We start from the raw sequence: 72,089 nt of genomic DNA, 5'->3' as shown, positions 1-72,089 counted from the left end.
CCGCGATCGAGGCCCCTTCCCCCGAGAGGGCCCCACCGGGAGCCGTAGCTGAGGTGATCCGCGAGAAGGGCCCGACGCATGTCCAGGGTCACCACCGCGCCCACCGCACCGACACCCCGCCTCGTCCGCCTTCGCCGCGGCCGGCGTCACGCGCAGCAGGTAAGCAGCTTACCTGCCGCCACCCCTGTGGCCGGGGGCTCGTAACAGGGGTCACTCCGCGCGCTCCGCCCGCGCAGCTTACCTGCCCGCCACCCCCGTTGCCGGGGGCGCGTAACAGAAGTCACTCCGCGCGCAGTGCGCTCACGAAAGGGGTGGGGCTCACCCTGGTTGATATAGACAGCAGCTAGGACGGTGGCCATGGAAGTCGGAACCCGCTAAGGAGTGTGTAACAACCCACCTGCCGAATCAACTAGCCCTGAAAATGGATGGCGCTGGAGCGTCGGGCCCATATACCCGGCCGTCGCCGGCAGCGAGACGCGCTTGGAGGTGCGCTCAGCGCGGCTCCCATATGATTGCGCACTGGTGTGCGTCTGGGTCGTGACAGCGTGGCAGGCGAATGTCTGTGCTGCATTGGATCAGTCTCCTTTCTTTAACAGGCAAAAGCTTTATAACCTCACTAATGCCTTGCATCGTCTATATTAGATATATAACAACGGGCGGGTGCGGGCGGATGCGGTTCTGATCAAACGTTGCATCGGGTGGATGGCGGATGGTTGACGACTTTCTGATGCGGTTGCGGATGAAATAATTGCCTATCCGCGCATCTCTACTGGAGATGTACGTTGTAATATATATATGTGCTTTGCTATGGAGGGTTTTCCCCACTCCAGACTGGGCCCCCTTAGGAGCCCAGTCTAGATTGTATTTTTTTACTCATCCTTCCCCAGCGTTTTACCTTTTTCCTATCTTTTACGGGGCGCCTTAAAATGGCGACCCATCAGCGTTCCTGTTCTGTAACCCTGTACACTGTTTGTTTGTCTCATCTTGTGCAGAAAACAAAGTTTCATTGTACTTGTGCAATGACAATAAAGACCTATCTATGTAGAACATGTGTGTGAATATTTGTCCATTCACACTACTTAATACCACTCTTACGCTCCTGAAATAACATATTGTATATTTGTTTTCAGATTCCCGGTGTGAGTGTTCCAGTCCCAGATGCTGGACCACAAGCCAAGAAACCCAAGCTGGACCGCTAATGCTCTCCTTCAAGAACTCTCACATTCATCTTTGGACATTTCAATAAAGAGACTTCATGTATTTGTGGTTATATTTCTCTATGTACACACTTTTAACATCATGTATTTGTGCTTTTATTTCTGGATGGACACAACTTTTAACAGTCTACAAGAGGGCTGTCCAAAGCGGCTCACAGCTCCTTTTTCATTGGCCCACAGCAACATTCATTATTAGGGCCCGCATGGCCCATTGCATAAGGACTCCCACAGGGAGTCCTTATGCAATGGGACATAAGGACCTATTGAATTTCTAAGGTTTTATTCTTTATTCTTTATTCTTCCGCCGCCACATTAAACTGTAATTTGACCCACTTAACATGCTTCAAAACTCACCATATTTGACCCACACATCAGGACCTGCGAAAATTGCCTTTTTAAAAAAACACAAACCTCAAAACTCAAAATTGCGCTCTAGCGCCCCCTGGGGGAAAAAAAACTAGACTGCCTGTAACTCCCACTAGGAAGGTCGGAGAGACATGAAACAAAAACCTTTATGTAGGTCTGACTTACACCTAGATCATAATAGTATATTCTCGGGCAAAAATCAACAGGAAGTTGGCTATTCCCCCTTCAAGACAAAAAAGTACTAAAAACAGTCACTTTTGCCTCTTTGAGCTGTAATTTGACCCCCTTAACATGCTTCAAAACTCACCAAACTGAACACACACATCAGGACTGGCAAACATTGCGATCTAAAAAAAAAACCTAACCCCAAATCTCAAAATTGCGCTCTACTGCAATTTTTTAATAAAACGCAAAAAAAACTGCTCCTCGGAAGAAATGACAAAACTGCCTGTAACTCCCACTGGGAAGGTCGGAGAGACATGACACAAAAACCTCTATGTAGGTCTCACTTAGACCTACATTTCATAAATTGACAACCCCCAGCAAAAATCAACAGGAAGTTTGCTATTCCCCCTTCAAAACTAATTTTTTGTAAAAACCGGTCACCTTCCTTCAAAAACGAACTCCTCTGAGCGCGTTTGTCGTTTCGCCTTCAAACTAACACAGGAGAGAGATTGAACCCTTGTGTATAAAATAACAGAACAGGGTTTTAATACCTGCTCCGGTTTTGATTTTATGACCCTTCAAAGACCCGCTGCGCTGCTGTTTTTTTTAAGATGGCTGCTTAAAAGCAGGAAGCACCAACGTGCCCACACAATGCAGACAAGGTAGGTACACTAGACAAAAGTATTGGGACACTTATGACTACCACCGGACAAAAGTATTTCGGACACTTAGGCCGAAAACTGGACAAAAGTATTGGGACACTTAGGCCGAAAACTGGACAAAAGTATTGGGACACTTGGGACTACAACTTGACAAAAGTATTGGGACACTTAGGACTACAACTTGCCAAAAGTATTGGGACACTTGGGACTAAAACTGGACAAAAGTATTGGGACACTTAGGACTAGCACCTGCCAAATACGCGAGCTTTAATTGATAACTGTTCTTCTATATTACACATGAATGTGCTTTGTCTTAGCACAAGGCTAGTTTAGCATATATTGACCTACATTGGATTGGTTTGAGCATCTTTTAACGCACAAAATGTATCAAAGTGTCCCCCGCATACTTCAATAGTTTGGAAAAGGTTTGGACATCCCTGGTTTGTAGCTATCCTAAACTGATATCTATAAATCAATATTTTATTGTATTGAACTGGCAAAACAATTTACCCTATTTTTCCGTACAATACGCCGCTCCATTTTCTTCAAACTTTGAACCCTGCGGCTCATCTGTGGATGTTTCTTTGCTAACGGTAGTGATGGGTTGATGAGGCGTCATGAAGCGTTTCGACACATTGCAAAACTGTATTGATACTGTGTCGCTAAATACTGACATCTGCTGGACATTAAAAATCCCTACAGGCAACCTATGGACCGACTCAACTGACACTGATTTGATGCCCTAGTACAGGGGTCACCAACCTTTTTGAAACCAAAAACTACTTCTTGGGTACTGATTAATGCGAAGGGCTACCAGTTTGATACACACTTAAATAAATAAATATATTGTCATTTGTAAGTTACACGTAAGTGTGATTTAAACAAGAATAGCTAAATAAATAAATGTATATATATTAAAAAAATGGGTATTTCTGTCTGTCATTCCGTCGTACATTTTTTTTTCCTTTTACGTAAGGTTTTTTGTAGAGAATAAATGATGAAAAAAACCACTTAATTGAACGGTTTAAAAGAGGAGAAAACACGAAAAAAATTAAAATAAAATTTTGAAACATAGTTTATCTTCAATTTCGACTCTTTAAAAATTCAAAATTCAACCGACAAAAAGAAGAGAAAAACTAGCTCATTTGAATCTTTTTGAAAAAATTAAAAAAAATAATTTATGGAACATCATTAGTAATTTTTCCTGATTAAGATAAATTTTAGAATTTTGATGACATGTTTTAAATTGGTTAAAATCCAATCTGCACTTTGTTAGAATATTTAACAAATTGGACCAAGCTATATTTCTAACAAAGACAAATCAGTATTTCTTCTAGATTTTCCAGAACAAAAAATTTAAAAGAAATTCAAAATACTTTGAAATAAGATTTAAATTTGATTCTACAGATTTTCTAGATTTGCCAGAATAATTTTTTTGAATTTTAATCATAGTAAGTTTGAAGAAATATTTCACAAATATTCTTCGTCGAAAAAACAGAAGCTAAAATATTTATTATTCTTTACAATAAAAAATAAATACATTTACTTGAAAATTGATTTAAATTGTCAGGAAAGAAGAGGAAGAAATTTAAAAGGTAAAAAGGTATATTTGTTTAAAAATCCTAAAATCATTTTTAAGGTTGTATTTTTTCTCTAAAATTGTATTTCTAAAAGTAATAAGAAGCAAAGTAAAAAAATAAATGAATTTATTTAAACAAGTGAAGACCCATCCATCCATCCATTTTCTACCGCTTATTCCAAGTGAAGACCAAGTCTTTAAAATATTTTCTTGGATTTTCAAATTCTATTTGAGTTTTGTCTCTTTTAGAATTTAAAAATGTGGAGCAAAGCGAGACCAGCTTGCTAGTAAATAAATGAAATTTAAAAAATAGAGGCAGCTCACTGGTAAGTGCTGCTCTTTGAGCTATGACATCAAATAATTTGTATATATAAATAATGTATACATACATTTAAAACAAATGTTATTAATTCGTATTAACATTTTTTTTAATCAATTTGCCATTTTTTCCATTGTAGTTGCTTTTTGTACAATTTACTTTATTGAGATTCTTTCAAGTGTTTTTGTTTTTTTAATTAAAACAACTAGCAACAAATCTAGCATCTCCTTCTGGTGTTATTATAGAATGTAGTCGTGTTTAGAGAGAGACTCTACTTCTGTCCCTCCATGTCGCTGACTCCAGTTGGACTTTCTTTTCTGTCCACTCAATATTTGCACAATTTGTAGATGGCTGTCCTCGTGTATATCTGCAATATATTTAAAAAATCACGTCCACATCACAGACATGCTGACAACGCTCCAGACAATGGCGTGCGTTTTGTTTACATCCGATTTCGGCAGAACTGTTTTCAGTGATCGAGTTTCCCGTACATCACTTGTCAATAGTGCACAAATAAATGGACATATATATCAATTCATACCGTAACGACCAACTAATGTTAATGTTTTATGATCATGTCCACATCACAGACATGCTGACAACGCTCCAGACAATGGCGTGCGTTTTGTTTACATCCGATTTCGGCAGAACTGTTTTCAGTGATCGAGTTTCCCGTACATCACTTGTCAATAGTGCACAAATAAATGGACATATATATCAATTCATACTATAACGACCAACTAATTAGGGCCCGCATGGCCCATTGCATAAGGACTCCCTATTGAATTTCTAAGGTTTTATTATTAGTATTCTTCCGCAACTTTGCGCTGTAATTTGACCCCCTTAACATACTTCAAAACTCACCAAATTTTACAAACACACCAATAATATACGGCAAAACTTTTTATCAAAAAACCAAACCTCAAAACTCAAAATTGCGCTCTAGCGCCCCCTAGAAAAAAAAAAAAAACTAGACTGCCTAACTCCCACTAGGAAGGTCGGAGAGACATGAAACAAAAACCTCTATGTAGGTCTGACTCAGATCTAGATTTCATAATAGTACATTCTCGGGCTAAAATCAACAGGAAGTTGGCAATTCCCCCTTCAAGACAAAAAAGTACTAAAAACAGTCACTTTTGCCTCTTTGAGCTGTAATTTGACCCCCTTAACACGCTTCAAAACTCACCAAACTGAACGCACACATCAGGACTGGCAAAAATTGTGATCTAATAAAAAAACCTAACCCCAAATCTCAAAATTGTGCTCTAGCGCAATTTTTTAATAAAACGCACAAAAAACTGCTCCTCGGATGAAAAAACTGACAAAACTGCCTGTAACTCCCACTGGGAAGGTCGGAGAGACATGAAACAAAAACCTCTATGTAGGTCTCACTTAGACCTACATTTCATAAATTGACAACCCCCAGCAAAAATCAACAGGGAAGTTTGCTATTCCCCCTTCAAAACAAATTTTTTGTAAAAACCGGTCACCTTCCTTCAAAAACGAACTCCTCTGAGCGCGTTTGTCGTTTCGCCTTCAAACTAACACAGGAGAGACATTGAACCCTTGTGATTACAACAACAGAAGCGCTTTTTTTATAACTGCTCCGGTTTTGATTTTATGAGCCTTCAAAGAACCGCTGCGCTGATGCTGCTGCGCTGCTGTTTTTTTTAAGATGGCTGCTTAAAAGCAGGAAGCACCAACGTGCCCACACAATGCAGACAAGGTAGGTACACTAGACAAAAGTCTTGGGACACTTCAGACTACAAGTAGACAAAAGTATTGGGACACTTAGGACTAGCACCTGCCAAATACGCGGGCCCGACCAACGCTGCTTGCAGCTTTAATTATTATTCTTCCGCAACTTTGCGCTGTAATTTGACCCCCTTAACATACTTCAAAACTCACCAAATTTTACACACACATCAGTAATATACGGCAAAACTTTTTATCAAAAAACCAAACCTCAAAACTGCGCTCTAGCGCCCCCTTGGAAAAAAAAAACTAGACTGCCTGTAACTCCCACTAGGAAGGTCGGAGAGACATGAAACAAAACCCTCTATGTAGGTCTGACTCAGATCTAGATTTCATAATAGTACATTCTCGGGCTAAAATCAACAGGAAGTTGGCAATTCCCCCTTCAAGACAAAAAAGTACTAAAAACAGTCACTTCAAAACATGCTTCAAAACTCACCAAACTGAACGCACACATCAGGACTGGCAAACATTGCGATCTAAAAAAAACAACCTAACCCCAAATCTCAAAATTGCGCTCTACTGCAATTTTTTAATAAAACGCAAAAAAAAATGCTCCTCGGAAGAAAAAAAATGACAAAACTGCCTGTAACTCCCACTGGGAAGGTCGGAGAGACATGAAACAAAAACTTCTATGTAGGTCTCACTTAGACCTACATTTCATAAATTGACAACCCCCAGCAAAAATCAACAGGAAGTTTGCTATTCCCCCTTCAAAACATTTTTTTTGTAAAAACCAGTCACCTTCCTTCAAAAAGCGTTTGTCGTTTCGCCTTCAAACTAACACAGGAGAGATATTGAACCCATGTGATTACAACAACAGAAGCGCTTTTTTTATAACTGCTCCGGTTTTGATTTTATGACCCTTCAAAGAACCGCTGCGCTGATGCTGCTGCGCTCCTGTTTTTGTAAGATGGCTGCTTAAAAGCAGGAAGCACCAGCGTGCCCACACAATGCAGACAAGGTAGGTACACTGGACAAAAGTCTTGGGACACTTCAGACTACAAGTAGACAAAAGTATTGGGACACTTAGGACTAGCACCTGCCAAATACGCGGGCCCGACCAACGCTGCTTGCAGCTTTAATTATTATTCTTCCACAACTTTGCGCTGTAATTTGACCCCCTTAACATACTTCAAAACTCACCAAATTTTACACACACATCAGTAATATACGGCAAAACTTTTTATCAAAAAACCAAACCTCAAAACTCAAAATTGCGCTCTAGCGCCCCCTAGGAAAAAAAAAAACTAGACTGCCTGTAACTCCCACCAGGAAGGTCGGAGAGACATGAAACAAAAACCTCTATGTAGGTCTGACTCAGATCTAGATTTCATAATAGTACATTCTCGGGCTAAAATCAACAGGAAGTTGGCAATTCCCCCTTCAAAACAAAAAAGTACTAAAAACAGTCACTTCAAAACATGCTTCAAAACTCACCAAACTGAACGCACACATCAGGACTGGCAAAAATTGCGATCTAAAAAAAAAACCTAACCCCAAATCTCAAAATTGCGCTCTACTGCAATTTTTTAATAAAACGCAAAAAAAACTGCTCCTCGGAAGAAAAAAATGACAAAACTGCCTGTAACTCCCACTGGGAAGGTCGGAGAGACATGAAACAAAAACCTCTATGTAGGTCTCACTTAGACCTACATTACATAAATTGACAACACCCAGCAAAAATCAACAGGAAGTTTGCTATTCCCCCTTCAAAACACATTTTTTGTAAAAACCGGTCACCTTCCTTCAAAAACGAACTCCTCTGAGCACGTTTGTTGTTTCGCCTTCAAACTAACACAGGAGAGAGATTGAACCCTTGTGATTACAATGACAGAAGCGCTTTTTTTTCTAACTGCTCCGGTTTTGATTTTATGACCCTTCAAAGACCCGCTGCGCTGCTGTTTTTTTAAGATGGCTGCTTAAAAGCAGGAAGCACCAACGTGCCCACACAATGCAGACAAGGTAGGTACACTAGACAAAAGTCTTGGGACACTTCAGACTAAAAGTAGACAAAAGTCTTGGGACACTTATGACTATCACTGGACAAAAGTATTGGGACACTTAGGACTAGCACCTGCCAAATACGCGGGCCCGACCAATGCTGCTTGCAGCTTTAATGTTCATGTTTTATGATCATGTGGTTTGGATTCGATGTCAGTTTTTCCCATGGTCACAAACACATCGTCCGTGCCTGAAAGGTGATTGGCGGAGAATGAGGAAGTGTTGTTGTGTGACCGGGGAAGCGAAGACTCACGAGACGAAAGTGTAAAAACCTGTTGGAATTGTGCCCGTTTGTTTTCATAAGATTGGTAATAAAAGTTAAGAATAGCGTCGGACTTTGTGTGATTTCTTCTGGGGTCTACAATATATTACAGTAAAAAAAAAAAAATAGTACAAGAGGAATCCTGATAAACATGTTGAACAAAGAGAACATCTTAGTCATCTCATAAAGGATGAATAAAGACGTCAATGACCTCTGTTTTGTCTGATGAGCCGTTTTACTGCCGTGTTACAAGCGCCGTTTGTAAACAATTAAGGTATGTGAATTAACATTGACAAAATATTTCTATGTAAATATTTAATTTCCCAACATGCGGTACATATCTGCAGTTTATAGTCCGGTGCAGCTAATGTGTGGGGAAAAAAAATCTTGTTTTTCTTCTAAAATGTAGCGGTTGTAGTCCAGAAAATAAAGAAGGCTTCAAGCAGTCTGGTTCACCACCTTAATGGTGGTCATGAATACTCATTGTAATTTACAGGCTGCCTGTAGAGAAAAGCTTCGATGCCATTTATTTATTTATTCATCACTTTTAATGACAAAGATGGCAAAATGAGAACTTTTCGCCTTTTGTGTCCTTTGAATCACGGACGGCTCTGGCTCTCCATACACAGTGTGGAGCCGCTCCCTTAAACCAATAACTACAGTGCCTCCAACACGGCAAATAAACAGCATTTCTTGGTATCTTAAGTATCATTAATACTAGAGGATGAGAGAAAGCCAGGAGGTGTGACCCCTCCCTTTAGAAGCAGCCTCAGCGATGTTACTAGGGTACTCCTGAATAAATAGAGGAGCGCGTGGGCTGTTCCTCAGAGACTGTAACTGAGTGTGCAGCTCCATGCGTTCTCCTCATGAGCAAAATTGAACTCTGTCTCTGCCTGATTCCTTGCTTCTTGTTCTGTTTAATAAAATAGTTCGGAGCTTAAACCTGACAATGTGCTACAAGAATAAGAAACTAATTGAAAGATTGTGTGAATGTAGAGTTAACACAAGTGATCGGCAGCATCAAACCTGGGTTGAAACATCCCTAGAATGTTGACACTGTCCATACTTGCCAACCTTGAGACCTCCGATTTCGGGAGGTGGGGGGTGGGGGGCGTGGTCGGGGGTGGGGCGGGGGGCGTGGTTAAGATATATATATATATATATATAAGAAATACTTGACTTTCAGTGAATTCTAGCTATATATATATATATATTTTTTATTACATATATATATAAATATATATATATATATATATATATATATATATATATATATATATATATATATATATATTTTATTATATATATATATATATATATATATATATACATATATATATATATATATATATATATATATATATATATATATATATATATATATATATATATATATATACCGTATTTTCCGCACTATTAGCCGCACCTAAAAACCACAAATTTTCTCAAAAGCTGACAGTGCGCCTTTTAACCCGGTGCGCTTTATATATGGATAAATATTAAGATTCATTTTCATAAAGTTTCGATCTCGCAACTTCGGTAAACAGCCGCCATCTTTTTTCCCGGTAGAACAGGAAGCGCTTCTTCTTCTACGCAAGCAACCGCCAAGGTAAGCACCCGCCCCCATAGAACAGGAAGCGCTTCTTCTTCTACTGTAAGCAACCACCCGCCCGCGTAGAAGAAGAAAAAGCGCGCGGATATCACCGTACGTTTCATTTCCTTTGTGTGTTTACATCTGTAAAGACCACAAAATGGCTCCTACTAAGCGTCAGGGATCTGGTTCATGAAAAGACGCAATCTCTCCTTCCGCACACGGATTACTATTTCACAGCAACTGATATTCCTGTGAACCGCACTGTGGATACAACGGGAGCACGTACGGTGAATATTCGCACCACAGGGAATGAGAAGTCATCCTTCACTGTGGTTCTAGCTTGCCATGCTAATGGCCAGAAACTTCCACCCATGGTGATATTCAAAAGGAAGACCTTGCCAAAAGAGACCTTTCCAGCCGGCGTCATCATAAAAGCTAACTCGAAGGGATGGATGAAGAAAAGATGAGCGAGTGGTTAAGGTAAGTTTAAGTTTACGCGAAGAGGCCGGGTGGCTTTTTTCACGCAGCTCCGTCCATGTTGATATACGTATGTTTGTGATTGCACATTTGCGTACATTTTGGGAGTGAACAGAGTTGTTAGAACGCTGGTTTTTAATATATTATTAAAGTTTGACTGACCTATCTGACTGTTTTTTTGACATTCCTTTAGCGCAGTTAGATGCGGCTTACAACACGGGGCGGCTTATAGGTGGACAAAGTTTTGAAATATGCCGTTCATTGAAGGCGCGGCTTTTAACCCAGGGCGCCTTATGGTGCGGAAAATACGGTATATATATATATATATATATATATATATATATATATATATATATATATATATATATATATATATATATATGTATATATAAATAAATAAAAGAAATACTTGAATTTCAGTGTTCATTTATTTACACATTTACACACACATAACACTCATCTCTACTCATTGTTGAGTTAAGGGTTGAATTGGCCATCCTTGTTCTATTCTCTGTCACTATTTCAGAACACACACATTATACAAATATACATTATAAAATCAATAAGAAAACGGGAGCGCTAATTTGGGAGTCTGAATTAGTATCAGAAGTTCCTATATAAACATTGCGCACTCACGTCGCCTTTTTGTATTGATTACTGCAGCTGTGCACTGGATTCTTTCACAAATACAAACTACAACTCACAAACACTTTAGAGTTAGGCTCCACCATCAGAATGTGTACTTAAACTTATAAAGATCACATGGATATTATTCAGTGAGTTGATTCACCAAAACTAACCTGTTATACAGGAGGAAAAAGCACACAGGACGTTTCGATTGTTCACAGACTGGTCGCGCTCATCAGAATGACAAGACACTTCCGGTCTGCAGGTGATAGCATTCAATTGGGAAGAAACGCCCTACTGCCCCCTACTGACCAATGTGAATACTGATAAATGTGTAATGACAGCTCCAAAAACGAATTCAAACCACAAAATAAAATGAATAAATCTACACAAAAATGTGACACATTATGGGTGGGTCACATATGCATGTACAGTAGATGGCAGTATTGTCCTGTTTAAAAGTGTCACAACATTGCTGTTTACGGCAGACCAACTGCTTTACGGTAGACGAAAACTTGACTGCTGTTGTTGTGTGTTGTTACCGCGCTGGGAGGACGTTAATGAAACTGCCTAACAATAAACCCACCCAGTGTCAACACGTCACTCAGGTCCGCCTGAATTTCGGGAGAAAATTTGTCCCGGGAGGTTTTCGGGAGAGGCGCTGAATTTCGGGAGTCTCCCGGACAATCCGGGAGGGTTGGCAAGTATGACACTGTCCCTAATGAATTGGTCATATTAATGATCCTCAATAAGGAGGATTGTGGAATAAGTGACAGTAAGTACGGTAGAAAGGCATAAAACAAAGACCAAAGTAAGACATAAACACGTTCTTAGGCAGCTAAAAACAATCATGTTCATTTAATGATCCAAATTGGCAAGTGGTATTCTTCAAATATTCTTACTACGCTGAGGGAAAAATATATCACATTTAAAATGTACAATCCACCCCAATCTTTAAGGTTTATATTCACGTAGTTTAAGAAAAAAAAGTTAAATATATATGAAAATGTGTAAAAACATACAAACATGATTGTGTCAGCACCCAATTCAATTGCAGCAAAAAACAAAAAATAGTGAGCGAGCATCCACGTGCTCTCACACACTTACAGCAAAGATGACCTTGAACTTTAACCCCCGGAAGAAATCCTAACCACTGGAGGAAGCTTCTTTAATGGGTCAATTAAACACTCCTACCAGAGAAGAGCTGCACGTGGTGGCGTTCAGTGATGAGGAAGCCGCGCCTGGAAGATGAGAAACACTCCTTTAGTATTATTTAAACTACTGGGAACACTTATTTGTATTTAGTAGTGATGGGTTGATGAGGCGTCATGAAGCGTTTCGACACATTGCAAAACTGTATTGATACTGTGTCGATACTGTGTCACTAAATACTGACATCTGCTGGACATTAAAAATCCCTACAGGCAACCTATGGACCGACTCAACTGACACTGATTTGATGCCCTAGTACAGGGGTCACCAACCTTTTTGAAACCAAAAACTACTTCTTGGGTACTGATTAATGCGAAGGGCTACCAGTTTGATACACACTTAAATAAATAAATATATTGTCATTTGTAAGTTACACGTAAGTGTGATTTAAACAAGAATACCTAAATAAATACATTTATATATATAAAAAAATGGGTATTTCTGTCTGTCATTCCGTCGTACATTTTTTTCTTCCTTTTACGTAAGGTTATTTGTAGATTATAAATGATGAAAAAAACACTTAAATGAACGGTTTAAAAGAGGAGAAAACAAGAAAAAATTTAAAATAAAATTTTGAAACATAGTTTATCTTCAATTTCGACTCTTTATAATTCAAAATTCAACCGACTAAAAGAAGAGAAAAACAAGCTTATTTGAATCTTTTTGAAAAAATTAAAAAAAGAATTTATGGAACATCATTAGTCATTTTTCCTGATTAAATTTTAGAATTTTGATGACATGTTTTAAATTGGTTAAAATCCAATCTGCACTTTGTTAGACTATTTAACAAATTGGACCAAGTTATATTTCTAACAAAGACAAATCAGTATTTCTTCTAGATTTCCCAGAACAAACATTTTAAAAGAAATTCAAAATACTTTGAAATAAGATTTAAATTTGATTCTACAGATTTTCTAGATTTGCCAGAATACTTTTTTTGAATTTTAATCATAGTAAGTTTGAAGAAATATTTCACAAATATTCTTCGTCGAAAAAACAGAAGCTAAAATATTTATTATTCTTTACAATAAAAAATAAATAAATTTACTTGAACATTGATTTAAATTGTCAGGAAAGAAGAGGAAGACATTTAAAAGGTAAAAAGGTATATTTGTTTAAAAATCCTAAAATCATTTTTAAGGTTGTATTTTTTCTCTAAAATTGTATTTCTAAAAGTAATAAGAAGCAAAGTAAAAAATAAATTAATTTGCTTAAACAAGTGAAGACCCATCCATCCATCCATTTTCTACCGCTTATTCCAAGTGAAGACCAAGTCTTTAAAATATTTTCTTGGATTTTCAAATTCTTTTTGAGTTTTGTCTCTTTTAGAATTAAAAATGTCGAGCAAAGCGAGACCAGCTTGCTAGTAAATAAATACAATTTAAAAAAATAGAGGCAGCTCACTGGTAAGTGCTGCTCTTTGAGCTATTTTTAGAGCAGGCCAGCGGGCGACTGATCTGGTCCTTACGGGCTACCTGGTGACCGCGGGCACCGCGTTGGTGACCCCTGCCCTAGTATATACAATAATATAAACCAAGTCATTTAGGATTATTTCACATCTTCATTTAAATAAAAATATATTTGTATCTTTTTTAGATACAGTCAATAAATAATGTGAACATGTATCATAACATGGAAATCTAAGAGAACGTGTTGTGGATGATTGTGGACTGGGAATTTTTTTTATTTTATTTTTTTACACATTTTTATAAAAAAAAAAAAAAAAAAGTTTTTCCGACGTATTACATTTGAGACGATTTCTCTTCTTAGTTATTATTTCTCCGGCTGTAGAAAAGAGCCGCTCACAGGGCACAGAGGAGGCGACACAGTTGGCGTATCGGTCACGTGACCAAAACAGCTCATGATCGGTCACGTGACTTTCTAAAAGCGGTACGCGCACCGGCACAGGGTTTTGCTCTATGAGCTCGACGCATGCGCCGATGCATCGGTGTTGCCGGACCCATCACTAGTATTTAGTGTTCAAACTACTGGGAACACTTATTTGTATTTAATGTTCAAACTACTGGGAACACTTATATGTATTCAGTATTCAAACTACTGGGAACACTTATTTGCCAACACTGAAGAGTTGCAACATTAGTTAAAAAAAGTGTCTTTTCCCGTGGTCCTCGCCAGGTCTGGATCCTAAATGAATGTCAAAGTGTACCAACTTGTGGGATGACCTACCCAGACCTCTCATGTCCAGGTGTGATGTATGACAGGGCTCTTCAACTACATCATGAGGGGGGGCCACAGTTTCAAGGGCTCAGGGGCCGGTCATCGAAATTTGGATGTTTCGTCAGAAAGTGCAATGACTTCATTAGAAAGTAAACACTGTCAATACATTCATTATTCTGCCCTCGCGACTTGTTTCCAGCGTGTGCGGCAAGACAGATAGTTAACAGCACGAAGAACCAGAAGCATACCTGCCAACTTTTGAAATCAGAAAAACCTAGTAGCCAGGGTCCAAGGGCCGCAGGCCCCGGTAGGTCCAGGACAAAGTCCTGGTGGGGGGTTCAGGCTTCGCCCCCCGACGCAAAATGATTGATTGCATTCAGACAGGTTAAAATGTTGCTAAAACCATCACTTTTCTATCAGTCACAGTGACTTTTCAAAACAAAAATATTACAGCAAAAATCATATGGGTTGATTGACATGTTTATTCTGTAAGCTAACTTCAATAGTTTGAAATTATTTTGACAGTTAATGCCAGTTATCCTGTCAACCTTTCACAAGACTTCAATTTGTTCATTGAAAGTATAAACACTTTTTACAGTAAACAAATGGTAAAACAGTACTAAACAATTCCATTAAAAAAAAAAATTGGTGTCATTATTAACTTTCTGTCCAAGCTTGTATAATCTACTGCCTTGTTCAATTGTAAAAAAATATTCTGTGCCTAAAATTCACATTTCTATCACAATTATCATACTGTAAACATGGTAAGCTAACTTCATTAAAATTAATAGTCCTGTCAATAGCATGGAATTACAATTCAAATGTAGTTTTGTTTGTAAGCCTTTCAAAAGAATTAAAAATATGAAAAATTAACGAAAATTAATTGAAGCCATCAGACACTTGAAAAGTGGCACATCACATCTCTAATGTAATCATTTGAACTTTTCAACAGAAATAGCACTGCAAAAATATTAAGGACATACTTCTGTATTTTGGTAGTTATGCTGTCAACATTTAACAAGATTTCTTCAACTTGGACTTGAAAGCATAAATAGTATAAACACTTTTAACAGTATAACAGTACTAAACAATTCCAATAGATAACATTGGTGTCATTACCTTTTTGTGGCTAAAATCCGAAAAACGTTGAAAGTTTTCCACTTGTATCGCTAGCAACGGCATTAGACTTGTGTTTTTTTGTCCCAACGTGGTCTTTTACATCGCTAATTCTTCCGTGTCCGATCGAAAAATCTTGTCTGCACAAGGTGCAATTCGCGTAGTTTTCACCCTTTTTGGAACGGATAATTATTCCCGTATAGGCTTTTGAATATTCTTCACGGAATGACTGCAGTTTTCTTTTCGGTTTAAGACTAGTTTGCCATTTTTCTCCGGCTGATTCCATGATCGTTCGCTCGTTTGGAAACAATGGCAACTGGTGCCTCGTGCTTGGCAGCGGTGCTATAAATAGCCTCCCGCATGGCATTCGGAATGGCTCGATAGGAAGTTACGGGAAGCAGTGTCGATTGTCATTGTTGTTACGCGATTTTGTGAATAAAACTTAAATTTTTTTTTTTTTTTTTTAATTAATGAAAAACCGTATTTTTTATCACTGCAACCGTAACCCGGAATAGGTTGATGAAAACCGTACTAATTACGGGAAAACCGGAGTAGTTGGCAGGTATGTTGCTATGACATGGAGAAAATAATCTGATGAATAGTTGAGAATTATGACTAGTAGAGTGCAAGAAATAACTGTGATGGACATTGGACCTTTAGCCACTTCAGCTATTTTAAGACGCTTAGTTTAAAAAAACAATCAAAGGCATTTTGCTTTGATATAGCGACATAAATCCAGAAAAAGTTGAAAGATGAGTTAAAAAGTTTGACCGCTAGAGTGAAAGAAGTAACTGTGCTCTAATAATCAGCTACTTTGCCCATTTGCATTCAAAATCTGTGGGCTGGTTCTAACATGAAGTGAACCCATTGGAAGGCTTGTAGAGCAATGGAAACCTGTGACTGCTAGAGTGCAAGAAATAACTTTGCACTAGATTTGACCTCAGAAATAGGATATTTCTGGGGCTGAGGTTGCCGAGGTAGTTAAAAAGCTCCTCGGTGGCAAGGCCCCGGGGGTGGATGAGATCCGCCCGGAGTTCCTTAAGGCTCTGGATGTTGTGGGGCTGTCTTGGTTGACAAGACTCTGCAACATCGCGTGGACATCGGGGGCGGTACCTCTGGATTGGCACACCGGGGTGGTGGTTCCTCTCTTTAAGAAGGGGAACCGGAGGGTGTGTTCCAACTATCGTGGGATCACACTCCTCAGCCTCCCCGGTAAGGTCTATTCAGGAGTACTGGAGAGGAGGCTACGCCGGATAGTCCAACCTCGGATTCAGGAGGAACAGTGTGGTTTTCGTCCTGGTCGTGGAACTGTGGACCAGCTCTATACTCTCGGCAGGGTCCTTGAGGGTGCATGGGAGTATGCCCAACCACTCTACATGTGCTTTGTGGACTTGGAGAAGGCATTCGACCGTGTCCCTCGGGAAGTCCTTTGGGGAGTGCTCAGAGAGTATGGGGTATCGGACTGTCTTATTGTGGCAGTCCGCTCCCTGTATGATCAGCGTCAGAGCTTGGTCCGCATTGCCGGCAGTAAGTCGGACACGTTTCCAGTGAGGGTTGGACTCCGCCAAGGCTGCCCTTTGTCACCGATTCTGTTCATAACCTTTATGGACAGAATTTCTAGGCGCAGCCAGGGCGTTGAGGGGATCTGGTTTGGTGGCTGCAGGATTAGGTCTCTGCTATTTGCAGATGATGTGGTCCTGATGGCTTCATCTGGCCAAGATCTTCAGCTCTCACTGGATCGGTTCGCAGCCGAGTGTGAAGCGACTGGGATGGGAATCAGCACCTCCAAGTCCGAGTCCATGGTTCTCTCCCGGAAAAGGGTGGAGTGCCATCTCCGGGTTGGGGAGGAGATCTTGCCCCAAGTGGAGGAGTTCAAGTACCTCGGAGTCTTGTTTACGAGCGGGGGAAGAGTGGATCGTGAGATCGACAGGCGGATCGGTGCGGCGTCTTCAGTAATGCGGACGCTGTATCGATCCGTTGTGGTGAAGAAGGAGCTGAGCCGGAAGGCAAAGCTCTCGATTTACCTGTCGATCTACGTTCCCATCCTCACCTATGGTCATGAGCTTTGGGTCATGACCGAAAGGACAAGATCACGGGTACAAGCGGCTGAAATGAGTTTCCTCCGCCGAGTGGCGGGGCTCTCCCTTAGAGATAGGGTGAGAAGCTCTGTCATCCGGGAGGAGCTCAAAGTAAAGCCGCTGCTCCTCCACATCGAGAGGAGCCAGATGAGGTGGTTCGGGCATCTGGTCAGGATGCCACCCGAACGCCTCCCTTGGAAGGTGTTTCGGGCACGTCCGACCGGTAGGAGGCCACGGGGAAGACCCAGGACACGCTGGGAAGATTATGTCTCCCGGCTGGCCTGGGAACGCCTCGGGATCCCCCGGGAGGAGCTGGACGAAGTGGCTGGGGAGAGGGAAGTCTGGGCTTCCCTGCTTAGGCTGCTGCCCCCGCGACCCGACCTCGGATAAGCGGAAGAAGATGGATGGATGGATGGATAGATTTGACCTCAGTTACTAGTTAAAGCAGGGGGTTGATAACTACTTCCAGGTTTATAGATCAGTTGAAAATTGTGACTGCTAGAGTGCAAGAAATAACCCTGCACTAAAATTTGATTTATCAGCGTTCAAAAAATGGCTTTCTGGCTCGGACATGGAAGGATCAATAAAAATGGGACTACTAAATTCAGCTAATTTGGCCATTTTGGGTCAGTTGTCATACCTTCACTTTGGAGGTTCTGGTGAGGTGGAACGCGTCGTCTGGGAAGTTGGAAGTGAAGGACTCCTTTCCGGGGCAGTCGGAGCCGAGGCCGTCAATGAGACTGCCGGCGCCTGCTGAGGTAGTGTTGTATCCGCTGTCCACCTGCACACACGACACTCAAGCATTACTAGAACAAAATAAGAGTCTCAGAAAGCTATCGCGCACAAGCTAGCAAGCTACAGAGTTTGACGCCAATGTATTTCTTGTAAAAGGTATAAAAAGGAGTATGGAAGCTGGACAAACTTTCATGTGGTATTGGACAGAAAGAAGGACTATTTAATTGATATATATGAATGATCCCCTCCACTTGGTCCAATGAAAGGTAGCTCGCCTGCAGAAAAAGTGTGCTTTAAATGAACAAGGAAGTCACTACTACTACTACTGGTAGTACTAGTACACGGGTCGGCAACCCGCGGCTCTAGAGCCACATGCGGCTCTTTAGCGCCGCCCTAGTGGCTCTCTGGAGCTTTTTTAAAAATGTATAAAAAATGGAAAAAGATGAGGGGGAAAAAAATATTTTTTGTTTTAATATGACACAAACCTCCCTAATTGTTATAAAGCACACTGTTTGTATTAAACATGCTTCACTGATTCGAGTATTTGGTGAGCGCTGTTTTGTCGTACTAATTTTGGCGGTCCTTGAACTCACCGTAGTTTGTTTACGTTTATAACTTTCTCCGACTTTCTAACACATGTTTTATGCCACTTCTTTTTCTGTCTCATTTTGTCCACCAAACCTTTAACGTTGTGCGTAAATGCACAATGGTGAGCTTTGTTGATGTTATTGACTTGTGTGGAGTGATAATCGGGCATATTTGGTCACTGCATGACTGCGAGCTAATCGATGCTAACATGCTATTTAGGCTAGCTACAGGTAAAAGCCAGTAAATTAGAATATTTTGAAAAACTTGATTTATTTCAGTAATTGCATTCAAAAGGTGTAACTTGTACATTATATTTATTCATTGCACACAGACTGATGCATTCAAATGTTTATTTAATTTAATTTTGATGATTTGAAGTGGCAACAAATGAAAATCCAAAATTCCGTGTGTCACAAAATTAGAATATTACTTAAGGCTAATACAAAAAAGGGATTTTTAGAAATGTTGGCCAACTGAAAAGTATGAAAATGAAAAATATGAGCATGTACAATACTCAATACTTGGTTGGAGCTCCTTTTGCCTCAATTACTGCGTTAATGCGGCGTGGCATGGAGTCGATGAGTTTCTGGCACTGCTCAGGTGTTATGAGAGCCCAGGTTGCTCTGATAGTGGCCTTCAACTCTTCTGCGTTTTTGGGTCTGGCATTCTGCATCTTCCTTTTCACAATACCCCACAGATTTTCTATGGGGCTAAGGTCAGGGGAGTTGGCGGGCCAATTTAGAACAGAAATACCATGGTCCGTAAACCAGGCACGGGTAGATTTTGCGCTGTGTGCAGGCGCCAAGTCCTGTTGGAACTTGAAATCTCCATCTCCATAGAGCAGGTCAGCAGCAGGAAGCATGAAGTGCTCTAAAACTTGCTGGTAGACGGCTGCGTTGACCCTGGATCTCAGGAAACAGAGTGGACCGACACCAGCTGGACTGCTGCTGAGTGGTCCAAAGTCATGTTTTCTGACGAAAGCAAATTTTGTATTTCCTTTGGAAATCGAGGTCCCAGAGTCTGGAGGAAGACAGGAGAGGCACAGGATCCACGTTGCCTGAAATCTAGTGTAAAGTTTCCACCATCAGTGATGGTTTGGGGTGCCATGTCATCTGCTGGTGTCGGTCCACTCTGTTTCCTGAGATCCAGGGTCAACGCAGCCGTCTACCAGCAAGTTTTAGAGCACTTCATGCTTCCTGCTGCTGACCTGCTCTATGGAGATGGAGATTTCAAGTTCCAACAGGACTTGGCGCCTGCACACAGCGCAAAATCCACCCGTGCCTGGTTTACGGACCATGGTATTTCTGTTCTAAATTGGCCCGCCAACTCCCCTGACCTTAGCCCCATAGAAAATCTGTGGGGTATTGTGAAAAGGAAGATGCAGAATGCCAGACCCAAAAACGCAGAAGAGTTGAAGGCCACTATCAGAGCAACCTGGGCTCTCATAACACCTGAGCAGTGCCAGAAACTCATCGACTCCATGCCACGCCGCATTAACGCAGTAATTGAGGCAAAAGGAGCTCCGACCAAGTATTGAGTATTGTACATGCTCATATTTTTCATTTTCATACTTTTCAGTTGGCCAACATTTCTAAAAATCCCTTTTTTGTATTAGCCTTAAGTAATATTCTAATTTTGTGACACACGGAATTTTGGATTTTCATTTGTTGCCACTTCAAATCATCAAAATTAAATGAAATAAACATTTGAATGCATCAGTCTGTGTGCAATGAATAAATATAATGTACAAGTTACACCTTTTGAATGCAATTACTGAAATAAATCAAGTTTTTCAAAATATTCTAATTTACTGGCTTTTACCTGTATATATATATATATATATACATCCTGAAAATATGCAAAAAAAACTGTTTAGATAATTGATACTTCAAACTTGCATAAATAAATATTAAGGAATATAACATAACTTGGCTTCTGAGAGCTTCAAAATGTAATGAATAAAATGCTAAAGTTGTTGATAAACAATTATTTTAATAATTAAATATGGTCATTTTAAATGAATTATTATGATAATTTAAAATTAATTATTTCAAATATGTTTATTTTAATGTATAATTCTATGGCTGGATGTAATAAGGAGTCATAAAAAATACAAATAAAAATACAATTAATTTTGATGTTTTTAGCAAAATACAGTAAAAATGTTTTTTTTTTAAATTAATAAATATATTTATTTTTAGGTAAGATAAACATAATAATACAATTTATCTCTAGTCTGGATGATTTAGTTCTTATCACCCTGTTGTCCTCCCATCTGAAAAAAGGCTGTCCTCACTCAGGTCCGCATGGAGCTGGAGGGGGCGTGGCCTCCAGCTCCGGCTGAAAATCGGGAGATTTTCGGGAGAGTATTTGTCCCGGGAGGTTTTCGGGAGAGGCGCTGAATTTCGGGAGTCTCCCGGAAAATTCGGGAGGGTTGGCAAGTATGCCTTAAGGCGCACATGAGTGACGTAGCTCGTCCGAAGATGACAACAAAAGTCGTATTCAGGTCGCATTGTGTTTAGACTGAAGTCACATTGGAAAAGATCAGATTCCAATGGGATTCAGGACTACCTCCTGATGTGGCCTGAATTTGATGCCAAAATATCCGATTTCATGCACTTTGGAGCGTTTAGACTGGCGAGAAAAACATGACCTGTGTCACTTGAGGGCAAAGAAATTAGATTTGGTGTGCAGTATAAATGATGATGAAAAATACAAACCTGCATGCTGGAATCGTAGCGTATGCTGCTTCCGTCTCCCAGGAGAGACACAAACATCTGAGAGCTTTCTGTGGCTGACGCGTTGACCATTCGAGAACTTGTCAGCTGTCCTGAAAGGATGCCATTGTCCACGTCTTCTTCCTCATCTTCGATTTGCCCCTCCATCCTTATTTCCTGACCAGGCTCGGTTTTCACAGGCTCTATAAGTCTCCCGGGAGAGCCAGTGTTCTGATCCAAAGACGAGGATGGATCGACGTCGATTGTGGGAGCGGGCGAGGAGGAAGAGTGTGCCAGGTCCTCTGAATCCTGGCTGTCGGGAAGCTTGGGGTTGAGGATGGGCGAGATGAGAGGCGGGGAGCCCCAGCTACGGAACCTGGACCTGGGCTTGGATCGGGCGCATTGCTGGAGGTCCGGGTGGATGCGGAGCTGGTGTGGAGAACAGCTACGGATGGGAGAGCAGCCCTCCACAAACGGACTCTTGGCGCAGGGGAGCGTGTCCATGTCCACGGTCACGCCGTGTGGCGTTAAATGGCGCGGTTGTTTCCACTCGGCTGAGGAAGATTTCCAAAATAAATAAAAAAATCAGATTGATAGTGTCAACACTCATATCACAACACATTTGGTTTATTTACTTCACTGCAGACCACCAGACGTCTATTTCAGGTGAAGAGTTCATGGGACAGGCCCATATTTCTTGTATTTCTTCATTTTAAATAAGTTTGTCCAATATCCATCCATCCATCCATTTTCTACCGCTTATTCCCTTCGGGGTCACGGGGGGTGCTGGAGTCTATCTCAGCTACAATCGGGCGGAAGGCGGGGTACACCCTGGACAAGTCGCCACCTCATCGCAGGGCCAACACAGATAGACAGACAACATTCACACTCACATTCACACACTAGGGCCAATTTAGTGTTGCCAATCAACCTATCCCCAGGTGCATGTCTTTGGAGGTGGGAGGAAGCCGGAGTACCCGGAGGGAACCCACGCAATCACGGGGAGAACATGCAAACTCCACACAGAAAGATCCCGAACCCGGGATTGAACCCAAGACTACTCAGGACCTTCGTATTGTGAGGCAGATGCACTAACCCCTCTTCCACCGTGAAGCCCAATAATGAGACTTAAAAAATGAAATGGTCAAAAGATACATTATTATTTAACTAATACATTTGAATTAGTAGTAGGGGTGCATGATACATTTCAGATGGATAACTATTAGGGGTGTAACGGTACGTGTATTTGTATCAAACCGTTTCGGTACGGGGGTTTCGGTTCGGTTCGGAGGTGTACCGAACGAGTTTCCACACGGACATATTAAGTACATACCTGCCAACATTTGAAATCAGAAAAACCTAGTAGCCAGGGTCCAGGGGCCGCAGGCCCCGGTAGGTCCAGGACAAAGTCCTGGTGGGGGGTTCAGGTTCGCCCCCCGACGCAAAATGATTATTAGCATTCAGACAGGTTAAAATGTTGCTAAAACCATCACTTTTCTATCAGTCACAGTGACTTTTCAAAACAAAAATATTACAGCAAAAATCATATGGGTTGATTGACATGTTTATTCTGTAAGCTAACTTCAATAGTTTGAAATTATTTTGACAGTTAATGCCAGTTATCCTGTCAACCTTTCACAAGACTTCAATTTGTTAATTGAAAGTATAAACACTTTTTACAGTAAACAAATGGTAAAACAGTACTAAACAATTCCATTAAAAAAAAAAATTGGTGTCATTATTAACTTTCTGTCCAAGCTTGTATAATCTACTGCCTTGTTCAATTGTAAAAAATATTCTGTGCCTAAAATTCACATTTCTATCACAATTATCATACTGTAAACATGGTAAGCTAACTTCATTAAAATTAATAGTCCTGTCAATAGCATGGAATTACAATTCAAATGTAGTTTTTTTGTAAGCCTTTCAAAAGAATTCAAAATATTAAAAATTAATGAAAATTAATTGAAGCCATCAGACACTTGAAAAGTGGCACATCACATCTCTAATGTAATCATTTGAACTTTTCAACAGAAATAGCACTGCAAAAATATTAAGGACATACTTCTGTATTTTGGTAGTTATGCTGTCAACATTTAACAAGATTTCTTCAACTTGGACTTGAAAGCATAAATAGTATAAACACTTTTAACAGTATAACAGTACTAAACAATTCCAATAGATAACATTGGTGTCATTACCTTTTTGTGGCTAAAATCCAAATTTATTCTATCAGATTGATCATACTGCAAAAATGATATGGTAACTTTATGATAAGTTTACCGGTACTTGAAGTGGCATAATACACTGAAAGTGATTGTTCCTATAACCCCTTTGTTTCAAATGTTTGTTCCACTTGTGGCAGTCGGGCACCAGCATACCGTCTTTGACAACTTGAAGTGGCATAAAACACTGAAAGTGATTGTTCCTATAACCCCTTTGTTTTAAATGTTTTATGCCACTTCAAGTTGTCAAAGACGTGCTGTGAAATACAGCCGACAGGATTGCGCACCAAACACGAAGCAAGGCCAAAGTGCATGCATGGTGCAGGAGAACAAAGGACTTCTTTCATTTAAGGTTTGTGATAAACCATCAAACTCATTCGTTAAAAGGACTCTATAGTAATATAAAGTGAGTTTTACTGGACATTATCATGCAAGAAAAGTTTATTTTTGGGACCGCGATCACCGCGTAATGATTTTTAAAGGTTGCATTACAAACATTTAACTGTCCCATGTGATCAGCCAGTGCGATTGGAAGTCCATGCTCAATTATTGCCTCCGTAAATAAAACTTCGGCATTTATCACATCCAAAGAATATGTTTGGGCGACGAAAAACGTTGAAAGTTTTCCACTTGTATCGCTAGCAACGGCATTAGACTTGTGTTTTTTTGTCCCAACGTGGTCTTTTACATCGCTAATTCCTCCGTGTCCGATCGAAAAATCTTGTCTGCACAAGGTGCAATTCGCGTAGTTTTCACCCTTTTTTTTTTTAATTAATGAAAATCCGTATTTTTTATCACTGCAACCGTAACCCGGAATAGGTTGATGAAAACCGTACTAATTACGGGAAAACCGGAGTAGTTGGCAGGTATGATAGCTGAGGGATTATAATCAGAGGAAGGTTACATTGAAATAAAATTTTCTACATTACATTTTTTTTCTTTCTGGTCCATATTTTGAATGGGTCATTAAAAATATCAATAATTATCGATATTGACCAATACAAAAATTATATATAGTGATACATTTTTCAGCCATATCGCCCAGCCATAAATATCGCGACTAAAACTTTCCACTGAGGAGTAAAATAGACAATATTCTATTTGAGGTCTGTCCAAGATTTAAAAACTAATTGGGGCATTCTATCACCAACAGCACAGGCCAATATTGGAAGAAATACAATATTCATTGTCTTGCTTTTATGGTTAATAGCAGCGCCATTGCTCAGTGGATTCCGACGAGCCGGCAATTACTTCTCACAGCTCGATTGGTTCCAAAATACTCCACCATACCTGCCAACTTTTGAAATCAGAAAAACCTAGTAGCCAGGGTCCAGGGGCCGCAAGCCCCGGTAGGTCCAGGACAAAGTCCTGGTGGGGGGTTCATTCGCCACCCGACGCAAAATGATTGATTGTATTCAGACAGGTTAAAATGTTGCTAAAACCATCACTTTTCTATCAGTCACAGTGACTTTTCAAAACAAAAATATTACAGCAAAAATCATATGGGTTGATTGACATGTTTATTCTGTAAGCTAACTTCAATAGTTTGAAATTATTTTGACAGTTAATGCCAGTTATCCTGTCAACCTTTCACAAGACTTCAATTTGTTAATTGAAAGTATAAACACTTTTTACAGTAAACAAATGGTAAAACAGTACTAAACAATTCCATTAAAAAAAAAATTGGTGTCATTATTAACGTTCTGTCCAAGCTTGTATAATCTACTGCCTTGTTCAATTGTAAAAATATTCTGTGCCTAAAATTCACATTTCTATCACAATTATCATACTGTAAACATGGTAAGCTAACTTCATTAAAATTAATAGTCCTGTCAATAGCATGGAATTACAATTCAAATGTAGTTTTTTTGTAAGCCTTTCAAAAGAATTCAAAATATGAAAAATTAATGAAAATTAATTGAAGCCATCAGACACTTGAAAAGTGGCACATCATATCTCTAATGTAATCATTTGAACTTTTCAACAGAAATAGCACTGCAAAAATATTAAGGACATACTTCTGTATTTTGGTAGTTATGCTGTCAACATTTAACAAGATTTCTTCAACTTGGACTTGAAAGCATAAATAGTATAAACACTTTTAACAGTATAACAGTACTAAACAATTCCAATAGATAACATTGGTGTCATTACCTTTCTGTTTGCTCAATTATTGCCTCCGTAAATAAAACTTCGGCATTTATCACATCCAAAGAATCTGTTTGGGCGACGAAAAACGTTGAAAGTTTTCCACTTGTATCGCTAGCAACGGCATTAGACTTGTGTTTTTTTGTCCCAACGTGGTCTTTTACATCGCTAATTCCTCCGTGTCCGATCGAAAAATCTTGTCTGCACAAGGTGCAATTCGCGTAGTTTTCACCCTTTTTGGAACGGATGATTATTCCCGGATAGGCTTTTGAATATTCTTCACGGAATGACTGCAGTTTTCTTTTCGGTTTAAGACTCGTTTGCCATTTTTCTCCGGCTGATTCCATGATCGTTCGCTCGTTTGGAAACAATGGGCAACAGGTGCCTCGTGCTTGGCAGCGGTGCTATAAATAGCCTCCCGCATGGTATTCGGAATGGCTCGATAGGAAGTTACGGGAAGCAGTGTCGATTGTCATTGTTGTTACGCGATTTCGTGAATAAAACTTAAAAAAAAAAAAAAAAATTTAATTAATGAAAAACCGTATTTTTTATCACTGCAACCGTAACCTGGAATAGGTTGATGAAAACCGTACTAATTACGGGAAAACCGGAGTACCGTATTTTCCGCACTATTAGCCGCACCTAAAAACCACAAATTTACTCAAAAGCTGACAGTGCGGCTTATAACCCGGTGCGCTTTATATATGGATTAATATTAAGATTCATTTTCATAAAGTTTCGGTCTCGCAACTACGGTAAACAGCCGCCATCTTTTTTCCCCGTAGAAGAGGAAGTGCTTCTTCTTCTACGCAAGCAACCGCCAAGGTAAGCACCCGCCCCCATAGAACAGGAAGCGCTTCTTCTTCTACTGTAAGCAACCACCCGCCCCGGTAGAAGAAGAAGAAGCGCGCGGATATTACGTTTCATTTCCTTTGTGTGTTTACATCTGTAAAGACCACAAAATGGCTCCTACTAAGCGACAGGTTTCCGGTTCATGAAAAGACGCAATCTCTCCATCCGCACACGGACTACTATTTCACAGCAACTGCCTAAAGACTTTCAAGAAAAGCTGGCTACTTTCCGTGCATATTGTAAAAACAAGATAGCTGAAAAAAAGATCCGGCCAGAGAACATTATCAACATGGACCAGGTTCCACTGACTTTTGATATTCCTGTGAACCGCACTGTGGATACAACGGGAGCACGTACGGTGAATATTCGCACCACAGGGAATGAGAAGTCATCCTTCACTGTGGTTCTAGCTTGCCATGCTAATGGCCAGAAACTTCCACCCATGGTGATATTCAAAAGGAAGACCTTGCCAAAAGAGACCTTTCCAGCCAGCGTCATCATAAAAGCTAACTCGAAGGGATGGATGGATGAAGAAAAGATGAGCGAGTGGTTATGGTAAGTTTACGTGAAGAGGCCGGGTGGCTTTTTTCACGCAGCTCCGTCCATGTTGATATACGACTCCATGCGCGCCCACATCACGCTGGTTTTTAATATATTATTAAAGTTTGACTGACCTATCCGACTGTTTTTTTGACATTCCTTTAGCGCAGTTAGATGCGGCTTATAACACGGGGCGGCTTATAGGTGGACAAAGTTTTGAAATATGCCGTTCATTGAAGGCGCGGCTTTTAACCCAGGGCGGCTTATGGTGCGGAAAATACGGTAGTTGGCAGGTATGCTCCACATAAAGGTTCAACATTGGAACACAAAATCTGAGGGGAGTTGTAGTTTTGAGTTACGGAATACAAGTCCAAAAGCATACCTGAACCTTTGGGCGTATGTGCAAGAATAGGCGAAATGGTGGGGGAGCCCATGCTGGCAGGGAACACAGGGCTGGCCAAGCTGCCCAGGCTGCAGTCCCGAAAGCGGCCATGCTGGATGGGACTGGAGGAGAACTGAGCCTACAGAGCAAAAAGTACAATTAAATGAGTGTTATAAATACAAATAAAAAAACATTTGTTTCAACTTACTGTAGAGGGCGTTGAGGCTGTCACATTGCAAGACAAAGGGGAGGCAAAGCTGGACGAAGCGGCTCCTTTAAAGTCTTGTGCGGCGTCCTCATGTTGCTTCAACAGCAGCCTCTCTTCCTGGGTGAGACCTCGGTCCGGGGTCGGCGGACTGGAGCCGTCGGAGCTGCTGAAAGCGCCTTGACCATCCAGGAAGAGCTTGCGTCTTAAGGAGGAGGAGCTGAGGCTCTCCTGGACAGCGTCGCACGCCACTTCCTCGTTGCGGTAGTACTCCCCTGAGAGAGGAACTTGGTGAGATGACGGCGGGAACCTGCTGGTTACAGGCGTACCTAGAAGACGCTCCAAATCGAGGGCCAGAGGTAGCGAGAGGGTTGTCTGACAGGAAACTGCAACAGGATGAGACACGGTTACTTGGGAAAGGAAGAAAACACGGAAATAAAAGTACTGACCCGAGTGTTTTTCTGGCTCTTCTGTTATCATCGGAGACAGAGGACCTGAGGGCCACAACATGTTTGTGATGCCAGCAAAGCATACATTTCATGACGAGAATCTCAAGAAGCAATAAGGAGCTCACTTTTCTTATACATGAGAGGGATTTTCCGGGTCTCTGTTACGGACCACGGGGAGGGCACGATGGCTCCCTTGGTAAAGAACTGAATGGGACAGAATAACCAGAGGAAGACATTTCTGAATAAATTGTGTGTGAACGTTTAAAAGCTAAGGTGGGAAATGTGGGAATTAAAGAGGAATTGCACTTTTTTGGGGGAATTCAATATTTACGGATTGTCAGTGATCAGGTCAATGTATATGTTAGGGATGTCCCGATCCAGGTTTTTGCACTTCCGATCCGATACCAATATTGTTTTTGCATTTCCGATCCGATACCGATACTGACCGATACCGATACTGACCGATACTGGCCTATCCGAGCACGTATTAAAGTTTAAAGTTATTTAGCCTACTTAGTTGTCAGAATCAAGTTGAAAAGGGTTTTAGTACTCTTGATAACAACTAGCCAGCTGAATTAGGGGAGTTTGAATAATACACAATGGTTGGTAACAAGAAACTGACCTGTTTATTCAAGGATAAACACAAAATAGACAAAATTATACATCCATCCATCCATCTTCTTCCGCTTATCCGAGGTCGGGTCGCGGGGGCAGCAGCCTAAGCAGGGAAGCCCAGACTTCCCTCTCCCCAGCCACTTCGTCCAGCTCCTCCCGGGGGATCCCGAGGCGTTCCCAGGCCAGCCGGGAGACATAGTCTTCCCAACGTGTCCTGGGTCTTCCCCGTGGCCTCCTACCGGTCGGACGTGCCCTAAACACCTCCCGAGGGAGGCGATCGGGTGGCATCCTGACCAAATGCCCGAACCACCTCATCTGGCTCCTCTCGATGTGGAGGAGCAGCGGCTTTACTTTGAGCTCCCCCCGGATGGCAGAGCTTCTCACCCTATCTCTAAGGGAGAGCCCCGCCACCCGGCGGAGGAAACTCATTTCGGCCGCTTGTACCTGTGATCTTGTCCTTTCGGTCATGACCCAAAGCTCATGACCATAGGTGAGGATGGGAACGTAGATTGACCGGTAAATCGAGAGCTTTGCCTTCCGGCTCAGCTCCTTCTTCACCACAACGGATCGATACAGCGTCCGCATTACTGAAGAAGCCGCACCGATCCGCCTGTCGATCTCACGATCCACTCTTCCCCCACTCGTGAACAAGACTCCGAGGTACTTGAACTCCTCCACTTGGGGCAAGATCTCCTCCCCAACCCGGAGATGGCACTCCACCCTTTTCCGGGAGAGAACCATGGACTCGGACTTGGAGGTGCTGATTCCCATCCCAGTCGCTTCACACTCGGCTGCGAACCGATCCAGTGAGAGCTGAAGATCTTGGCCGGAAGAAGCCATCAGGACCACATCATCTGCAAATAGCAGAGACCTAATCCTGCAGCCACCAAACCAGATCCCCTCAACGCCCTGACTGCGCCTAGAAATTCTGTCCATAAAGGTTATGAACAGAATCGGTGACAAAGGGCAGCCTTGGCGGAGTCCAACCCTCACTGGAAACGTGTCCGACTTACTGCCGGCAATGCGGACCAAGCTCTGACACTGATTATACAGGAAGCGAACTGCCACAATAAGACAGTCCGTTACCCCATACTCTCTGAGCACTCCCCACAGGACTTCCCGGGGTACACGGTCGAATGCCTTCTCCAAGTCCACAAAGCACATGTAGACTGGTTGGGCAAACTCCCATGCACCCTCAAGGACCCTGCCGAGAGTATAGAGCTGGTCCACAGTTCCACGACCAGGACGAAAACCACACTGTTCCTCCTGAATCCGAGGTTGGACTATCCGGCGTAGCCTCCTCTCCAGTACACCTGAATAGACCTTACCGGGAAGGCTGAGGAGTGTGATCCCACGATAGTTGGAACACACCCTCCGGTTCCCCTTCTTAAAGAGAGGAACCACCACTCCGGTCTGCCAATCCAGAGGTACCGCCCCCGATGTCCACGCGATGTTGCAGAGTCTTGTCAACCAAGAGCGCCCCACAACATCCAGAGCCTTAAGGAACTCCGGGCGGATCTCATCCACCCCCGGGGCCTTGCCACCGAGGAGCTTTTTAACTACCTCGGCAACCTCAGCCCCAGAAATAGGAGAGCCCACCACAGATTCCCCAGGCCCTGCCTCCTCTAATTTAAAAAAATAAAATCAGATGCCGGCCCTACTTTAAAGACTTGAATGTTCCGGATCCCCACAAGAAAGTCGGGGGTTTATGTATTTGGCCATTTGCTGCATTTGTTTTGCAGTAAAAAAAATGTCTTCATTACTAACACATGTGTGATGTCCCTCTTTTAAATACATGTCAACTTATGGTGTTTGTGTGTTCTTGTTTGAGATCCTTTGCACCTTGTTGCCCGTTTGCCCTGCCAGCCAACATATGGAGCAATCACAAAAGTAAAAATAATACATGTTTGCCCACTATATGTTGTGTTAGGTTTGCGTGACAACATACCTGTTCTATAGCATTCTGACGCTTTTCTTCAATGTCGGAGTCCGCCCTTTACAAATGTAGGGGAAACAATTACATTATTACCCTACTAATTTAATGGATTGCTTGAAGTTTCAACAGTTTCAACATGGCACATCACATTTTCCATTTCTCTTGACAACATGCTCGAAAAGGAGTAGAAAGAAGCAACGCTCATTTAATCCTCCCCCTTTTCCACTTCATAGCAGTTTCTTACACATATATGTTCACTTCCTTCTTTCAAATAGTAGCACAGTAATGTCAATGTTTTCCAAATACCACAGTTCTCTTTATAAATAGTTAAGTCCGTTACGACTCACGTAAAGAATTCCAATAGATAACATTGGTGTCATTACCTTTTTGTGGCTAAAATCCAAATGTATTCTATCAGATTGATCATACTGCAAAAATGATATGGTAACTTTATGATAAGTTTACTTGAAGTGGCATAAAACACTGAAAGTGATTGTTCCTATAACCCCTTTGTTTCAAATGTTTGTTCCACTTGTGGCAGTCGGGCACCAGCATACCGTCTTTGACAACTTGAAGTGGCATAAAACACTGAAAGTGATTGTTCCTATAACCCCTTTGTTTTAAATGTTTTATGCCACTTCAAGTTGTCAAAGACGTGCTGTGAAATACAGCCGACAGGATTGCGCACCAAACACGAAGCAAGGCCAAAGCGCATGCATGGTGCAGGAGAACAAAGGACTTCTTTCATTTAAGGTTTGTGATAAACCATCAAACTCGTTCGTTAAAAGGACTCTATAGTAATATAAAGCGAGTTTTTCTGGACATTATCATGCAAGAAAAGTTTATTTTTGGGACCGCGATCACCGCGTAATGATTTTTAAAGGTTGCATTACAAACATTTAACTGTCCCATGTGATCAGCCAGTGCGATTGGAAGTCCATGCTCAATTATTGCCTCCGTAAATAAAACTTCGGCATTTATCACATCCAAAGAATCTGTTTGGGCGACGAAAAACGTTGAAAGTTTTCCACTTGTATCGCTAGCAACGGCATTAGACTTGTGTTTTTTTGTCCCAACGTGGTCTTTTACATCGCTAATTCCTCCGTGTCCGATCGAAAAATCTTGTCTGCACAAGGTGCAATTCGCGTAGTTTTCACCCTTTTTGGAACGGATAATTATTCCCGGATAGGCTTTTGAATATTCTTCACGGAATGACTGCAGTTTTCTTTTCGGTTTAAGACTCGTTTGCCATTTTTCTCCGGCTGATTCCATGATCGTTCGCTCGTTTGGAAACAATGGGCAACAGGTGCCTCGTGCTTGGCAGCGGTGCTATAAATAGCCTCGCGCATGGCATTCGGAATGGCTCGATAGGAAGTTACGGGAAGCAGTGTCGATTGTCATTGTTGTTACGCGATTTCGTGAATAAAACTTTAAAAAAAAATTTTTTTTTTAATGAATGAAAAACCGTATTTTTTATCACTGCAACCGTAACCCGGAATAGGTTGATGAAAACCGTACTAATTACGGGAAAACCGGAGTAGTTGGCAGGTATGTATTCAACATGTTTGAAAAGGAGCAGGAAGAAGCAGAGCTTTTTTAATCCTACCCCTTTTCCTTTACATAGCAGTTGCTAAAATGTTTGTTCACTTCCTGTTCTAAATTTATTTACAATACACTCCATAAGTAATAACAATAAAAAATAAATAAAATAATACATAATAATAGGTTGATTGGCAACACTAAATGGTCCCTAGTGTGTGAATGTTGTCTGTCTATCTGTGTTGGCCCTGTGATGAGGTGGCGACTTGTCCAGGGTGTACCCCGCCTTCCGCCCGAATGCAGCTGAGATAGGCTCCAGCAACCCCCGCGACCCCAAAAGGGACAAGTGGTAGGAAATGGATGGTTTATGGATAATAATTGGTGAAGTAAGTTATATTTCATATGGTGAGATGAGTAAGATTATCTAGAAATTGAATGGATGGATGAAATAAATTCAGAATGTTTATCTTCTTCTTTGTACTTTGTAAACACTTTAGGTTTGAAGAGTTTCTTGAAGTGGATCATATTAGCAGTGTTGGGACTAACGCGTTACTAAGTAACGCGTTACTGTAACGCCGTTAGTTTCGGCGGTAACTAGTAATCTAATTACCGCCGAAAATAATCTAATTAGATTCAGTAACTCAGTTACCGTTACTACATGATGCGTTACTGCGTTATTTTACGTTATTTTTTAATGTAGTATCGGCTAGAAACAGAAGAAGTGTCGTCCTTCAGTCTCACAAGGAAAAGAAAAGGCGTGCTTTCCTCGACCGAGGAGCGGAGCGCAGGGGAGACGTTCCTCCAGGGCCTATGTACTTCGGGGCTAACACCCTTCACTTTACAGTGGGTCTTTACAGCTCCGGACTCCAGGGTGAATGACGAGGCCGGCAGTTTGTTGCAATTTTGTGACTTTATTGGTGTCTTGCACGCAGCCATCTACCAAGCTAGAGCACCTGCGCGCACTTACTGTTGCGCTCCCTCACCTCTCTCGCCCACTCACTCACTGACGTCACTCACCTCACATGCTGTCATATCTTAAAGGGCCACACACACACACACACACACACACATACGCTACTCTCATAACTAAAAAAGACATCATGGCGAAGCCAGAAGTCGAGTTTCTTAACATGGATACATTGTCACTACTTTACTTTTGTCGAGCACAAAGAAAAGAACATTTTAGTTAAATGTAAGTTGTGTCTTGGATCAAAGATCCCATCTACTTAAAGTTAAAGTGCCAATGATTGTCACACACACACTAGGTGTGGTGAAATTATTCTCTGCATTTGACCCATCACCCTTGATCACCCCCTGGGAGTTGAGGGGAGCATTGAGTAGCAGCAGTGACCGCAATTCAAATCTGCTGAAACAGCTACATAAATGGTAAATGGGTTATACTTGTATAGCTTTTCTACCTTTTTTCAGGAACTCAAATTATATTATTCTCCAGTGCAATAACAGTACTGAAATGAAGGCTAAAAGGGCATTAATGGGAGCCTTAAAAAAAAAAAGGAGAAAAAAATAAGTAACTAAATAGTTACTTTTCACAGTAACGCATTACTTTTTGGTGTGAGTAACTGAGTTAGTAACTGAGTTACTTTCGAAATAAAGTACCTAGTAACTGTAACTAGTTACTGGTTTTCAGTAACTAACCCAACACTGCATATTAGTACATTGTTTGATTGCTTTGCTTAATCCATTCCATCATTTAATTCCACATACTGATATACTGAAGGTCTTAAGTGTTGTACATGCGTACAAATGTTTTAAATGACATTTTTCTCTGAGATTATATTTCTCCTCTTTTGTTGAGAAGAATTGTTGTATATTCTTGGCTAGCAGGTTATAGTTTGCTTTGTGTATCATTTTAGCTGTTTGCAAATTCACTATGTGGTGGAATTTCAGTATTTTCGATTCAATGAATAAAGTGTTTGTATGTTCTCTACATCCAACATTATATATTATTATATCTGATCTTTTTTGTAACACCATTAATGAATGAAGTGTACTTTTGTACTTATTTCCCCATATTTCAAGATGAGGTTTCAAGACAACATCCACTTTTGGGCTGAAAGGATAGTACCTTGTCTGGCTGAGGTAAAAGGATTGTCTCTGGATTTCTTCTGGGTCAATGTCCACTGGGAACAGACTGGCCATTTCCTCAACATTCCAGGTAAACTTGGGGGGAGTCTGAGATGAGAGAACATATATTATAGCATTTTAGAAGAATGTGTGATGGTGTGTGTGTGTCAACTCTCAGCTCTTACTGCAACGTATTATTTTGGGGTCTCCCTGTGTCTAGCATTAAAAGATTACAGTTGCTGCAAAATGCGGCTGCTAGACTTTTGACAAGAACAAGAAAGTTAAATACTACACGGTCTAGCTCCATCCTATCTTGCTGATTGTATTGTACCATATGTCCCGGCAAGAAATCTTCCTTCAAAGAACTCCCGCTTATTAGTGATTCCCAGAACCCAAAAAAAGTCTGCGGGCTATAGAGCGTTTTCTATTGGGGCTCCAGTACTATGGAATGTTCTACCGGTAACAGTTAGAGATGCTACCTCAGTAGAAGCATTTAAGTCCCATCTTAAAACTCATTTGTATACTCTAGCCTTTAAATAGACCCCCTTTTAGACCAGTTGATCTGCCGTTTCTTTTCTGCTCTGCCCCCCCTCTCCTGCGGATGAAGCGCTAGCTGTCCAGGGTCGGGACCCAGGGTGGACCACTCATCTGTGCATCAGTTGGGGACGTCTCTGCACTGCTGACCTGTCTCCACTCAAGATGATCTCCTGCTGGCCCCACTATGGACTGGACTCTCACACTATTATGTTAGATCCACTATGGACTGGACTCTCACAATATTATGTTAGATCCACTATGGACTGGACTCTCACTATTATGTTAGATCCACTATGGACTGGACTCTCACTATTATGTTAGATCCACTATGGACTGGACTCTCACTATTATGTTACATCCACTATGGACTGGACTCTCACTATTATGTTAGATCCACTATGGACTGGACTCTCACTATTATGTTAGATCCACTATGGACTGGACTCTCACTATTATGTTAGATCCACTATGGACTGGACTCTCACTATTATGTTAGATCCACTATGGACTGGACTCTCACTATTATGTTACATCCACTATGGACTGGACTCTCACTATTATGTTAGATCCACTATGGACTGGACTCTCACTATTATGTTAGATCCGCTATGGACTGGACTCTCACTATTATGTTAGATCCACTATGGACTGGACTCTCACACTATTATGTTAAATCCACTGTGGACAGGACTCTCACTATTATGTCAGATCCACTATGGACTAGACTCTCACAATATTATGTTAGATCCACTATGGACTGGACTCTCACTATTATGTTAGATCCACTATGGACTGGACTCTCATTATTATGTTAGATCCACTATGGACTAAACTCTCACTATTATGTTAGATCCACTGTGGACTGGACTCTCACACTATTATGTTAGATCCACTATGGACTGGACTCTCACTATTATGTTAGATCCACTATGGACTAGACTCTCACTATTATGTTAGATCCACCATGGACTGGACTCTCACTATTATGTTAGATCCACTGTGGACTGGACTCTCACTATTATGTTAGATCCACTATGGTCTGGACTCTCACTATTATGTTAGATCCACTATGGACCGTACTCTCACAATATTATGCTAGATCCACTATGGACTGGACTCTCACACTATTATGTTAGATCCACTATGGACTGGCCTCTCACTATTATGTTAGATCCACTATGGACTAGTCTCTCTCAATATTATGTTAGATCCACTATGGACTGGACTCTCACTATTATGTTAGATCCACTATGGACTGGACTCTCACTATTATGTTAGATCCACCATGGACTGGACTCTCACTATTATGTTAGATCCACTATGGACTGGACTCTCTCACTATTATGTTAGATCCACTATGGACCGTACTCTCACACTACTATGTTCGATCCACTATGGACTGGACTCTCACAATATTATGCTAGATCCACTATGGACTGGACTCTCACAATATTATGTTAGATCCACTATGGACTGGACTCTCACTATTATGTTAGATCCACTATGGACTGGACTCTCACAATATTATGCTAGATCCACTTGACGTCCATTGCACCAGTCGCCCAGGGGGGGGGTCCCCACATCTGAGATCCCCTCCAAGGTTTCTCATTGTCATCCCATTGGGTTGAGTTTTTCCTTGCCCTGATGTGGGATCTGAGCCCAGGATGTCGTTGTGGCTTGTGCAGCCCTTTGAGACACTCGTGATTTAGGGCTATATAAGTAAACTTTGATTGATTGATTGAGCTCTGGACTTGAACACATTTTAAAAGAATGTGTGATGGAGTGTGTGTGAACTCACAGCTCTGGACTTGAACACAGATGGACTCGGCACCAGAGTTTCCTGGAGGTGGCGGTAGTCATTGGGACTCTCAAAGGGGTTTCGCACCGAAGACCTCCCTGGAGTAATATGTATGTCCGTGTGGTCGCCCATCTTTTGACACACAACAAGATATCATCAACATGTAACAATAAAGTGCATACACGACGACTCCAGCTATGTCTAATGGCTGCCGAGTCAAACGTTGTCATTTTAACCATCGACTAATCAATGGTAAGCTTTTGTTGTTCCTTCCAAAACCAATGTGCGCATTAACATATCACGTATTTGGTACTTACAACATAGAATAGTCGAGTGTGTTGATCCCAGAACGGACAAAAACGAGGAATAAAGAAAAAAAGACCGAAGTTCGGCGTCTGTTTCTGTGGACGTTTATTTCAATTTTACCCTCGCGACCCTTTCAGCCAATAGAAACATTTCCGGAAGTTCGTGCCAACCAATGACGGCTTGACGTCGTCACGTCCGCTTCCGCTGTCACTATTGACGGCAGCACTATCTCTAAGCTGCGTGTTTGTTTGTGTTCGCGCATTATAATTATATTCATTACTTATGTACACTTAGCAAAACAAATGTCAACATCGAGGTTCATTTGTTGACACAATATCGTGAATGTTAGCCAGTTGGCTAAAACCAGCATCATGGCAAGCGCTGCTAATGCTAATGCTAATGCTAATGCTAATGCTAATGCTAAGCTAAACGCAGTGCGGGAGACTATGGACGGTAATGTCTTCTTTTCATTTATTCTTGCCTGCTTTATTGTTGTTCTATTCTAACATTCACGCCGGCGTCCTTCTCTAGTGTTACTGGAGATCTCCAAGCTGCTGAACACCGGCCTGGACATGGAGTCTCTGTCCATCTGTGTGAGACTGTGTGAGCAGGGCATCAACCCCGAGGCTCTGTCGGCCGTCATCAAGGAGCTGAGGAAAGCCTCGGAGACCCTGAAGGTACACAAACTATAGACATGTTAGAAGTAGACGCGGCATTGGCCGCTGTGACGCGAGAAGTTGGGCCGCCATCTTGAAGTGGTGATGAGGAAGCCGGCGAGCAGCCTAAACTGACAGTTGACAGGTAGAAAACAAAGATGGTGTTCAAGTTGGGAAATATTGACCATTTTTTGATTATTCAAAGTTGGACACCATCCATGGGAATTAATGAGGAATTACAATAGGGGTGTAACGGTACACAAAAATTTCGGTTTGGTACGTACCTCGGTTTAGAGGTCACTAGAGATGCGCGGATAGGCAATTATTTCATCCGCAACCGCATCAGAAAGTCGTCAACCATCCGCCATCCACCCGATGTAACATTTGATCAGAACCGCACCCGCCCACCATCCGCCCGCACCCGCCCGTAGTTATATATCTAATATAGACGATGCAAGGCATTAGTGAGGTTATAAAGCTTTTGCCTGTTAAAGTAAGGAGACTGATCCAATGCAGCACAGACATTCGCGTGCCACGCTGTCACGACCCAGACGCACACCAGTGCGCAATCATATGGGAGCCGCGCTGAGCGCACCTCCAAGCGCGTCTCGCTGCCGGCGACGGCCGGGTATGGGCCCGACGCTCCAGCGCCATCCATTTTCAGGGCTAGTTGATTCGGCAGGTGGGTTGTTACACACTCCTTAGCGGGTTCCGACGTCCATGGCCACCGTCCTGCTGTCTATATCAACCAGGGTGAGCCCCACCCCTTTCGTGAGCGCACTGCGCGCGGAGTGACCCCTGTTACGCGCCCCCGGCAACAGGGGTGGCGGGCAGGTAAGCTGCGCGGGCGGAGCGCGCGGAGTGACCCCTGTTACGATCCCCCGGCCACGGGGGTGGCGGGCAGGTAAGCTGCTTACCTGCTGCGCGTGACGCCGGCCGCGGCGAAGGCGGACGAGGCGGGGTGTCGGTGCGGTGGGCGCAGTGGTGACCCTGGACGTGCGTCGGGCCCTTCTCGCGGATCGCCTCAGCTACGGCTCCCGGTGGGGCCCTCTCGGGGGAAGGGGCCTCGGTCCCGGACCCCGGCGAGGCGTCCCTTCTCCGCTCCGTAAAAGTGTCCATCTCTTTTTTTCTTTTCTTCTTCTGTTGTGGCATATGCTGCAGGTGCCTGCTCGTTTTTCGTATGTGGGTAACAACATTTAACTATGTATATATATTTCCCAATTGGTTTAACTGCCACCCGCCTGAATCTATTTAAAATCTAACTTTTTTTTTATTTCAACCACCCGACCCGCGGATAAAATCTAATTTTTTTTAATTTCATCCGCCCGATCCGCGGATAATCCACGGACTCCGCGGTTGTGCCCGCAAACCGCGCATCTCTAATACATATACACACAGGGTCCATTGCCAGGGTTAATGTGGTCAACATATATAAAATAAAAACTAAATAAGATAAGGCCCAGAATGGTTTCTTAACAAAACCTTTCTACTTATAAAGTGCTTTTTTTGATTGATTGATTGAGACTTTTATTAGTAGATTGCACAGTACAGTATATATTCCGTACAATTGACCACTAAATGGTAACACCCCAACAAGTTTTTCAACTTGTTTAAGTCGGGGTCCACGTTAATCAACATTAAACTGCCTCAAGTTGTTGCTCAGATTAAATAAAATGCATACGTGCCAACTTTTGAAATCAGAAAAACCTAGTAGCCAGGGTCCAAGGGCCGCAGGCCCCGGTAGGTCCAGGACAAAGTCCTGGTGGGGGGTTCAGCTTCGCCCCCCGACGCAAAATGATTATTAGCATTCAGACAGGTTAAAATGTTGCTAAAACCATCACTTTTCTATCAGTCACAGTGACTTTTCAAAACAAAAATATTACAGCAAAAATCATATGGGTTGATTGACATGTTTATTCTGTAAGCTAACTTCAATAGTTTGAAATTATTTTGACAGTTAATGCCAGTTATCCTGTCAACCTTTCACAAGACTTCAATTTGTTAATTGAAAGTATAAACACTTTTTACAGTAAACAAATGGTAAAACAGTACTAAACAATTCCATTTAAAAAAAAATTGGTGTCATTATTAACTTTCTGTCCAAGCTTGTATAATCTACTGCCTTGTTCAATTGTATAAAATATTCTGTGCCTAAAATTCACATTTCTATCACAATTATCATACTGTAAACATGGTAAGCTAACTTCATTCAAATTAATAGTCCTGTCAATAGCATGGAATTACAATTCAAATGTAGTTTTTTTGTAAGCCTTTCAAAAGAATTCAAAATATGAAAAATTAATGAAAATTAATTGAAGCCATCAGACACTTGAAAAGTGGCACATCACATCTCTAATGTAATCATTTGAACTTTTCAACAGAAATAGCACTGCAAAAATATTAAGGACATACTTCTGTATTTTGGTAGTTATGCTGTCAACATTTAACAAGATTTCTTCAACTTGGACTTGAAAGCATAAATAGTATAAACACTTTTAACAGTATAACAGTACTAAACAATTCCAATAGATAACATTGGTGTCATTACCTTTTTGTTTGCTCAATTATTGCCTCCGTAAATAACACTTCGGCATTTATCACATCCAAAGAATCTGTTTGGGCGACGAAAAACGTTGAAAGTTTTCCATTTGTATCGCTAGCAACGGCATTAGACTTGTGTTTTTTTGTCCCAACGTGGTCTTTTACATCGCTAATTCCTCCGTGTCCGATCGAAAAATCTTGTCTGCACAAGGTGCAATTCGCGTAGTTTTCACCCTTTTTGGAACGGATAATTATTCCCGGATAGGCTTTTGAATATTCTTCACGGAATGACTGCAGTTTTCTTTTCGGTTTAAGACTCGTTTGCCATTTTTCTCCGGCAGATTCCATGATCGTTCGCTCGTTTGGAAACAATGGCAACTGGTGCCTCGTGCTTTGCAGCGGTGCTATAAATAGCCTCGCGCATGGCATTCGGAATGGCTCGACAGGAAGTTACGGGAAGCAGTGTCGATTGTCATTGTTGTTACGCGATTTCGTGAATAAAACGTTTAAAAAAAAAAATTTTTTTAATTAATGAAAAACCGTATTTTTTATCACTGCAACCGTAACCCGGAATAGGTTGATGAAAACCGTACTAATTACGGGAAAACCAGAGTAGTTGGCAGGTATGAAAATGACAAAACTTTTCTTCTACATATAAAAAGTGCAACATTAAACAGTTTCAAGTTCAGCCTGGCTAACTTGGCAGTAAGAGGATATATGGGCTTATTGTTCTTCCACCATAGAAGTGGCTCAAAATCTAGTTTTTAATGCAATATGGTCTTAAATCTGCTGCTATAACAACATTTGTTATTATTTTAGCCCTGCCTGACTCGCCGAGGAGAGGCTGCTTGAATGCGGTGGTGACGCTTCAAATGGGTTAGCATGTGTTATGAGAGTAGCGTATGTGTGTGTGTGGCCCTTTAATATGTGACATCATGTGAGGTGAGTGTGTGGGCGAGCGAGGTGAGGGAGCGGTAGCGTGAGTGCGGGGAGTGGCTAGTGTTTTGTTGGATTGGCTGTGTGCAAGACCTCAATAAAGCCACGATTTGCAACTAATCGCAGGACTTGTCATTTACCCTGGAGTCCGGATAGAGTGAAGGGTGTTGCCCCCCGAGAATACATCGGCCCTGGAGGAGTGTCTCCCCTGCGCTCCTCGACTACGGTTTAGGAGCCGGAAGCAGGAAAGGTTCAACACATGTTTGATGTGTTGTCAGAAGCAGCTGCTGAACAATGTCGGCAAACCTCCGTCCTCCACAGCCAAAGTGTTCCCAAACGAGAGATCTTAACGAGGCAGGAGGGTCTTCCAGCTCTGGCTTTTACATGTTGTCCTAGCGCGCTCGCTGATAGCATGTGTACTCGTTCGGTACACCTCCGAACCGAACCCCCCGTACCGAAACGGTTCAATACAAATACACGTACCGTTACACCCTTACTATTGCATGTGTTTATCCTCCAAAAAAACACAAGCTGTCCAATACTTACACTGCAATGTTTAGAGTGTCCGCCCTGAGATGGGTAGGTTGTGAGTTCAACCCCCGGCCGAGTCATACCAAAGACTATAAAAATGGGAGCCATCAAGGGTTGGAATTGGGGGTTAAATCACCAAAAATGATTCCCGGGCACGGCACCGCTGCTGCCCACTGCTCCCCTCACCTCCCAGGGGGTGAACAAGGGTGGTGGGTCAAAGGCAGAGAATACAGGTAAAAGCCAGTAAATTAGAATATTTTGAAAAACTTGATTTATTTCAGTAATTGCATTCAAAAGGTGTAACTTGTACATTATATTTATTCATTGCACACAGACTGATGCATTCAAATGTTTATTTCATTTAATTTTGATGATTTGAAGTGGCAACAAATGAAAATCCAAAATTCCGTGTGTCACAAAATTAGAATATTACTTAAGGCTAATACAAAAAAGGGATTTTTAGAAATGTTGGCCAACTGAAAAGTATGAAAATGAAAAATATGAGCATGTACAATACTCAATACTTGGTTGGAGCGCCTTTTGCCTCAATTACTGCGTTAATGCGGCGTGGCATGGAGTCGATGAGTTTCTGGCACTGCTCAGGTGTTATGAGAGCCCAGGTTGCTCTGATAGTGGCCTTCAACTCTTCTGTGTTTTTGGGTCTGGCATTCTGCATCTTCCTTTTCACAATACCCCACAGATTTTCTATGGGGCTAAGGTCAGGGGAGTTGGCGGGCCAATTTAGAACAGAAATACCATGGTCCGTAAACCAGGCACGGGTAGATTTTGCGCTGTGTGCAGGCGCCAAGTCCTGTTGGAACTTGAAATCTCCATCTCCATAGAGCAGGTCAGCAGCAGGAAGCATGAAGTGCTCTAAAACTTGCTGGTAGACGGCTGCGTTGACCCTGGATCTCAGGAAACAGAGTGGACCGACACCAGCAGATGACATGGCACCCCAAACCATCACCCAACCATGCAAATTTTGCATTTCCTTTGGAAATCGAGGTCCCAGAGTCTGGAGGAAGACAGGAGAGGCACAGGATCCACGTTGCCTGAAGTCTGGTGTAAGGTTTCCACCATCAGTGATGGTTTGGGGTGCCATGTCATCTGCTGGTGTCGGTCCACTCTGTTTACTGAGATCCAGGGTCAACGCAGCCGTCTACCAGCAAGTTTTAGAGCACTTCATGCTTCCTGCTGCTGACCTGCTCTATGGAGATGGAGATTTCAAGTTCCAACAGGACTTGGCGCCTGCACACAGCGCAACATCTACCCGTGCCTGGTTTACGGACCATGGTATTTCTGTTCTAAATTGGCCCGCCAACTCCCCTGACCTTAGCCCCATAGAAAATCTGTGGGGTATTGTGAAAAGGAAGATGCAGAATGCCAGACCCAAAAACGCAGAAGAGTTGAAGGCCACTATCAGAGCAACCTGGGCTCTCATAACACCTGAGCAGTGCCAGAAACTCATCGACTCCATGCCACGCCGCATTAACGCAGTAATTGAGGCAAAAGGAGCTCCAACCAAGTATTGAGTATTGTACATTTTCATACTTTTCAGTTGGCCAACATTTCTAAAAATCCCTTAAGTAATATTCTAATTTTGTGACACACGGAATTTTGGATTTTCATTTGTTGCCACTTCAAATCATCAAAATTAAATGAAATAAACATTTGAATGCATCAGTCTGTGTGCAATGAATAAATATAATGTACAAGTTACACCTTTTGAATGCAATTACTGAAATAAATCAAGTTTTTCAAAATATTCTAATTTACTGGCTTTTACCTGTAATTTGGCCACACCTAGTGTGTGTGTGACAATCATTTAACTAACTGTAATTAATCGGATAGAAGGGCAAGTAGCACAGTCATGCTTAAAAGTTGTATTTATTTTGTGTTTCAGGCTGCTGAAAACTGCACAAACTAAAAATGAGACCATTTGTTTGGGATTATTTGGACTGGAACACACCTTTGTGTCGTACCTGCACTATGGAAGCTCCGGTCTGTTGTCTTCATGACATCCTGTTCTCTCTCCATCCTTGCCTTAAACTAACGGGGGACACCTTACATCTATGATAGTATATTTTTATTTTATTCACAAAGTGTCGTTTGCTTTTGTTATTTCCGACTCTCAAACATGCATTGTTTGAGAGTCAAACCTGAAAAGTGGAAATGAAAGCTCTCATCAACAGCCACTAGGGGGTGCTGTGGCTTACTAATAGAACGTGCGTGTGACCATTCAACTTCAAAATGTGCAACTTCCCAATGCAAAGCTCACAATGTAATCCTGGAATGAAACATTTCACAATGCAATCCCCCGCATGAAGAAGTATTCCGTGGCAACTGCTGTCATAATACTGCATGATGTAGTTGTACTCAATCAACAGCACTGCAGGAACACATTAAAAAGATGTAGAAGTATCAAAAAGTCCTTTTTCCAACACATACAACATTCACATTATTCTATGTTATGTTTTGGTTATTGTTTGCAAGGAAAACATATTTTACTCTGTTTTTAAGGCCAACCCCCAAAAATTGTTTACGTTGAGGTCCATTTTTTTTGTTGAGGGGGGTATCGTTTTAGCTAGCAAACAACGTTAAAATATAAAAATAGTTTTCTGTACGAAAAGATGACGCATGATCCTATATTATGCATCATAGTTGGTTAGAACGTTATTCTCAAACTGTGTCACCGGCTCCATCTAGTGGTACGCCAAAGAATCACTTCATTAAATACTCTTAACACGGTGTTACTGTTCAAACTGTGTATAGTGTTGCAGTGGTCAAAATGATTAAATATACTTGTTAAATAAAACCTCTGCCTTGCTTTTAATGAATACTTAGGCCTACTATTAGGGCTGCAGCTAACGATTATTTTTCTATCGATTAATCTATAGATTATTTTTTTCGATTAATCTATAGATTATTTTTCCTTTTACCGATTTTTTTTTTAAATTTAAAATGAAGAGGAAAAAATAAATGTAGGCCAGTTTTTTCAAAAGGCATGGCTTTTATTTACAATAAAAAAAGTATGGCCACTAGTCAGTCAACATTGACAACAACATGACAAAATATTCTGTAACAATGTAAACATTTAAAACTTTTAACATTTAACAAAATTAAAAGTAGCTTATTTGCTTTTTAATGTGCAAATATAAAAGTAAACATCCAGCGCAAATCTTAATATTCTGGAATAGTATAAGCATTTCAAAAGTAAAAGTATTGCTTATTTTGCTTTAAAATGTGCAAAAATAAAGATAAACATCCAATACAAAAAAGTGCAAAACGGAAATATTCTGTAACAAGTGTAAACATTTCAACAAAAGTAAAAGTATTGCTTATTTGCTAAAATGTGCAAAAATAAAGCTAAACATCCAATACAAAAAAGTGTACAGTGTAAACATTTCAACAAAAGTAAAAGTATTGCTTATTTTGCTTAATAACACAACAATGATAGTATGATTAAAGTGAAAGTTAATTGTTGGTTTGTACATAGTATATGTAACTGTTAATGTTGTAAAAGGTATTTGCACAACTAATTAACGTTAGCGTTTGTGACACGTCTTGTGCCGTGGGGTTCTTTCAGGACCGACAGACTGAACGCCAGACGGCTTTTTTTAAAAGATTTACAATCTTTTAATTTTACACAAAGTCTTTTCTCTTCCAACTGCGCGGATCGCGCACCTGGGCACGTTTGCGGCGTCGCTCCCGGCGCGCCCCGCCTCGCCGCTCGCTCGCCGCCGCCGCCTCTCCACAACGTTAAAGAGGAGCGCGTCTTTGTAAACACTGAACAGGCACGCCAAACGCGCCTCTCAGAGCGAAACGGTGCTTTAGTTTATGAATTTACAACGCAGATACAAATGACACATTCATGTTTTTGTGTAATAATGACAACGTATACGCACGCGGACGATTGACTTGTTGATGGTGATGGCAAGAACGCTGTCGGGGGTTTTCTTTTCAAATGTTCGTTCATAGCCGTTGTGCTGCTATGATAGGCCATTTCCGCTCGACACAGTGTGCATACAACAACATTATTAGGCCGTTTATTGAAATACTCCCACACTTTTGACGACTTTTGGCGTGCTTTTTTCCCCTAGCTCGCATCGTCTGCTTTGCGCTCCGCCATGACAGTAAAGTAGTGTGACGTAAATATGCGACGCGCCGACGCACAAAAACGGCGTCGACGTATTTACGTAACCGATGACGTCGACTACGTCGACGCGTCGTTTCAGCCTTACCTACTATGCTACTGTATGTTACTGGTGGTGCCGGTAAAATAAAGAAAAGCACTACCGTATTTTTCGGAGTATAAGTCGCTCCGGAGTATAAGTCGCACCAGCCAAAAATGCATAATAAAGAAGGAAAAAAACATATATAAGTCGCATTTTTTGGAGAAATGTATTTGATAAAAGCCAACAGCAAGAATAGACATTTGAAAGGCAATTTAAAATAAATAAAGGCTGAATAAGTGTACGTTATATGAGGCATAAATAAGCAACTGGTATGTTAACGTAACATATTATGGTAAGAGTCATTCAAATAACTATAACATATAGAACATGCTATACGTTTACTAAACAATCTGTCACTCCTAAATCCCATGAAATCTTATACGTCTAGTCTCTTACGTGAATGAGATCAATAATATTATTTGATATTTTACGCTAATGTGTTAACAATTTCACACATAAATTACCGTATTTTCCGCACTATTAGCCGCACCTAAAAACCACAAATTTACTCAAAAGCTGACAGTGCGGTTTATAACCCGGTGCGCTTTATATATGGATTAATATTAAGATTCATTTTCATAAAGTTTCGGTCTCGCAACTACGGTAAACAGCCGCCATCTTTTTTCCCCGTAGAAGAGGAAGTGCTTCTTCTTCTACGCAAGCAACCGCCAAGGTAAGCACCCGCCCCCATAGAACAGGAAGCGCTTCTTCTTCTACTGTAAGCAACCACCCGCCCCCATAGAAGAAGAAGAAGCGCGCGGATATTACGTTTCATTTCCTTTGTGTGTTTACATCTGTAAAGACCACAAAATGGCTCCTACTAAGCGACAGGTTTCCGGTTCATGAAAAGACGCAATCTCTCCATCCGCACACGGACTACTATTTCACAGCAACTGCCTAAAGACTTTCAAGAAAAGCTGGCTACTTTCCGTGCATATTGTAAAAACAAGATAGCTGAAAAAAAGATCCGGCCAGAGAACATTATCAACATGGACGAGGTTCCACTGACTTTTGATATTCCTGTGAACCGCACTGTGGATACAACGGGAGCACGTACGGTGAATATTCGCACCACAGGGAATGAGAAGTCATCCTTCACTGTGGTTCTAGCTTGCCATGCTAATGGCCAGAAACTTCCACCCATGGTGATATTCAAAAGGAAGACCTTGCCAAAAGAGACCTTTCCAGCCGGCGTCATCATAAAAGCTAACTCGAAGGGATGGCTGGATGAAGAAAAGGTGAGCGAGTGGTTAAGGTAAGTTTACGCGAAGAGGCCGGGTGGCTTTTTTCACGCAGCTCCGTCCATGTTGATATACGACTCCATGCGCGCCCACATCACGCTGGTTTTTAATATATTATTAAAGTTTGACTGACCTATCTGACTGTTTTTGTGACATTCCTTTAGCGCAGTTAGATGCGGCTTATAACACGGGGCGGCTTATAGGTGGACAAAGTTTTGAAATATGCCGTTCATTGAAGGCGCGGCTTATAACCCAGGGCGCCTTATGGTGCGGAAAATACGGTACTCCTGAGTATAAGTCGCACCACCGGCCAAACTATGAAAAAAAACTGCGACTTATAGTCCGAAAAATACGGTATTTTGAAACTGTTTGGAGTGAGTACAAAGCGCCACCAAAAAAAACAGTTTTTAGAGGAGGTCCCAACTGACCGTAGGGTATTATGTTCTTCAAGATGGTCTCACTTTGGAAGTTTGAATGATTTACAATAAATAAAATCATTACACTTCATAGGAAAAAAACAAAAATATACCATACAATATGTTGGTGCCATTTATTTATTTTTTACCAGAAGACAACCATTTAACCAATAAAAATGAACTTGAACTCAAAACCTGACAATAATGTCTGGTTTATTGTTTAATAGTATATATAATAATGATTTAATTAGTAAGTTTACTCTCTTACTACATCAAGAATGTTTGTGGTGTAGGTTTATTGTAATCCTGGCAAATGGTTAATCACACTTTAGAATTGAGATTAATCATGATAACTATTCATTACTTTTATTTTATTCATTTAACAGGGACAGTACAATTAAACATTGCCACCCATAGATAACAAATGACAAAGTACATAAGACTTCTAGCCACAGACTCATTTGCAACCCTGGTCCCTGGTTAGGCTTTTAAAGAAAAGTTGATAAAAGTGAAAAACTCATTAAAAAAGATTAAGACAAGTACAAAATAAAAAATAATTAGCCCCATCTGTCCCAGTTCTAGTGCTCACACTTCTCATTTTCCTTAAGCCCCTTTTTCAGTTTTGTGGAGAAAAGTTTAATGTCCGACTGTGACTTTAACTTGCTTGCATAATTTAGGTTGACTTAAAAAATATATATATATTTTGGACACAACTTCACTTTTATTGTCGAAATGCCATACAGGAACATTTTTCAGAAGGGTTTCATTAATCGCATGTGTTAACTTGTTATTTTTGACAGCCATAGTTTTTTGTAAACAAAACACATTTTAAAAATCCAGTCAAAAAAAACCAAAACATTAAATGGACTACACATGGAAATGATCTGGATGCCAAATCTGGTACACATTCTAAATGAATAATGGAAGGTGCACAAAAATCAAATAAATGGTTTCAATGAGTATTTGTTGCCAATGGAGCAAAACTACTACTCCTGAGATCCTCTACTTGTGTGGGTAAAAGGCAGCTGTCCATTTTCCTCACCACCATGGGCAAGACCAAAGAGCTGTCCAAGAACCTTATGGACAAGATTGTAGACCTGCACAAGACTGAAACAACATGGAGCTTGGTGAGAACAGCAACAATTGGCGCAATAACTCTGAAACCAGTGATTGGTTCAGGCCTCAATATTTAGATTTTTTAAGGACAAGGCAAGTGTTGCCTTAAAGGAGGGCTCATATTTTGGGGCACCAAGGCAAGTTACAAGGGCACCAAGACAAACATTTTACTTTCCAAAGGGAATAAGCGGTAGAAAATGGATGGATGGAAATTCAACTTTTGCCTTGAAAATAATTTTTTTGTCTTCAAAATCAACTTTTACTTTGAAAATAATTTTTTTGTCATGAAAATCAACTTTTACCTTGAAAATATTTTTTGTCATGAAAATCAGTTTTCCTTGAAAATCAACTTTTACCTGGAAAATAATTTTTTGTCTTGAAAATCAACTTTTACCTTGAAAATCATTTTTTTGTCTTCAAAATCAACTTTTACTTTGAAAATCATTTTTTGTCATGAAAATCAACTTTTACCTTGAAAATCATTTTTTTGTCTTCAAAATCAACTTTTACTTTGAAAATCATTTTTTGTCATGAAAATCAACTTTTACCTTGAAAATATTTTTTGTCATGAAAATCATTGTTTTCCTTGAAAATCAACTTTTACCTGGGAAATAATTTTTTTGTCTTGAAAATCAACTTTTACCTTGAAAATCATTTTTTTGTCTTCAAAATCAACTTTTACTTTGAAAATAATTTTTTTGTCATGAAAATCAACTTTTACCTTGAAAATCATTTTTTTGTCTTCAAAATCAACTTTTACTTTGAAAATCATTTTTTGTCATGAAAATCAACTTTTACCTTGAAAATATTTTTTGTCATGAAAATCATTTTTTTTCCCTTGAAAATCAACTTTTACCTGGAAAATATTTTTTTGTCTTAAAGATCAACTTTTACCTTGAAAATCATTTTTTTGTCTTCAAAATCAACTTTTACTTTGAAAATCATTTTTTGTCATGAAAATCAACTTTTACCTTGAAAATCATTTTTTTGTCTTCAAAATCAACTTTTACTTTGAAAATCATTTTTTGTCATGAAAATCAACTTTTACCTTGAAAATCATTTTTTTGTCTTCAAAATCAACTTTTACTTTGAAAATAATTTTGTGTCATGAAAATCATTGTTTTCCTTGAAAATCAACTTTTACCTGGGAAATAATTTTTTGTCTTGAAAATCAACTTTTACCTTGAAAATCATTTTTTGTCTTCAAAATCAACTTTTACTTTGAAAATAATTTTTTGTCTTCAAAATCAACTTTTACCTTGAAAATAATTTTTTGTCATGAAAATCAACTTTTACTTTGAAAATCATTTTTTGTCATGAAAATCAACTTTTACCTTGAAAATATTTTTTGTCATGAAAATCATTTTTTTCCCTTGAAAATCAACTTTTACCTGGAAAATCATTTTTTGTCTTAAAGATCAACTTTTACCTTGAAAATCATTTTTTTGTCTTCAAAATCAACTTTTACTTTGAAAATAATTTTTTTGTCATGAAAATCAACTTTTACCTTGAAAATATTTTTTGTCATGAAAATCATTGTTTTCCTTGAAAATCAACTTTTACCTGGGAAATAATTTTTTGTCTTGAAAATCAACTTTTACCTTGAAAATCATTTTTTTGTCTTCAAAATCAACTTTTACTTTGAAAATCATTTTTTGTCATGAAAATCAACTTTTACCTTGAAAATGTTTTTTGTCATGAAAATCATTTTTTTCCCTTGAAAATCAACTTTTACCTGGAAAATAATTTTTTGTCTTAAAGATCAACTTTTACCTTGAAAATCATTTTTTTGTCTTCAAAATCAACTTTTACTTTAAAAATCATTGTTTGTCATGAAAATCAACTTTTACCTTGAAAATCATTTTTTTGTCTTCAAAATCAACTTTTACTTTGAAAATCAACTTTTACCTTGAAAATATTTTTTGTCATGAAAATCATTTTTTTTCCTTGAAAATCAACTTTTACCTGGAAAATCATTTTTTGTCTTAAAGATCAACTTTTACCTTGAAAATCATTTTTTTGTCTTCAAAATCAACTTTTACTTTGAAAATCATTTTTTTGTCATGAAAATCAACTTTTACCTTGAAAATCATTTTTTTGTCTTCAAAATCAACTTTTACCTGGAAAATAATTTTTTGTCTTAAAGATCAACTTTTACCTTGAAAATCATTTTTTTGTCTTCAAAATCAACTTTTACTTTAAAAATCATTGTTTGTCATGAAAATCAACTTTTACCTTGAAAATCATTTTTTTGTCTTCAAAATCAACTTTTACTTTGAAAATCAACTTTTACCTTGAAAATATTTTTTGTCATGAAAATCATTTTTTTTCCTTGAAAATCAACTTTTACCTGGAAAATAATTTTTTGTCTTAAAGATCAACTTTTACCTTGAAAATCATTTTTTTGTCTTCAAAATCAACTTTTACTTTGAAAATCATTTTTTTGTCATGAAAATCAACTTTTACCTTGAAAATCATTTTTTTGTCTTCAAAATCAACTTTTACTTTGAAAATCATTTTTTGTCATGAAAATCAACTTTTACCTTGAAAATATTTTTTGTCATGAAAATCATTTTTTTCCCTTGAAAATCAACTTTTACCTGGAAAATAATTTGTTGTCTTAAAGATCAACTTTTACCTTGAAAATCATTTTTTTGTCTTCAAAATCAACTTTTACTTTGAAAATCATTTTTTGTCATGAAAATCAACTTTTACCTTGAAAATCATTTTTTTGTCTTCAAAATCAACTTTTACTTTGAAAATCATTTTTTGTCATGAAAATCAACTTTTACCTTGAAAATATTTTTTGTCATGAAAATCATTTTTTTTCCTTGAAAATCAACTTTTACCTGGAAAATAATTTTTTGTCTTAAAGATCAACTTTTACCTTGAAAATCATTTTTTTGTCTTCAAAATCAACTTTTACTTTGAAAATCATTTTTTTGTCATGAAAATCAACTTTTACCTTGAAAATCATTTTTTTATCTTCAAAATCAACTTTTACTTTGAAAATCATTTTTTGTCATGAAAATCAACTTTTACCTTGAAAATATTTTTTGTCATGAAAATCATTTTTTTCCCTTGAAAATCAACTTTTACCTGGAAAATAATTTTTTGTCCTAAAGATCAACTTTTACCTTGAAAATCTTTTTTTTGTCTTCAAAATCAACTTTTACTTTGAATATAATTTTTTTGTCATGAAAATCAACTTTTACCTTGAAAATATTTTTTGTCATGAAAATCATTGTTTTCCTTGAAAATCAACTTTTACCTGGGAAATAATTTTTTGTCTTGAAAATCAACTTTTACCTTGAAAATATTTTTTGTCATGAAAATCATTGTTTTCCTTGAAAATCAACTTTTACCTGGGAAATAATTTTTTGTCTTGAAAATCAACTTTTACCTTGAAAATATTTTTTTTGTCTTCAAAATCAACTTTTACTTTGAAAATTATTTTTTGTCATGAAAATCAACTTTTACCTTGAAAATCATTTTTTTGTCTTCAAAATCAACTTTTACTTTGAAAATCATTTTTTGTCATGAAAATCAACTTTTACCTTGAAAATATTTTTTGTCATGAAAATCATTTTTTTTCCTTGAAAATCAACTTTTACCTGGAAAATAATTTTTTGTCTTAAAGATCAACTTTTACCTTGAAAATCATTTTTTTGTCTTCAAAATCAACTTTTACTTTGAAAATCATTTTTTGTCATGAAAATCAACTTTTACCTTGAAAATCATTTTTTTGTCTTCAAAATCAACTTTTACTTTGAAAATCATTTTTTGTCATGAAAATCAACTTTTACCTTGAAAATATTTTTTGTCATGAAAATCATTTTTTTCCCTTGAAAATCAACTTTTACCTGGAAAATAATTTTTTGTCTTAAAGATCAACTTTTACCTTGAAAATCATTTTTTTGTCTTCAAAATCAACTTTTACTTTGAATATAATTTTTTTGTCATGAAAATCAACTTTTACCTTGAAAATATTTTTTGTCATGAAAATCATTGTTTTCCTTGAAAATCAACTTTTACCTGGGAAATAATTTTTTGTCTTGAAAATCAACTTTTACCTTGAAAATCATTTTTTTGTCTTCAAAATCAACTTTTACTTTGAAAATCATTTTTTGTCATGAAAATCAACTTTTACCTTGAAAATCATTTTTTTGTCTTCAAAATCAACTTTTACTTTGAAAATCATTTTTTGTCATGAAAATCAACTTTTACCTTGAAAATATTTTTTGTCATGAAAATCATTGTTTTCCTTGAAAATCAACTTTTACCTGGAAAATAATTTTTTGTCTTGAAAATCAACTTTTAGCTTGAAAATAATTTTTTTTGTCTTCAAAATCAACTTTTACTTTGAAAATCATTTTTTGTTATGAAAATCAACTTTTACCTTGAAAATATTTTTTGTCATGAAAATCATTGTTTTCCTTGAAAATCAACTTTTACCTGGAAAATAATTTTTTGTCTTGAAAATCAACTTTTACCTTGAAAATCTTTTTTTTGTCTTCAAAATCAACTTTTACTTTGAAAATCATTTTTTGTCATGAAAATCAACTTTTACCTTGAAAATCATTTTTTTGTCTTCAAAATCAACTTTTACTTTGAAATAATTTTTTGTCATGAAAATCAACTTTTACTTTGAAAATCGTTTTTTGTCATGAAAATAAACTTTTACCTTGAAAATCAACTTTTACTTTGAAAATCGTTTTTTGTCATGAAAATCAACTTTTACCTTGAAAATCATTTTTTTGTCTTCAAAATCAACTTTTACTTTGAAAATCATTTTTTGTCATGAAAATCAACTTTTACCTTAAATCATTTTTTTGTCTTCAAAATCAACTTTTACTTTGAAAATAATTTTTTGTCATGAAAATAAACTTTTACCTTGAAAATCATTTTTTGTCTTCAAAATCAACTTTTACTTTGAAAATCATTTTTTGTCATGAAAATCAACTTTTACCTTGAAAATATTTTTTGTCATGAAAATCATTTTTTTCCCTTGAAAATCAACTTTTACCTTGAAAATCATTTTTTTGTCTTCAAAATCAACTTTTACTTTGAAAATCTTTTTTTGTCATGAAAATAAACTTTTACCTTGAAAATCATTTTTTGTCTTCAAAATCAACTTTTACTTTGAAAATCATTTTTTGTCATGAAAATCAACTTTTACCTTGAAAATATTTTTTGTCATGAAAATCATTTTTTTCCCTTGAAAATCAACTTTTACCTGGAAAATAATTTTTTGTCTTAAAGATCAACTTTTACCTTGAAAATCATTTTTTTGTCTTCAAAATCAACTTTTACTTCGAAAATAATTTTTTTGTCATGAAAATCAACTTTTACCTTGAAAATATTTTTTGTCATGAAAATCATTGTTTTCCTTGAAAATCAACTTTTACCTGGAAAATAATTTTTTGTCTTGAAAATCAACTTTTACCTTGAAAATCATTTTTTTTGTCTTCAAAATCAACTTTTACTTTGAAAATAATTTTTTGTCATGAAAATCAACTTTTACTTTGAAAATCAACTTTTACCTTGAAAATCATTTTTTTGTCTTCAAAATCAACTTTTACTTTGAAAATCATTTTTTGTCATGAAAATCAACTTTTACCTTGAAAATCATTTTTTTGTCTTCAAAATCAACTTTTACTTTGAAAATAATTTTTTGTCATGAAAATCAACTTTTACCTTGAAAATATTTTTTGTCATGAAAATCATTGTTTTCCTTGAAAATCAACTTTTACCTGGAAAATAATTTTTTGTCTTGAAAATCAACTTTTACCTTGAAAATCATTTTTTTTGTCTTCAAAATCAACTTTTACTTTGAAAATAATTTTTTGTCATAAAAATCAACTTTTACTTTGAAAATCATTTTTGTCATGAAAATCAACTTTTACCTTGAAAATCATTTTTTTGTCTTCAAAATCAACTTTTACTTTGAAAATCAACTTTTACTTTGAAAATAATTTTTTGTCATGAAAATCAACTTTTACCTTGAAAATCATTTTTTTGTCTTCAAAATCAACTTTTACTTTGAAAATCATTTTTTGTCATGAAAATCAACTTTTACCTTGAAAATCATTTTTTTGTCTTCAAAATCAACTTTTACTTTGAAAATAATTTTTTGTCATGAAAATCAACTTTTACCTTGAAAATATTTTTTGTCATGAAAATCATTGTTTTCCTTGAAAATCAACTTTTACCTTGAAAATCATTTTTTTGTCTTCAAAATCAACTTTTACTTTGAAAATCATTTTTTGTCATGAAAATCAACTTTTACCTTGAAAATCATTTTTTTGTCTTCAAAATCAACTTTTACTTTGAAAATAATTTTTTGTCATGAAAATCAACTTTTACCTTGAAAATATTTTTTGTCATGAAAATCATTTTTTTCCCTTGAAAATCAACTTTTACCTGGAAAATAATTTTTTGTCTTAAAGATCAACTTTTACCTTGAAAATCATTTTTTTGTCTTCAAAATCAACTTTTACTTTGAAAATAATTTTTTTGTCATGAAAATCAACTTTTACCTTGAAAATATTTTTTGTCATGAAAATCATTGTATTCCTTGAAAATCAACTTTTACCTGGAAAATAATTTTTTGTCTTGAAAATCAACTTTTACCTTGAAAATCATTTTTTTGTCTTCAAAATCAACTTTTACTTTGAAAATCTTTTTTTGTCATGAAAATCAACTTTTACCTTGAAAATCATTTTTTGTCTTCAAAATCAACTTTTACTTTGAAAATCATTTTTTGTCATGAAAATAATTTTTTTCCCTTGAAAATCAACTTTTACCTGGAAAATCATTTTTTGTCTTAAAGATCAACTTTTACCTTGAAAATCATTTTTTTGTCTTCAAAATCAACTTTTACTTTGAAAATAATTTTTTGTCATGAAAATCAACTTTTACTTTGAAAATAATTTTTTGTCATGAAAATCAACTTTTACCTTGAAAATAATTTTTTGTCATGAAAATCAACTTTTACCTTGAAAATATTTTTTGTCATGAAAATCATTTTTTTCCCTTGAAAATCAACTTTTACCTGGAAAATAATTTTTTGTCTTAAAGATCAACTTTTACCTTGAAAATCATTTTTTTGTCTTCAAAATCAACTTTTACTTTGAAAATAATTTTTTGTCATGAAAATCAACTTTTACCTTGAAAATATTTTTTGTCATGAAAATCATTGTTTTCCTTGAAAATCAACTTTTACCTTGAAAATCATTTTTTTGTCTTCAAAATCAACTTTTACTTTGAAAATCATTTTTTGTCATGAAAATCAACTTTTACCTTGAAAATCATTTTTTTGTCTTCAAAATCAACTTTTACTTTGAAAATCATTTTTTGTCATGAAAATCAACTTTTACCTTGAAAATATTTTTTGTCATGAAAATCATTTTTTTCCCTTGAAAATCAACTTTTACCTGGAAAATAATTTTTTGTCTTAAAGATCAACTTTTACCTTGAAAATCATTTTTTTGTCTTCAAAATCAACTTTTACTTTGAAAATAATTTTTTTGTCATGAAAATCAACTTTTACCTTGAAAATATTTTTTGTCATGAAAATCATTGTATTCCTTGAAAATCAACTTTTACCTGGAAAATAATTTTTTGTCTTGAAAATCAACTTTTACCTTGAAAATCATTTTTTTGTCTTCAAAATCAACTTTTACTTTGAAAATCTTTTTTTGTCATGAAAATCAACTTTTACCTTGAAAATCATTTTTTGTCTTCAAAATCAACTTTTACTTTGAAAATCATTTTTTGTCATGAAAATCAACTTTTACCTTGAAAATATTTTTTGTCATGAAAATCATTTTTTCCCTTGAAAATCAACTTTTACCTGGAAAATAATTTTTTGTCTTAAAGATCAACTTTTACCTTGAAAATCAACTTTTACTTCGAAAATAATTTTTTTGTCATGAAAATCAACTTTTACCTTGAAAATATTTTTTGTCATGAAAATCATTGTTTTCCTTGAAAATCATTTTTTGTCTTGAAAATCAACTTTTACCTTGAAAATCATTTTTTTTGTCTTCAAAATCAACTTTTACTTTGAAAATAATTTTTTGTCATGAAAATCAACTTTTACTTTGAAAATCATTTTTTGTCATGAAAATCAACTTTTACCTTGAAAATCATTTTTTTGTCTTCAAAATCAACTTTTACTTTGAAAATCATTTTTTGTCATGAAAATCAACTTTTACCTTGAAAATCATTTTTTTGTCTTCAAAATCAACTTTTACTTTGAAAATAATTTTTTGTCATGAAAATCAACTTTTACCTTGAAAATATTTTTTGTCATGAAAATCATTGTTTTCCTTGAAAATCAACTTTTACCTTGAAAATCATTTTTTTGTCTTCAAAATCAACTTTTACTTTGAAAATCATTTTTTGTCATGAAAATCAACTTTTACCTTGAAAATCATTTTTTTGTCTTCAAAATCAACTTTTACTTTGAAAATAATTTTTTGTCATGAAAATCAACTTTTACCTTGAAAATATTTTTTGTCATGAAAATCATTTTTTTCCCTTGAAAATCAACTTTTACCTGGAAAATAATTTTTTGTCTTAAAGATCAACTTTTACCTTGAAAATCATTTTTTTGTCTTCAAAATCAACTTTTACTTTGAAAATAATTTTTTTGTCATGAAAATCAACTTTTACCTTGAAAATATTTTTTGTCATGAAAATCATTGTATTCCTTGAAAATCAACTTTTACCTGGAAAATAATTTTTTGTCTTGAAAATCAACTTTTACCTTGAAAATCATTTTTTTGTCTTCAAAATCAACTTTTACTTTGAAAATCTTTTTTTGTCATGAAAATCAACTTTTACCTTGAAAATCATTTTTTGTCTTCAAAATCAACTTTTACTTTGAAAATCATTTTTTGTCATGAAAATCATTTTTTTCCCTTGAAAATCAACTTTTACCTGGAAAATCATTTTTTGTCTTAAAGATCAACTTTTACCTTGAAAATCATTTTTTTGTCTTCAAAATCAACTTTTACTTTGAAAATAATTTTTTGTCATGAAAATCAACTTTTACTTTGAAAATAATTTTTTGTCATGAAAATCAACTTTTACCTTGAAAATCATTTTTTTGTCTTCAAAATCAACTTTTACTTTGAAAATCATTTTTTGTCATGAAAATCAACTTTTACCTTGAAAATCATTTTTTTGTCTTCAAAATCAACTTTTACTTTGAAAATAATTTTTTGTCATGAAAATCAACTTTTACCTTGAAAATATTTTTTGTCATGAAAATCATTGTTTTCCTTGAAAATCAACTTTTACCTTGAAAATCATTTTTTTGTCTTCAAAATCAACTTTTACTTTGAAAATCATTTTTTGTCATGAAAATCAACTTTTACCTTGAAAATCATTTTTTTGTCTTCAAAATCAACTTTTACTTTGAAAATCATTTTTTGTCATGAAAATCAACTTTTACCTTGAAAATATTTTTTGTCATGAAAATCATTTTTTTCCCTTGAAAATCAACTTTTACCTGGAAAATAATTTTTTGTCTTAAAGATCAACTTTTACCTTGAAAATCATTTTTTTGTCTTCAAAATCAACTTTTACTTTGAAAATAATTTTTTTGTCATGAAAATCAACTTTTACCTTGAAAATATTTTTTGTCATGAAAATCATTGTATTCCTTGAAAATCAACTTTTACCTGGAAAATAATTTTTTGTCTTGAAAATCAACTTTTACCTTGAAAATCATTTTTTTGTCTTCAAAATCAACTTTTACTTTGAAAATCTTTTTTTGTCATGAAAATCAACTTTTACCTTGAAAATCATTTTTTGTCTTCAAAATCAACTTTTACTTTGAAAATCATTTTTTGTCATGAAAATCAACTTTTACCTTGAAAATATTTTTTGTCATGAAAATCATTTTTTCCCTTGAAAATCAACTTTTACCTGGAAAATAATTTTTTGTCTTAAAGATCAACTTTTACCTTGAAAATCAACTTTTACTTCGAAAATAATTTTTTTGTCATGAAAATCAACTTTTACCTTGAAAATATTTTTTGTCATGAAAATCATTGTTTTCCTTGAAAATCATTTTTTGTCTTGAAAATCAACTTTTACCTTGAAAATCATTTTTTTTGTCTTCAAAATCAACTTTTACTTTGAAAATAATTTTTTGTCATGAAAATCAACTTTTACTTTGAAAATCATTTTTTGTCATGAAAATCAACTTTTACCTTGAAAATCATTTTTTTGTCTTCAAAATCAACTTTTACTTTGAAAATCATTTTTTGTCATGAAAATCAACTTTTACCTTGAAAATCATTTTTTTGTCTTCAAAATCAACTTTTACTTTGAAAATAATTTTTTGTCATGAAAATCAACTTTTACCTTGAAAATATTTTTTGTCATGAAAATCATTGTTTTCCTTGAAAATCAACTTTTACCTTGAAAATCATTTTTTTGTCTTCAAAATCAACTTTTACTTTGAAAATCATTTTTTGTCATGAAAATCAACTTTTACCTTGAAAATCATTTTTTTGTCTTCAAAATCAACTTTTACTTTGAAAATCATTTTTTGTCATGAAAATCAACTTTTACCTTGAAAATATTTTTTGTCATGAAAATCATTTTTTTCCCTTGAAAATCAACTTTTACCTGGAAAATAATTTTTTGTCTTAAAGATCAACTTTTACCTGGAAAATAATTTTTTTGTCTTCAAAATCAACTTTTACTTTGAAAATAATTTTTTTGTCATGAAAATCAACTTTTACCTTGAAAATATTTTTTGTCATGAAAATCATTGTATTCCTTGAAAATCAACTTTTACCTGGAAAATAATTTTTTGTCTTGAAAATCAACTTTTACCTTGAAAATCATTTTTTTGTCTTCAAAATCAACTTTTACTTTGAAAATCTTTTTTTGTCATGAAAATCAACTTTTACCTTGAAAATCATTTTTTGTCTTCAAAATCAACTTTTACTTTGAAAATCATTTTTTGTCATGAAAATCAACTTTTACCTTGAAAATCATTTTTTTGTCTTCAAAATCAACTTTTACTTCGAAAATAATTTTTTTGTCATGAAAATCAACTTTTACCTTGAAAATATTTTTTGTCATGAAAATCATTGTTTTCCTTGAAAATCAACTTTTACCTGGAAAATAATTTTTTGTCTTGAAAATCAACTTTTACCTTGAAAATCATTTTTTTGTCTTCAAAATCAACTTTTACTTTGAAAATAATTTTTTGTCATGAAAATCAACTTTTACTTTGAAAATCATTTTTTGTCATGAAAATCAACTTTTACCTTGAAAATCATTTTTTTGTCTTCAAAATCAACTTTTACTTTGAAAATCATTTTTTGTCATGAAAATCAACTTTTACCTTGAAAATCATTTTTTTGTCTTCAAAATCAACTTTTACTTTGAAAATAATTTTTTGTCATGAAAATCAACTTTTACCTTGAAAATATTTTTTGTCATGAAAATCATTGTTTTCCTTGAAAATCAACTTTTACCTTGAAAATCATTTTTTTGTCTTCAAAATCAACTTTTACTTTGAAAATCATTTTTTGTCATGAAAATCAACTTTTACCTTGAAAATCATTTTTTTGTCTTCAAAATCAACTTTTACTTTGAAAATCATTTTTTGTCATGAAAATCAACTTTTACCTTGAAAATATTTTTTGTCATGAAAATCATTTTTTTCCCTTGAAAATCAACTTTTACCTGGAAAATAATTTTTTGTCTTAAAGATCAACTTTTACCTTGAAAATCATTTTTTTGTCTTCAAAATCAACTTTTACTTTGAAAATAATTTTTTTGTCATGAAAATCAACTTTTACCTTGAAAATATTTTTTGTCATGAAAATCATTGTATTCCTTGAAAATCAACTTTTACCTTGAAAATCAATTTTTTGTCTTCAAAATCAACTTTTACTTTGAAAATCTTTTTTTGTCATGAAAATCAACTTTTACCTTGAAAATCATTTTTTGTCTTCAAAATCAACTTTTACTTTGAAAATCATTTTTTGTCATGAAAATCAACTTTTACCGTGAAAATATTTTTTGTCATGAAAATCATTTTTTTCCCTTGAAAATCAACTTTTACCTGGAAAATAATTTTTTGTCTTAAAGATCAACTTTTACCTTGAAAATCATTTTTTTGTCTTCAAAATCAACTTTTACCTTGAAAATCATTTTTTTGTCTTCAAAATCAACTTTTACTTTGAAAATCATTTTTTTGTCATGAAAATCAACTTTTACCTTGAAAATCATTTTTTTATCTTCAAAATCAACTTTTACTTTGAAAATCATTTTTTGTCATGAAAATCAACTTTTACCTTGAAAATATTTTTTGTCATGAAAATCATTTTTTTCCCTTGAAAATCAACTTTTACCTGGAAAATAATTTTTTGTCCTAAAGATCAACTTTTACCTTGAAAATCTTTTTTTTGTCTTCAAAATCAACTTTTACTTTGAATATAATTTTTTTGTCATGAAAATCAACTTTTACCTTGAAAATATTTTTTGTCATGAAAATCATTGTTTTCCTTGAAAATCAACTTTTACCTGGGAAATAATTTTTTGTCTTGAAAATCAACTTTTACCTTGAAAATATTTTTTGTCATGAAAATCATTGTTTTCCTTGAAAATCAACTTTTACCTGGGAAATAATTTTTTGTCTTGAAAATCAACTTTTACCTTGAAAATATTTTTTTTGTCTTCAAAATCAACTTTTACTTTGAAAATCATTTTTTGTCATGAAAATCAACTTTTACCTTGAAAATCATTTTTTTGTCTTCAAAATCAACTTTTACTTTGAAAATCATTTTTTGTCATGAAAATCAACTTTTACCTTGAAAATATTTTTTGTCATGAAAATCATTTTTTTTCCTTGAAAATCAACTTTTACCTGGAAAATAATTTTTTGTCTTAAAGATCAACTTTTACCTTGAAAATCATTTTTTTGTCTTCAAAATCAACTTTTACTTTGAAAATCATTTTTTGTCATGAAAATCAACTTTTACCTTGAAAATCATTTTTTTGTCTTCAAAATCAACTTTTACTTTGAAAATCATTTTTTGTCATGAAAATCAACTTTTACCTTGAAAATATTTTTTGTCATGAAAATCATTTTTTTCCCTTGAAAATCAACTTTTACCTGGAAAATAATTTTTTGTCTTAAAGATCAACTTTTACCTTGAAAATCATTTTTTTGTCTTCAAAATCAACTTTTACTTTGAATATAATTTTTTTGTCATGAAAATCAACTTTTACCTTGAAAATATTTTTTGTCATGAAAATCATTGTTTTCCTTGAAAATCAACTTTTACCTGGGAAATAATTTTTTGTCTTGAAAATCAACTTTTACCTTGAAAATCATTTTTTTGTCTTCAAAATCAACTTTTACTTTGAAAATCATTTTTTGTCATGAAAATCAACTTTTACCTTGAAAATCATTTTTTTGTCTTCAAAATCAACTTTTACTTTGAAAATCATTTTTTGTCATGAAAATCAACTTTTACCTTGAAAATATTTTTTGTCATGAAAATCATTGTTTTCCTTGAAAATCAACTTTTACCTGGAAAATAATTTTTTGTCTTGAAAATCAACTTTTAGCTTGAAAATAATTTTTTTTGTCTTCAAAATCAACTTTTACTTTGAAAATCATTTTTTGTTATGAAAATCAACTTTTACCTTGAAAATATTTTTTGTCATGAAAATCATTGTTTTCCTTGAAAATCAACTTTTACCTGGAAAATAATTTTTTGTCTTGAAAATCAACTTTTACCTTGAAAATCTTTTTTTTGTCTTCAAAATCAACTTTTACTTTGAAAATCATTTTTTGTCATGAAAATCAACTTTTACCTTGAAAATCATTTTTTTGTCTTCAAAATCAACTTTTACTTTGAAATAATTTTTTGTCATGAAAATCAACTTTTACTTTGAAAATCGTTTTTTGTCATGAAAATAAACTTTTACCTTGAAAATCAACTTTTACTTTGAAAATCGTTTTTTGTCATGAAAATCAACTTTTACCTTGAAAATCATTTTTTTGTCTTCAAAATCAACTTTTACTTTGAAAATCATTTTTTGTCATGAAAATCAACTTTTACCTTAAATCATTTTTTTGTCTTCAAAATCAACTTTTACTTTGAAAATAATTTTTTGTCATGAAAATAAACTTTTACCTTGAAAATCATTTTTTGTCTTCAAAATCAACTTTTACTTTGAAAATCATTTTTTGTCATGAAAATCAACTTTTACCTTGAAAATATTTTTTGTCATGAAAATCATTTTTTTCCCTTGAAAATCAACTTTTACCTTGAAAATCATTTTTTTGTCTTCAAAATCAACTTTTACTTTGAAAATCTTTTTTTGTCATGAAAATAAACTTTTACCTTGAAAATCATTTTTTGTCTTCAAAATCAACTTTTACTTTGAAAATCATTTTTTGTCATGAAAATCAACTTTTACCTTGAAAATATTTTTTGTCATGAAAATCATTTTTTTCCCTTGAAAATCAACTTTTACCTGGAAAATAATTTTTTGTCTTAAAGATCAACTTTTACCTTGAAAATCATTTTTTTGTCTTCAAAATCAACTTTTACTTCGAAAATAATTTTTTTGTCATGAAAATCAACTTTTACCTTGAAAATATTTTTTGTCATGAAAATCATTGTTTTCCTTGAAAATCAACTTTTACCTGGAAAATAATTTTTTGTCTTGAAAATCAACTTTTACCTTGAAAATCATTTTTTTTGTCTTCAAAATCAACTTTTACTTTGAAAATAATTTTTTGTCATGAAAATCAACTTTTACTTTGAAAATCAACTTTTACCTTGAAAATCATTTTTTTGTCTTCAAAATCAACTTTTACTTTGAAAATCATTTTTTGTCATGAAAATCAACTTTTACCTTGAAAATCATTTTTTTGTCTTCAAAATCAACTTTTACTTTGAAAATAATTTTTTGTCATGAAAATCAACTTTTACCTTGAAAATATTTTTTGTCATGAAAATCATTGTTTTCCTTGAAAATCAACTTTTACCTGGAAAATAATTTTTTGTCTTGAAAATCAACTTTTACCTTGAAAATCATTTTTTTTGTCTTCAAAATCAACTTTTACTTTGAAAATAATTTTTTGTCATAAAAATCAACTTTTACTTTGAAAATCATTTTTGTCATGAAAATCAACTTTTACCTTGAAAATCATTTTTTTGTCTTCAAAATCAACTTTTACTTTGAAAATCAACTTTTACTTTGAAAATAATTTTTTGTCATGAAAATCAACTTTTACCTTGAAAATCATTTTTTTGTCTTCAAAATCAACTTTTACTTTGAAAATCATTTTTTGTCATGAAAATCAACTTTTACCTTGAAAATCATTTTTTTGTCTTCAAAATCAACTTTTACTTTGAAAATAATTTTTTGTCATGAAAATCAACTTTTACCTTGAAAATATTTTTTGTCATGAAAATCATTGTTTTCCTTGAAAATCAACTTTTACCTTGAAAATCATTTTTTTGTCTTCAAAATCAACTTTTACTTTGAAAATCATTTTTTGTCATGAAAATCAACTTTTACCTTGAAAATCATTTTTTTGTCTTCAAAATCAACTTTTACTTTGAAAATAATTTTTTGTCATGAAAATCAACTTTTACCTTGAAAATATTTTTTGTCATGAAAATCATTTTTTTCCCTTGAAAATCAACTTTTACCTGGAAAATAATTTTTTGTCTTAAAGATCAACTTTTACCTTGAAAATCATTTTTTTGTCTTCAAAATCAACTTTTACTTTGAAAATAATTTTTTTGTCATGAAAATCAACTTTTACCTTGAAAATATTTTTTGTCATGAAAATCATTGTATTCCTTGAAAATCAACTTTTACCTGGAAAATAATTTTTTGTCTTGAAAATCAACTTTTACCTTGAAAATCATTTTTTTGTCTTCAAAATCAACTTTTACTTTGAAAATCTTTTTTTGTCATGAAAATCAACTTTTACCTTGAAAATCATTTTTTGTCTTCAAAATCAACTTTTACTTTGAAAATCATTTTTTGTCATGAAAATAATTTTTTTCCCTTGAAAATCAACTTTTACCTGGAAAATCATTTTTTGTCTTAAAGATCAACTTTTACCTTGAAAATCATTTTTTTGTCTTCAAAATCAACTTTTACTTTGAAAATAATTTTTTGTCATGAAAATCAACTTTTACTTTGAAAATAATTTTTTGTCATGAAAATCAACTTTTACCTTGAAAATAATTTTTTGTCATGAAAATCAACTTTTACCTTGAAAATATTTTTTGTCATGAAAATCATTTTTTTCCCTTGAAAATCAACTTTTACCTGGAAAATAATTTTTTGTCTTAAAGATCAACTTTTACCTTGAAAATCATTTTTTTGTCTTCAAAATCAACTTTTACTTTGAAAATAATTTTTTGTCATGAAAATCAACTTTTACCTTGAAAATATTTTTTGTCATGAAAATCATTGTTTTCCTTGAAAATCAACTTTTACCTTGAAAATCATTTTTTTGTCTTCAAAATCAACTTTTACTTTGAAAATCATTTTTTGTCATGAAAATCAACTTTTACCTTGAAAATCATTTTTTTGTCTTCAAAATCAACTTTTACTTTGAAAATCATTTTTTGTCATGAAAATCAACTTTTACCTTGAAAATATTTTTTGTCATGAAAATCATTTTTTTCCCTTGAAAATCAACTTTTACCTGGAAAATAATTTTTTGTCTTAAAGATCAACTTTTACCTTGAAAATCATTTTTTTGTCTTCAAAATCAACTTTTACTTTGAAAATAATTTTTTTGTCATGAAAATCAACTTTTACCTTGAAAATATTTTTTGTCATGAAAATCATTGTATTCCTTGAAAATCAACTTTTACCTGGAAAATAATTTTTTGTCTTGAAAATCAACTTTTACCTTGAAAATCATTTTTTTGTCTTCAAAATCAACTTTTACTTTGAAAATCTTTTTTTGTCATGAAAATCAACTTTTACCTTGAAAATCATTTTTTGTCTTCAAAATCAACTTTTACTTTGAAAATCATTTTTTGTCATGAAAATCAACTTTTACCTTGAAAATATTTTTTGTCATGAAAATCATTTTTTCCCTTGAAAATCAACTTTTACCTGGAAAATAATTTTTTGTCTTAAAGATCAACTTTTACCTTGAAAATCAACTTTTACTTCGAAAATAATTTTTTTGTCATGAAAATCAACTTTTACCTTGAAAATATTTTTTGTCATGAAAATCATTGTTTTCCTTGAAAATCATTTTTTGTCTTGAAAATCAACTTTTACCTTGAAAATCATTTTTTTTGTCTTCAAAATCAACTTTTACTTTGAAAATAATTTTTTGTCATGAAAATCAACTTTTACTTTGAAAATCATTTTTTGTCATGAAAATCAACTTTTACCTTGAAAATCATTTTTTTGTCTTCAAAATCAACTTTTACTTTGAAAATCATTTTTTGTCATGAAAATCAACTTTTACCTTGAAAATCATTTTTTTGTCTTCAAAATCAACTTTTACTTTGAAAATAATTTTTTGTCATGAAAATCAACTTTTACCTTGAAAATATTTTTTGTCATGAAAATCATTGTTTTCCTTGAAAATCAACTTTTACCTTGAAAATCATTTTTTTGTCTTCAAAATCAACTTTTACTTTGAAAATCATTTTTTGTCATGAAAATCAACTTTTACCTTGAAAATCATTTTTTTGTCTTCAAAATCAACTTTTACTTTGAAAATAATTTTTTGTCATGAAAATCAACTTTTACCTTGAAAATATTTTTTGTCATGAAAATCATTTTTTTCCCTTGAAAATCAACTTTTACCTGGAAAATAATTTTTTGTCTTAAAGATCAACTTTTACCTTGAAAATCATTTTTTTGTCTTCAAAATCAACTTTTACTTTGAAAATAATTTTTTTGTCATGAAAATCAACTTTTACCTTGAAAATATTTTTTGTCATGAAAATCATTGTATTCCTTGAAAATCAACTTTTACCTGGAAAATAATTTTTTGTCTTGAAAATCAACTTTTACCTTGAAAATCATTTTTTTGTCTTCAAAATCAACTTTTACTTTGAAAATCTTTTTTTGTCATGAAAATCAACTTTTACCTTGAAAATCATTTTTTGTCTTCAAAATCAACTTTTACTTTGAAAATCATTTTTTGTCATGAAAATCATTTTTTTCCCTTGAAAATCAACTTTTACCTGGAAAATCATTTTTTGTCTTAAAGATCAACTTTTACCTTGAAAATCATTTTTTTGTCTTCAAAATCAACTTTTACTTTGAAAATAATTTTTTGTCATGAAAATCAACTTTTACTTTGAAAATAATTTTTTGTCATGAAAATCAACTTTTACCTTGAAAATCATTTTTTTGTCTTCAAAATCAACTTTTACTTTGAAAATCATTTTTTGTCATGAAAATCAACTTTTACCTTGAAAATCATTTTTTTGTCTTCAAAATCAACTTTTACTTTGAAAATAATTTTTTGTCATGAAAATCAACTTTTACCTTGAAAATATTTTTTGTCATGAAAATCATTGTTTTCCTTGAAAATCAACTTTTACCTTGAAAATCATTTTTTTGTCTTCAAAATCAACTTTTACTTTGAAAATCATTTTTTGTCATGAAAATCAACTTTTACCTTGAAAATCATTTTTTTGTCTTCAAAATCAACTTTTACTTTGAAAATCATTTTTTGTCATGAAAATCAACTTTTACCTTGAAAATATTTTTTGTCATGAAAATCATTTTTTTCCCTTGAAAATCAACTTTTACCTGGAAAATAATTTTTTGTCTTAAAGATCAACTTTTACCTTGAAAATCATTTTTTTGTCTTCAAAATCAACTTTTACTTTGAAAATAATTTTTTTGTCATGAAAATCAACTTTTACCTTGAAAATATTTTTTGTCATGAAAATCATTGTATTCCTTGAAAATCAACTTTTACCTGGAAAATAATTTTTTGTCTTGAAAATCAACTTTTACCTTGAAAATCATTTTTTTGTCTTCAAAATCAACTTTTACTTTGAAAATCTTTTTTTGTCATGAAAATCAACTTTTACCTTGAAAATCATTTTTTGTCTTCAAAATCAACTTTTACTTTGAAAATCATTTTTTGTCATGAAAATCAACTTTTACCTTGAAAATATTTTTTGTCATGAAAATCATTTTTTCCCTTGAAAATCAACTTTTACCTGGAAAATAATTTTTTGTCTTAAAGATCAACTTTTACCTTGAAAATCAACTTTTACTTCGAAAATAATTTTTTTGTCATGAAAATCAACTTTTACCTTGAAAATATTTTTTGTCATGAAAATCATTGTTTTCCTTGAAAATCATTTTTTGTCTTGAAAATCAACTTTTACCTTGAAAATCATTTTTTTTGTCTTCAAAATCAACTTTTACTTTGAAAATAATTTTTTGTCATGAAAATCAACTTTTACTTTGAAAATCATTTTTTGTCATGAAAATCAACTTTTACCTTGAAAATCATTTTTTTGTCTTCAAAATCAACTTTTACTTTGAAAATCATTTTTTGTCATGAAAATCAACTTTTACCTTGAAAATCATTTTTTTGTCTTCAAAATCAACTTTTACTTTGAAAATAATTTTTTGTCATGAAAATCAACTTTTACCTTGAAAATATTTTTTGTCATGAAAATCATTGTTTTCCTTGAAAATCAACTTTTACCTTGAAAATCATTTTTTTGTCTTCAAAATCAACTTTTACTTTGAAAATCATTTTTTGTCATGAAAATCAACTTTTACCTTGAAAATCATTTTTTTGTCTTCAAAATCAACTTTTACTTTGAAAATCATTTTTTGTCATGAAAATCAACTTTTACCTTGAAAATATTTTTTGTCATGAAAATCATTTTTTTCCCTTGAAAATCAACTTTTACCTGGAAAATAATTTTTTGTCTTAAAGATCAACTTTTACCTGGAAAATAATTTTTTTGTCTTCAAAATCAACTTTTACTTTGAAAATAATTTTTTTGTCATGAAAATCAACTTTTACCTTGAAAATATTTTTTGTCATGAAAATCATTGTATTCCTTGAAAATCAACTTTTACCTGGAAAATAATTTTTTGTCTTGAAAATCAACTTTTACCTTGAAAATCATTTTTTTGTCTTCAAAATCAACTTTTACTTTGAAAATCTTTTTTTGTCATGAAAATCAACTTTTACCTTGAAAATCATTTTTTGTCTTCAAAATCAACTTTTACTTTGAAAATCATTTTTTGTCATGAAAATCAACTTTTACCTTGAAAATCATTTTTTTGTCTTCAAAATCAACTTTTACTTCGAAAATAATTTTTTTGTCATGAAAATCAACTTTTACCTTGAAAATATTTTTTGTCATGAAAATCATTGTTTTCCTTGAAAATCAACTTTTACCTGGAAAATAATTTTTTGTCTTGAAAATCAACTTTTACCTTGAAAATCATTTTTTTGTCTTCAAAATCAACTTTTACTTTGAAAATAATTTTTTGTCATGAAAATCAACTTTTACTTTGAAAATCATTTTTTGTCATGAAAATCAACTTTTACCTTGAAAATCATTTTTTTGTCTTCAAAATCAACTTTTACTTTGAAAATCATTTTTTGTCATGAAAATCAACTTTTACCTTGAAAATCATTTTTTTGTCTTCAAAATCAACTTTTACTTTGAAAATAATTTTTTGTCATGAAAATCAACTTTTACCTTGAAAATATTTTTTGTCATGAAAATCATTGTTTTCCTTGAAAATCAACTTTTACCTTGAAAATCATTTTTTTGTCTTCAAAATCAACTTTTACTTTGAAAATCATTTTTTGTCATGAAAATCAACTTTTACCTTGAAAATCATTTTTTTGTCTTCAAAATCAACTTTTACTTTGAAAATCATTTTTTGTCATGAAAATCAACTTTTACCTTGAAAATATTTTTTGTCATGAAAATCATTTTTTTCCCTTGAAAATCAACTTTTACCTGGAAAATAATTTTTTGTCTTAAAGATCAACTTTTACCTTGAAAATCATTTTTTTGTCTTCAAAATCAACTTTTACTTTGAAAATAATTTTTTTGTCATGAAAATCAACTTTTACCTTGAAAATATTTTTTGTCATGAAAATCATTGTATTCCTTGAAAATCAACTTTTACCTTGAAAATCAATTTTTTGTCTTCAAAATCAACTTTTACTTTGAAAATCTTTTTTTGTCATGAAAATCAACTTTTACCTTGAAAATCATTTTTTGTCTTCAAAATCAACTTTTACTTTGAAAATCATTTTTTGTCATGAAAATCAACTTTTACCGTGAAAATATTTTTTGTCATGAAAATCATTTTTTTCCCTTGAAAATCAACTTTTACCTGGAAAATAATTTTTTGTCTTAAAGATCAACTTTTACCTTGAAAATCATTTTTTTGTCTTCAAAATCAACTTTTACTTTGAAAATCATTTTTTGTCATGAAAATCAACTTTTACCTTGAAAATCATTTTTTTGTCTTGAAAATCAACTTTTACCTTGAAAATCATTTTTTTGTCTTCAAAATCAACTTTTACTTTGAAAATCTTTTTTTGTCATGAAAATCAACTTTTACCTTGAAAATCATTTTTTGTCTTCAAAATCAACTTTTACTTTGAAAATCATTTTTTGTCATGAAAATCAACTTTTACCTTGAAAATATTTTTTGTCATGAAAATCATTTTTTTCCCTTGAAAATCAACTTTTACCTGGAAAATAATTTTTTGTCTTAAAGATCAACTTTTACCTTGAAAATCATTTTTTTGTCTTCAAAATCAACTTTTACTTTGAAAATAATTTTTTTGTCATGAAAATCAACTTTTACCTTGAAAATATTTTTTGTCATGAAAATCATTGTATTCCTTGAAAATCAACTTTTACCTGGAAAATAATTTTTTGTCTTGAAAATCAACTTTTACCTTGAAAATCATTTTTTTGTCTTCAAAATCAACTTTTACTTTGAAAATCTTTTTTTGTCATGAAAATCAACTTTTACCTTGAAAATCATTTTTTGTCTTCAAAATCAACTTTTACTTTGAAAATCATTTTTTGTCATGAAAATCAACTTTTACCGTGAAAATATTTTTTGTCATGAAAATCATTTTTTTCCCTTGAAAATCAACTTTTACCTGGAAAATAATTTTTTGTCTTAAAGATCAACTTTTACCTTGAAAATCATTTTTTTGTCTTCAAAATCAACTTTTACTTTGAAAATCATTTTTTGTCATGAAAATCAACTTTTACCTTGAAAATCATTTTTTTGTCTTGAAAATCAACTTTTACCTTGAAAATCATTTTTTTGTCTTCAAAATCAACTTTTACTTTGAAAATCTTTTTTTGTCATGAAAATCAACTTTTACCTTGAAAATCATTTTTTGTCTTCAAAATCAACTTTTACTTTGAAAATCATTTTTTGTCATGAAAATCAACTTTTACCTTGAAAATATTTTTTGTCATGAAAATCAACTTTTACCTGGAAAATAATTTTTTGTCTTAAAGATCAACTTTTACCTTGAAAATCATTTTTTTGTCTTCAAAATCAACTTTTACTTTGAAAATCATTTTTTGTCATGAAAATCAACTTTTACCTTGAAAATCATTTTTTTGTCTTCAAAATCAACTTTTACTTTGAAAATCATTTTTTGTCATGAAAATCAACTTTTACCTTGAAAATATTTTTTTTCATGAAAATCATTTTTTTCCCTTGAAAATCAACTTTTACCTGGAAAATAATTTTTTGTCTTAAAGATCAACTTTTACCTTGAAAATCATTTTTTGTCATGAAAATCAACTTTTACCTTGAAAATCATTTTTTTGTCATGAAAATCAACTTTTACTTTGAAAATAATTTTTTGTCATGAAAATCAACTTTTACCTGGAAAATAATTTTTTGTCTTGAAAATCAACTTTTACCTTGAAAATCATTTTTTTTGTCTTCAAAATCAACTTTTACTTTGAAAATCATTTTTTGTCATGAAAATCAACTTTTACCTTGAAAATCATTTTTTGTCATGAAAATCAACTTTTACCTTGAAAATCATTTTTTTGTCTTCAAAATCAACTTTTACTTTGAAAATCATTTTTTTGTCATGAAAATCAACTTT

General features: G+C 35.2%; 3 protein-coding genes across 5 annotated transcripts in view; 2 read left to right on the top strand and 1 right to left on the bottom strand.

The window, feature by feature from the left end:
• dis3 (DIS3 exosome endoribonuclease and 3'-5' exoribonuclease) overlaps positions 1–1,260 on the top strand; it is a 31,922-nt gene extending 30,662 nt beyond the window's left edge. For both annotated transcript variants that reach the window (XM_061927133.2, XM_061927217.2), the window contains exon 21: positions 1,131–1,260. In XM_061927133.2, coding sequence (XP_061783117.2) covers positions 1,131–1,199 — 69 coding nt within the window. In that variant the 3' untranslated portion in view covers positions 1,200–1,260. The remainder of the gene's footprint in view (positions 1–1,130) is intronic.
• Positions 1,261–11,861: 10,601 nt separating this feature from the next.
• bora (bora aurora kinase A activator) lies at positions 11,862–37,906 on the bottom strand. 2 transcript variants are annotated; one of them, XM_061927913.2, is made up of 12 exons: positions 37,750–37,906; positions 36,963–37,094; positions 34,629–34,735; positions 31,016–31,061; positions 28,578–28,656; positions 28,453–28,497; positions 28,333–28,389; positions 28,007–28,278; positions 27,799–27,937; positions 21,655–22,205; positions 18,252–18,392; positions 11,862–12,268 (listed from the first exon to the last, which is right to left on the bottom strand). In XM_061927913.2, exons 2-12 carry the CDS (start codon positions 37,092–37,094, stop codon positions 12,248–12,250), a joined length of 1,590 nt encoding a protein of 529 aa, XP_061783897.2. In that variant the 5' UTR covers positions 37,750–37,906; the 3' UTR covers positions 11,862–12,247. The 2 variants fall into 2 exon arrangements, with proteins under 2 accessions (XP_061783897.2, XP_061783816.2); XM_061927832.2 differs by lacking the exon at positions 37,750–37,906 and adding an exon at positions 37,280–37,442 and having other exon boundaries at positions 11,864–12,268.
• Positions 37,459–44,360, top strand: mzt1 (mitotic spindle organizing protein 1). Its single transcript, XM_061928840.2, has 3 exons — positions 37,459–37,721; positions 37,800–37,945; positions 43,836–44,360. The coding sequence occupies exons 1-3, from the start codon at positions 37,640–37,642 to the stop codon at positions 43,857–43,859; spliced, it is 252 nt and encodes an 83-aa protein (XP_061784824.2). The 5' UTR covers positions 37,459–37,639; the 3' UTR covers positions 43,860–44,360.
• The last annotated feature ends 27,729 nt before the right edge of the window (positions 44,361–72,089 follow it).

This window comes from Nerophis lumbriciformis, linkage group LG02, assembly GCF_033978685.3.
Source record: "Nerophis lumbriciformis linkage group LG02, RoL_Nlum_v2.1, whole genome shotgun sequence".
Classification (NCBI taxonomy): Eukaryota; Metazoa; Chordata; class Actinopteri; order Syngnathiformes; family Syngnathidae; genus Nerophis; species Nerophis lumbriciformis.
Note: the sequence above shows the minus strand (reverse complement) of the source record. Positions and strands in the feature narration are given on the sequence as shown.

Excerpts from the sequence above, each read along its gene's own strand:
- bora (XM_061927913.2), bottom strand. The coding sequence starts at position 37,094 with ATGGGCGACCACACGGACATACATATTACTCCAGGGAGGTCTTCGGTG. Across the intron at positions 31,062-34,628 it reads TTTTACCTCAGCCAGACAAG|GGCGGACTCCGACATTGAAG; the intron begins GTACTATCCTTT and ends ACATTTGTAAAG. Across the intron at positions 28,390-28,452 it reads AGAGCCAGAAAAACACTCGG|TTTCCTGTCAGACAACCCTC; the intron begins GTCAGTACTTTT and ends ATCCTGTTGCAG.
- mzt1 (XM_061928840.2), top strand. The coding sequence starts at position 37,640 with ATGGCAAGCGCTGCTAATGCTAATGCTAATGCTAATGCTAATGCTAAT. Across the intron at positions 37,722-37,799 it reads AGTGCGGGAGACTATGGACG|TGTTACTGGAGATCTCCAAG; the intron begins GTAATGTCTTCT and ends GTCCTTCTCTAG. Across the intron at positions 37,946-43,835 it reads AAGCCTCGGAGACCCTGAAG|GCTGCTGAAAACTGCACAAA; the intron begins GTACACAAACTA and ends TTTGTGTTTCAG.